Source organism: Indicator indicator, chromosome 26 (assembly GCF_027791375.1).
Source record: "Indicator indicator isolate 239-I01 chromosome 26, UM_Iind_1.1, whole genome shotgun sequence".
NCBI classification, from domain to species: Eukaryota; Metazoa; Chordata; class Aves; order Piciformes; family Indicatoridae; genus Indicator; species Indicator indicator.
Window position 1 is genome coordinate 8590980 of NC_072035.1, and position 72089 is coordinate 8663068.

At 39.9% G+C, this 72089-nt stretch overlaps 2 protein-coding genes across 4 annotated transcripts in view; one reads left to right on the top strand and one right to left on the bottom strand.

The window, feature by feature from the left end:
- Nucleotides 1-2933, top strand: part of ANAPC7 (anaphase promoting complex subunit 7) — an 8040-nt gene extending 5107 nt beyond the window's left edge. The window contains exons 8-11 of one of the 2 annotated variants that reach the window (XM_054392627.1): nucleotides 197-393; nucleotides 1131-1355; nucleotides 1760-1910; nucleotides 2744-2933. In XM_054392627.1, coding sequence (XP_054248602.1) covers nucleotides 197-393; nucleotides 1131-1355; nucleotides 1760-1910; nucleotides 2744-2933 — 763 coding nt within the window. The remainder of the gene's footprint in view (nucleotides 1-196; nucleotides 394-1130; nucleotides 1356-1759; nucleotides 1911-2743) is intronic. The other variant, XM_054392628.1, reaches the window with a different exon arrangement.
- A 17141-nt stretch (nucleotides 2934-20074) lies between these two features.
- ATP2A2 (ATPase sarcoplasmic/endoplasmic reticulum Ca2+ transporting 2) lies at nucleotides 20075-59612 on the bottom strand. Of its 2 annotated transcripts, XM_054392811.1 has the most exons (20): nucleotides 59495-59612; nucleotides 58393-58410; nucleotides 58220-58302; nucleotides 51368-51472; nucleotides 48389-48527; nucleotides 37504-37584; nucleotides 35647-35732; nucleotides 34495-34959; nucleotides 31804-31892; nucleotides 28702-28804; nucleotides 28051-28182; nucleotides 27839-27961; nucleotides 27504-27722; nucleotides 25987-26322; nucleotides 24813-25033; nucleotides 23591-23793; nucleotides 22274-22359; nucleotides 21769-21902; nucleotides 20628-20745; nucleotides 20075-20507 (listed from the first exon to the last, which is right to left on the bottom strand). In XM_054392811.1, the coding sequence occupies exons 1-20, from the start codon at nucleotides 59610-59612 to the stop codon at nucleotides 20238-20240; spliced, it is 3129 nt and encodes a 1042-aa protein (XP_054248786.1). In that variant the 3' UTR covers nucleotides 20075-20237. The 2 variants fall into 2 exon arrangements, with proteins under 2 accessions (XP_054248786.1, XP_054248787.1); XM_054392812.1 differs by lacking the exon at nucleotides 51368-51472.
- Nucleotides 59613-72089: the final 12477 nt, after the last annotated feature.

A 72089-nucleotide genomic window follows, 5' to 3' on the forward strand; every position in this document is an offset into this window, starting at 1 on the left:
TGGGCCTCCATATTGGGTCTCATGAGAGCAGAGCAGAGGGGAAAGAATCACCTCCCTTCAACCTGCATTTGAAAGAAGCTCACCAGTTGCCCATAATTTTTTGTCTTTTTTTTTTCTCGATGTCTTTTACACTTCTCTGAATGTGCACAGGCACCACAAGCTGTAGATGTTTACAATCTCTCTTGTCTTTCCCTAGGTGTCACAGTTTCTACAGTAAACGATACTCTCGTGCCTTATACTTAGGAGCCAAAGCTATCCAGCTTAATAGCAACAGCGTTCAGGCCCTGCTGCTGAAAGGAGCAGCTCTCAGGAACATGGGCCGAGTGCAGGAGGCAATTATCCACTTCCGTGAAGCCATACGGCTGGCACCGTGCAGGCTGGACTGCTATGAGGGTGAGGGAGATGAAACTACTCACATGTGCAGTACTGGGTTGCTGTGAAAGGTGATGTAGTGATGATTGGGCAAGGGAATAGACAGAAGTTCTTTTCTCCTGATGACTTTCTAGCAGATACATTATTATTACCCAAAACCTAGAAAGCTCTGTTAGAAGTGATCAGATGAGGGGTAAAAGAAAATACACCTATTTGTAAGAGATCAGATGAGGGGTTCTAGAGAAATAAGCGTATCTAAGAATTATTTTTTTCAAAAGGGCTTTTTTTTAGTCGCTTTTGTTTGATGTGGATATCAACAGACTCGGATGTTCTAAGCAGATTGCTTTTGGATGATGACATTAACTGTAGGTTAGTTCCACTGGGAGCTTTGGTTTATCATGCTTGTATCTTATTTAAATCTGGTTGATCCCAACAACAGCTTTAAGTGTATCTTAAGTTGTGAAAAGTCCAGGTGAAGTATTAATATCCCAATACTGGATGAAAATCTGAGATCAGGTGTACTTAGTCTTAGGCTGGGTTGGGTTTTTTTAGTACCTGCCCATTAATAAAAGTGATGAAGTCACTTATCTGTTGACTGGATTTGTTAAAATTGTTATAGAGTCACTTTTTCAGCTGCAGCTTGTTTGTCTTACTGGGAGCATCAGGTTGTAGGAGTTTGAGTGCTACTAAGTGCAAATAATTGAGAGGGGTGTCTGTAGTGCTGACTCAACCAAAGCGTTTTCCTTCTGTATCATCAGGTCTCATTGAATGTTACTTGGCATCCAACAGCATCCGTGAAGCCATGGTGATGGCAAATAATGTCTATAAAACTCTGGGAGCTAATGCACAGACCCTCACCCTGCTGGCAACAGTCTGTCTGGAAGACCCTGTCACACAGGAGAAAGCAAAAACATTACTGGACAAAGCGCTAACGCAGAGACCTGATTACATTAAAGCTGTGGTGAAGAAAGCAGAACTGCTCAGTAAGTTCCTAGTTTTTTCCCATGTTGACTAATTTAAAGCATATTGTTTTACCATGGAATCATGCTCTTCAGCCTCCTTGATGTAGAGAATGTAACAGTGATCTTGCAGCCTAGGGATTTATGAGTTCTGTCCTGAAAGAAAAATCACAGGAATTAATTTCACCAGCATTTAAAATAATTGCAGACAAAAGATGTTGACTTTGAAGTATATGTAACGGTGAATGTAGCAGCTGTTGCACCAAAAAAAACAGTGTTTAAGAGTTAAATCTTGCTAAAAGTAGAGTGCTGTTCCTCATACTGGCCGTTCTGAAGGAAGAAATCACCTTGTGATGACTCGCCCCGTGCGCTCTGAGCGGTTGCAGATTTATCTCAACAATATAAACTGCAGTTTTGCATACAAACAGGTAGAGAACAGAAGTATGAGGATGGAATCGCTCTGCTGAGGAATGCCCTGGCTAACCAGAGTGATTGTGTTCTGCACCGAATACTGGGAGACTTTCTTGTGGCTGTCAATGAATATCAGGAAGCGATGGACCAGTACAGTATTGCCCTGAGGTAAAGCAGAGAGAACCAGTAATCAACTTTATTGACTGAAAAGTTGAGCCCACTACTTGATTAGGACATACATCAGAGGTGGCTTTACATTATTCTCCCTTAAAACATATAAATGCTGTCCTGTTAACAAATTTGATATTGTTAGTGGTATTCGAAGTGAAAAAGTGCAAAATTTAGGGACTACATTAATGCTAAGCATGTCACTAGACGTGTGTTCCCTTGACTAATGAAAGGACTAAGGCATGGATTTATTTATAATTATTAATTATATAATCAGGCACCGTAAGAACCATTCGTTTAGAAGATGCTATATAAAAATGAGCTATGAAGTAAATTTAAACAGCATGATTCAGTTTACCATCACCTGTTATTTTATGTTATTTTAGGGTGTTAGTGTGTTAAATGTTGCAATGTTTTGATTTCCATTAGTTAAATTTACCTCAAATCTAGTATGTTACATCCACTATAAACTTATATAGCTTAAATATGCCAGCTATTTTTTCCTTGCATATTTAGTCATAGTCATCTACATTTTTGCTGCTTTTGTATTACTTTATTATTGTCCAGAAGAGTTGACTTAGTTTTCTGGAAGTGTGTGATGTTTAGATAAGGATGTTTTTGAGGATCAAAATTAGTTTATATATAAAGATTTAATACTCAGTGTTATGGTCACCCTGAGGTGAAGTTGCATCATCTACTAAGCTGAACTCCTTTATGATGTTCAACTGGAAGCACAAACAACAAGATGAGATTTTACTTTTTTTTAAACAATGACATCACAAATAAAGAGAAAAGTTTTAGGACAATGCTTTCTTTTTTCTTGCTTTCCTTAGTTTGGATCCAAATGATCAGAAGTCACTAGAAGGAATGCAGAAAATGGAAAAAGAGGAAAGTCCAACAGATGCAACCCAGGAAGAAGATGTGGATGATATGGAGGGAAGTGGAGAAGAGGGGGACTTGGAAGGCAGTGACAGTGAGGCAGCTCAGTGGGCAGATCAAGAGCAGTGGTTTGGAATGCAGTAATGGCCTCACATCCTGCTGCGTGTTTTGGCACTGGAATATACCAGCAGGGGCATGCTTTGAAGAACATAAACTATGGGGTTTGCAGTAACAAAGAAGTTGTTCTTTTTTTGTTTTGCTTTGTTTTGTTTTTTTTTTTTTAATAAATAGACTGAAATAATTTAACAGTTCTACACATCTCAATGCCATGAAGAATCTTGATGCTTCTTACTAAGTGTGAGGGACTAACCTTAGGTTATTTGCAACTTTCATTTTAAAAAAATCCATGATGAAACTAAAAGCATTAGAGTCTGAAGTCAGAAAGCCTGTTTATTATGCAAACAATGCCTGACTTCTGTCTAGGGCCAGGTGTCTGTGATCAGTCTGTAAATACAGTGGTCTGTACTCCTTCATGGAGAGTATCTTCCTCTCTCTGCTCCCTTGTGGGCTCACGCTCCTGGTAAAGCCTGGAGGGGTTGCTTCAGTGTGACTGAAAGCAGCACTCTTCTCTTGCTGGGTTTATTTATTTTTTTTGTCCTTTTCTAAGGCATCACGTGCTGAAAAGCAGGAGTTTGGTCCATGGCAGCTTTGACTTCTAGGTCACTTTTGTAGCTGACCAATTTCTCTGTGTACAGAATTGTGCCAGTGTTGGAGAATTACAGTCACTTCCTCAGTCCTTACTAAACCCTGTAATCTCTTAAAAGTCTGTACATGAATGTTTATTTTTAAATGCAATTTGGTTTTGTTTCAGTGTGTTACTAAAAGGTTTCACAGTGGTGACTCAGAGCATTTCTCATTCTCTATGCAGTGCTGGCGTTTAAAACAATATAAAAGGAATTCCTCCCGCTTCAGCTGCATTGCTGTAGAAGTGTTAAATATGCAAGCACACATTGTCTTGGGTTTGGTCAGGTAATGTTTGAATTAATGTGTTTTCCCTCACCTTTGGAAGTAGAATTGCATTGCTTCACCTACAAATTCTCAACGTCAGCCTTCCAAGGGCGAACTTCTTTGTGTCATCTAGAAACTGTTTCAGCTCTGTGGGCTTGATGTGTGGGAGGAGGAATTACTTATTGCTCTTATTTTTCTTACAGTTCTGATTTCCTTACTCTTTACTAAAATATGCATTTTTATCTTTACATTGGCACTTTGGTTCCTTTTATATTTATTCTGTTACCACAGGTATGCTGGAGCACACAGATTTTTTACAAAGCTAAAAACCAGTTTTGAATGTCAGAGTTAAAAATGGCTCTTTGGTATAAGTACAAGCTTCCTCCTAGCTGTAGATAGGTAATGCAGATAAGAGTAAAATCTCTCCCCCTTGTGATGTGCATTGTATCACTTAGAAAAATGCACAACAAAAGGAACAGGAAGATTACTCCTATTATTGTCTATTTTGGAATTATTTAATATGTCACATCTTGCAAAGGAGAAGTCTTAATAGTTTATCCATTAAAAAAAAAAAAAAAGGGAAACAGCTGGGTATCTGTTCTCTCTGGAATTTTGTGGACTTTCCAAAATACCAAATTGAATTATGTCTATTTGAGGACTGTATGGGAAGAACAGAAAAGCATGTGCTGCTGTCTTGGTGATGGAACTGGCATAAGCTGTTGCTCCTTCTTCATTAAACAAACACCCCAAATGGCTGCCTTTCAGCTAGAGCAAACATCTTGTTAATTGCATTCTGGTGGGTGAAAGCCCTGATCCTGTTCTTCTGTGAAGAATCTGTTGATACCATGGTGCTGCGTGATGTGGTGAATAGATTTCAACTCATTGCATGTCTTCTGCAACAAAGAAATGCACACGTACAGCAAATTCAAAGCATCTCTTTGTGCACTCGAGTGTTTATCAGAATGTTCTGCATCTGAACCTTGGGAGAGCTCCTTTGGCTTTTGACTTGTATTCCCAGCCTCTGTTGCGGGTGAAGGAACGGGGTTCTTGATGTTAGTAAAGACAAGACAAATTTAACTGTGATGAGAGAATTAGGTGAGGTATGTGATGTATGTTTTACAAGCTGCTCAGCCATTTTATTCTAAGGATTCCTTTAAACTGGTTGTTAACTGCAGATGGAAGCCCCCGGTCTTAAGTGTTTCTCTGAAACATTTACACAGAGGAGAAAATTGGAGAACCACAGTTTTCCTAACCCCATTCTGCTGCATGCTTGTAAATAATGTGATCTCTCCTTTAAAAGCAGACAGGATGCTAAAACACTTCAAGATGAGTGTGATATAAAGAAGGCATGGGAGTGCTTTTTGTGCTGTTTTAGCAAACCAGTCCAGGTACACCTAAGAACACCTTGAGGTAGCTGCCAAAAAAAGAGCTGAGTCCTTGCTGCTTCGTGTTTCTGAGTACTTGGCTCCTTTTCAAAGTGAAAAGTTCTGTCTAATCCTGCAAGTAAAATCTCTGTAAGGACCTGATCTTACTGGGGTTATGTGTCTTGTGATTAGTCTTTGCTAATAGTTGTACAGTGAGTGAGTAAGGAACTTTAGCATTCCATACATGTCGAGTGCATTTGAGATTATATAGATAGATATATTTAGCATGAGCCTCAGAATTCCAGAGGGATTCTTCTTGCCTATTAATGAGCCTTCATTAGTGCTCTAATTTTAGAACACAATCTCTGCTTTTGCAGAGGTCTTATACTCTCAGACTCAGTTACTCGTATTCTAGTTCAGGGAATATAACAATTAGCCCATAATAAGCAGCTGACCTCATTCTGTCCTTTAAACACATGCTGTACACCTTAGAAGAAAAGATCATAAAGCCCAAAGCCTAAGTTCAGGCTACACCAAATCCATGATGTAACTCCCCAAAGTGAAGCAATTCCTAGGTGAGGTGAGAAAGCCATTGCCATCCAGTTGTACTGTACAGCATTGGTGTGTGTGGGGCTGCACAGGGAGTGCCCTGTCTGCTTGAAATCCTGGCATTTAAATCAGAGAGCTCATTAGTGATACAAAAGACAGAAGTGATGCAAAGGGACAGGATTTCTTCAAACCTCATGCAGACCTGGTAAAGGCTAGCAGACTTCTTTTGCCAGAGCCTAGAAGCAGGGCACATTCATGATACGGTTGGGAATTGTCTGATGCATGGTCTGGAGCAGGCAGCTGGCTCAGGCTTTATTCTGTGGGGTGCTGATAGCACCTGCAATACTGTCAGGATTTCTAATTCTGATTTCCAGATTTTGGCAATCTAAGAATTGTGAAACAGAGATAACATAAGGAACTGAGGATTGCTGGCCAATATAAATGTTTTCTGTCTAGGGGAGGTACATTATCATTTTCTGCTACTGCTGATTATAAAGAGATTTCTGATTAGGACTCTTTTTCTCCTTTCAGTAGCTGTCTTCCTCATTAGGCCTGCTTCTGTGTGGTGATTCTTTCTTCCTTGCTTTTCCAGGAGCTCAGTGAGGTGGAAACTGATCCATGCAGGAGAGAATCAGGGAGTATTTCTTACTCAGAAACTTCTTTTTCCTCAGTTAGATCTCATCTATAAAGCAATCTCAATGGCTGTGTCTGCCATTGTAACTTCATTGCACAGCTACACTGTAACCAAATGGGTCTTAGAAACCAGATCTAAATCAGTGCAGTCTCCAGGGGGCAAAAATTTAGTCTAAATTTAAGACAGTCTACTAAATTTAGTAAGTTAAGGCCATCTATGTGGGCTTGAACTCTCACTATAAACCTATGATTTCAAAGTAAATAGCATTAGGTGGGGCTTAAAGTAGAACATTCTAGGTAACAAGTGTTCAGGGCTGCCCATCAGTGAGTTGATAACAACTCCATGTCCTACCCAGCAGAAATCAAGGGCACTGCAGCAGATTCTGCTATAGTTTCTTTAACTAGAGCACCCACTGTGGCCCTAAAGAATGATTCCCCTATCTGTTATGCAAGGGTTGAGAGTTTGAAAAGTAATCCTGTGAAATTATTCCTGAGTCTGCCTCAAAAATATTCTTACTCCTCTCCCATCTTTCATTTCCTTTTAAACTCTGCAAACATTTTTGCTGTCCCTCTTTTTGTTGTGTTGTTTTGTTTTTTAAAATCCTACTGCATTTTTAAATCCTTTATCTGTTCACTTCACAGACCTGCAAGAAGGTTGATTGGTTTCAGCATGCTGAGGAGGAAAGGCAAGAACTGTAAAGTTGTTGTTGAATTGCTGTGCCCTGGCGTAAGGCTTTGGTGATAATTAACGTGTTTGTGTCGGGCCAGTAACCAGGTCTGGGAGGGAAGAGTGATGGATGAGAGGAATGCTGGCCTGGGCAGGGGGACAGCTGCTGCAGTTCCTGCTGCCTTTCTAGGGCCCACAGACTGCTTAGGATGTCATTTGGAAGCTGGCCAAGAGGAGGCAGGGACATGCCTGGGGCTGGATATTTGGGAGAAAAGGATAAAATGTTACTCTGGTGCAAACATAGCTGAGTAGAGACTTAAAATGTTGATGTGGGGAACTTCAGGATAAGAATGTCTATATTAAGTAAAGCCCTTTGGCTAGTCCATGTCCCTCACTGCTGATGACAACCACAAAATAGAAAGAGTGATTGTGTTTTCACTTACTGTCTTGAGCCTTGCACTTACTCTGCAAACCTTAATGGTTGTGTAATGCTGGGTATGGAATGTGCAGGGGAAGCCTCCGCTGCGGTGGGTCACCGAGGGATGTTTACACTGTAAAAGCCTCCCTTTCACATAGCTTCCCCAGAACTCTGTAAGCTTGGAGAGCAGATTCCCTTTCCTCCTTTTTCATCCCATCAGAACACCGACACATGCAGAGTGATGGTTTGGGGCTCTAACAAGCAGTGCAGTTCCTGACCTAGGAATTTAGAAGGGATTGCATTTCCTTCATGTGGCCATTCTCAGTTCCATTTCTTAAAGGACAGCAGATGCCATTATTGAGCTGCCTGCCCTGCAGTGTGTCCTGTTGGGGTGTATTAGACCAGAGCATGGTGTGGCAGGGGACACTGACCTTGCCTGCTGAACATTTGCTTGTGGACACTTCAGCTGCCCTTTTATCTGCTGTCAGCTGTGTGCTCTGGGGTGCTGGGAGCCTTGTCTGGATGACAAAGCAGAGGAAAAATCCTAGGGCTTGGACTTGATGTAAATTTCTTAAATGTTTACAGAGAACAAAAAGTCCAATTACATGGCAATGGCTGGGCAGGCAGGCAGCAGCAGTAGCAGCACACTGCTTAGCTAATGAGGAGTTCGGTGACTTGGAACATCTCCCGGTTGGGCTCCCTGGGCTGGGGGAGTTTAAGGCTTGGCAGAAGTGAGCTACTTACATTAGCAGTTGATCCAAGAACTTGGGTTGATCTGGCAGCACAGAAGAGCCTGTTCCTGTTCTGGAGAGGCAGCACGTTGCCCTGTGCTCTGCTGTAAGGGCCATTAGGTGCCAGCTCTCTCCCTGAGCTATTTAACTGTTTAAAACATCCCCTAATTTTTGTTGCTCCTTTTTTCCTAGTGTTTAGTGTGTAATATATTGCATTAGTACTTGCTATGCAGTATGGTTTGATGAGTTGAAGCTGGTAACTTGGCTTCATCCTCTTTCAACACTGAATAGTTTTCCAGGAAAATGAAGTGTGATGACATCAGCAGAGGAAGAACAGCAGTCCATGGACACGCATCTTCCGTAGGATGGGCTATGTAAGCTGCTGTCCATATGGTTCTTGAGATAAATGTTTGGCTGTCAGGAAGCCAAGTGAAAAGCTGTGGTCTGTGACTGAGAAGATTTTCTGCCTTGTAAAACTTGGCAGGATCCTGGGTAGCCAGTGATGGAGTGGGAAGGTGGCGTAACCTCAGTTTCTGATTTTCCTGCTGAGGTCCACAGTAAGATGGGGCAATGTTTGTATGGGTTGAATTGACTCTTGATCTGGCAGTCCCACATAGCCTGGAGTGCAGGTATCTGTTTGACTAGTGGGGAAAATTTAGCATCATTCTTAGTAATTCTTGTGTTAGTTCCAGTTTTAGCTGGCCTAGGTCACATCCTGGTGGTGCTGCCGGCTGTTACAGGAGGAGGAGCAAGGTATGGAGACAGACTTCAACCTTTTCTAAGCTCTCCAGGAGCTCAGCTTTTAATAGGTAAGAGGTGGGTCCAGCTAACCTTTCGGTGTCTGTTCTGTGGACGTCACGCTGAAACTCGTCCAATTCAAGAAGGCTGGAGGACTCAGTCAAGTGTATGCTCCCCTTATGGAAATACTGGGCTTTGAGGAGTCTGAAGGACCTTCCACCCAGTGACACTGGAAATATTTGAGTTCTTGTAAAAGGGATTTAACCTTTCCTGTGTGTGCTTTGATTTCTGCTTTTGTTCCTGCTGCCTCTATTGCCCATGAAGGGTGATGAGGAAACAGAAAGATTTCATCTCCTTTTGTGCAATGATTTTACTATCCATGCTATAAATTCAGAGGTTTTACATGCTGGAAAGAAGAACATCCATCATCTGGCCTCAAATAGGCATGGGGACATTTACAAGTTGGGTAGGACACAGAGCTTGTGGGCGTGCAGCCATGGCAGCAAGGGAAGCATTGCCTATCCAGGCAGGACTCACCTGAGGGAAGGGGAAAGCCTACAGCCTGTTCCTAACCCTGGTCTAGTCTCAGTGAGAATTGCCTTTCCACCTGGCTGCTAGTGACAGGTAAAAGAGGACCCAAGTAGCTTTGTGGGACACTGCCAGTGAGGCTTGCACCAAAATGAAGTGTCTTGGTGAAGACTTCAAAGACCAGTGCCTGCTGCTGAGGGAGCTCTTAATCCCATTAGGCTTCAAGATCAGAGCATCAGCAGCTCCATTTTGTGAAAGGTTGGATGTTGTTAGTCTTTCAAATCACATCTGTTGGATAAAAGCCCTTCTGGGTTAAGTAGAGACCTCCCTAATGAGTAGGTGGAACCTGATTAAGGGAAGAGCTAAATGTTGGTCCTACCATCGCAGCTCTGAGTAGATGCAGAAAAGCAACTCTGAGCATTAGAGTGATTTCCAAGAGGAGAAAAGAATCCTGGGAAGTCAGCATGCTCCAGGGTCAGTGTCAGCTGAATTCAGGTCTTCAATTTTAGGTGCTTGAATTTAACCTCAGCACCTTTATTCACTCTGTCCTTCGGGAACCTGTGCCTGGTTCTCTGCTGTGGTAGCCAGCCACCAGCAATGGTGGCCTTTCTCTGGTTCAGTTACAGATGCTGTCATAGACCTGGTGCTGTGCAGTGTGCACATTTATTCTTCAGGCTCATTTGGGCACGTCATATGCAGCTTTTTGCTGGTTTATTGCAGAATCTGGTCAACATGATGCTGGGCTGTGGGCAGAAATGTCAGCAGTGCTGCTCGGGGAGGTTCTCTATCTCTGGGAGGTAGAGAATTTGTTAAAGCAGGTTCCGGGTGCTTTGGAAACTTGGCCTTGGTTTCTGACAGGCCACCTGTGATTTGCATGCCTTGTCTGGTGGAGGGAAGACTGAGTTGATGCTACAATTGCCTTCTGGGTTGGTTTGTTTTATCTGTGGGAAGTTTGGGAGCTGCAATCAGGAGCAGTGTGAGGTTTGGGAAGCAGCCCATTATCAGTCTGTACTTTCTGGTTGAGGCTGAAGTTTCCAATACCTCATGGCTGATTTGTAAACATGGCCTTGGGTTCTGGTGCTGTCAGTTCACTGAAGGTATAAAGGCCCTTGGTGGCTTGTTCCAAGAAGCTGACAAGGCCCACAAATGAGATGCTTTGATTTGATAATGGTCAGGATTTGATGCCTGTAACTTACAGCCAGAGGCGAACTGTGTCCACAGCAAAGCAGCTGCTGCAAAACAGGACTGGAATTGCTGGTTGCAGCATGGTGTGATGATATTTGGTAAGAATCTGTGGAAAGCTGAATAGCTCCACCATGAATTTCTGTTGGTATGGTAGCCCTGAGTCAGTCCAACTATGGAAAGTGAGGTGGTTCTTCCAGGAAGGGGAAGGGTACACATTCGATGAGTTAAAGGGGTGGTGGGAGCTTTCCTGCCCATGGTTTGCCTGCTGCAGGTCAGTCTTGTACCCTAACTGAAGGCCCATTTTCATGATAGTGACAGTGAAGGGCAGATGCCAGAGAAACTGATTTTGAGTCAGGCCATCTTTCTCAGGTGTCCTGGGTGGCAGCACGTGTACTGCAGCTCAGTGTTTTGCAGTCATGTTGTGCTGGAGCTGCCTGACTGGGTTACAAAGGCCTGAGCTGGTTGCAGCTTGATTGTTGTTGGCCACTGATGTTATCTTGCCGCAGAAGTAAAGGTGTTCTCTGCCTGCCTCTGCAGGAAAAACTGACTCTGCCACCTGCATAAATAGCAGGGGGTTTGTAGCAGCCCAGACTAAGTGAGTTTGGGGAGTTTTTTGTTGTTTCTGAACTTTATTTTGGTTCATCATGGTATCCCCTCTGCCTCAAAAACAGGTTGGATGGGACACACCAAGTGTTTCTTGGATGCTGACAAGGACATGAACAATCCCTGCAAGCTATGTCTGAAGGGCAGCTCACACCTCACATGCTGAAAGCTCCTTTCTGGTGCTTTCCTCAGGCTTCTGAACCTACGCATGTAAAATCCACCTAAAAGTCCTTCCTTCATGCCTGAAGAGCCAGCCAGGTATGCCTTAACTCATAATGGTGATGTCACCATGTGCTGGTTTGGGGCCAGACAGATCGTCTCTTGCCCCGAAAGGGACAAAAGAATGAGACTCACACAAACGGATTGGAGAGTGATGGAAAGTTTAAATGGAAAAGCAATTGGTGAAGCTACAGAGAACTACAAACTACAAAGCATAGTGACAAAGAGTATCCCAAAGCGTACAGAGCCTGTTACATAATTCCCAGAGCTTCCCAATCCTTCCCTTCTTCCCACCTGAGGGTAAACCCAAACCCCCCAGGGCTCTTTCTTCTCCCTCCCACTGCTAGGCAAGTCTCAGGCTGGCCAGGTCTGAGACTGCCCCCGCCTCCATTCTCCTCCTGGCATTAGGCCTAGACAGGCCTAGGAGGCCTTGAGGATACTCCCCCGGCATTACCCGATAAGAGAGGACATCTCCCGTGGGAGCAGAGAGGGAAGAAAGAGGAAGAGAATGACTTTGCAGATGGCCTTATAGGGTGCAGGATTTATGGGTAGAAATACGTCGTTTCCTGTGTCCACCCCTGTGGGTGGGCACCCAGGACACCAGAGGTGTATCTCATGCGGCAGTGGCAGGGGGCACCCAGCCTAAACTGCCACACACCATAATTCTTGTGTCTGGCTTACATGCAAGTTGCACCAAAAGTACTTCCACTTGAGGCTATGTCCAAAGGCTTCTCTGCACTTCCGTGTGGTTGAACTGTTGGGGTGAAGTATTTGAGAAGCCCTTCTCAGGTCATCAGTGCTCAGCAGGCTGCAAGGGGATGGACCACTGGTCTTCTAGTCATCACTTTTTTCCTGTGGCTCTTTCCTAGTTGAAGTTAGAAGAAAATTTGCCATCTCCTTCCCCAGAGGCTTTTCTCATTTCTCACCCACCTGCCCAGGGATAGATGTGGATTCTACTCAGAGAGATTCATCTCAATGTACAAATGAGGTTATTTTCTGCCCTCTGTATTTAGAGCTTGATGTAATTTGTCTATAAATGCCCCAAACCATGAGCTGTGGGGAGCTGTTTCTTTGCTCTGTGGCTGTCAGTGAGCTAATCTATGTGATGCTTCAGAGCCAGGGAGTTGCAGTGAGAGGAGGAGGAAGGGGAAGATGAAGCTGGTTACCTTATAGCATCTCTTACCACTTCTACTCGAATACCCAGCAACCCACTGAGCAGCACACTTTCTTCACATGGCTGTACTCCAAAGTGCTGCTTGCAGTTCATTTGAGTGACCAGCTCTGAGTTAAGCATGCAGATCATAATTTTAGAGAAATGTTTAAAAACTTCAGTTTGATCTGTTTGCTCACCAGTGAGGCAGTGTCTTGATGCAGAGATGCTGAAACCATCCCTGGACTTCAACTTGCTGTGACAGCAGCACAGGCAGGCAGTGAGAGCTGAATGATGACTTCACATCATCACTAATTTTCACATTTGGTAACAATGCTGATGACAAGAAGGTCTGCAAGTTGAAAAATGGGCAGCAGATGAGCTGGGCAGCAGAACTAACCAGGAAATAACTACTACAAGGATATGCTGGTACAACACAAGGGTGAGAAACTGGACTTTAGCCACCTTCTGCAGAGAAAGACATGAGCTTAATTTTTTCGTTTCCTAAAGCAAGGCTAGAGGTTATGACAAGGGAAGAGGTGCTAATGGGGTGGTTTCTTCCACTAGGTTCTGAACGAGTGACTTTAATCACATAGCCCAGGTGTCTGTGTAAAGCCTTGAGTGTAATGCCCACAGTGTCCCAGCTGGGAAGAGCTGCTGGTGACAGTGCTGCTGGTGTGTGCTGAACACAGGCTATAAATAAGCTGGTGGGAAGAGCTGCAGTTGAAGATAACAGCCAAACACCAAGCTTGGTTCTGACAGCCTCAGCCCAGAGGTTAAGAGCAGAGCTCAGCTTGCTTAGAACAACACTACCATAGTAGGAAGCAGCCACAAGCAGTTCAGCCCCACATATTAGTGCATCTTCCACCATCTTAAGAGTTCAGCTAACAACAGAACTCAATCTTTGTATTTTTAAACCTCAGGCTGTTGTGTTTGAAGGGTCTCAGACATCTCACCTCATTTGGATAACACTGTTTGCTAGCACCCTGCTGATATCACAGGCTGGAGGGCAAGAGGCAGCACATTTAATTTAAAACACATTCCTGAAGCTGGCTGAAGTTGTGTAGTTACAACTTCCCCCTCATCTTACTCCAAACAAAACTCAGTTTATGTGCTTTGGAGCATAGCATTACAGGACACTTGGAAAATCCTGCATTTGCCCTTGCTCAGCACAGACACCTGCACTCTGAGCTCATGACAGAATCCATGGTTTAGGGGGTGGAAGAACACTACTTCTAGAGTGTTTTGTACCAGACAGGTACCTTGTGCCCAGTGAATGGGGAAAGGCCTAACAGCTGCTTGAGGTTGGGACAATTTAGAAAACAGAAGAGGATAAAAAATAAAATGTAATTGGGAAAGAAATGTTTATTTTAAGTTTCTCAGAGGGATTTTACAAACAATGGAGCATTTAAAAAAACTGAGTGATAAAAGTACTTGACAGTGTCCCTTAAACACACACGTAAGCCCCTGGACAGAGAAATCACACCAGCGAGGAGGTCAATACTGCCGGAAGAACAGCTGGCATCTGCATAGTTCTAGGAGGAAAGACTGCAATGGTGTTGGTGCTAGAAAGTGGCATCCTGGCGTTAACATAAGAGAGCACTGAAGTACGCATACATGTACCTGCAGAAAACAAAGTGCATCAAATAACACGCCAAGGAGGTATTGGAGAATAAATTTATTTACCTGATACAAATGGAACTAGGTGTGATGCTTCATACTGTCAGCATGTAAAGAGACAACTCATCTTATTTACAGCTTCTACAGGTCGTACATGCAGTTGTGGGGGTCTGGCTAGGTCGGTTGTTGCCTTTTTTTTTAAGATACTACAATATTTTGTATTGCACCAACATCTGTCTTACTGCCTTAGATTTAAATAAGTTACATTACAGTGCAAAAGAGGTCAATTTGCACAAATGATTTAAAAAAACCCAAACAAACAAAACAACCCCAAAAGGTATGAACTGGAGGCTTACGGTTGAACGTTCACCTGTAATCTTGTCCATGGATATTATAAATAGGAAAGCATTGTACATAAGCTGTTATAGAATAGGATGTCTGGATGATACAATACAGAGAAAGATTTGTCTACAACCCAAGGCATGCATTATTTTGATATTGTACATGGTATAACCTGACGTTTTACATACAGAAATATGGAAAATTGGCTGACAGCTCCACGATTCTGGTTCAAGGATAAACAAACTCTTCTCCATGCAGCACAGAACCCAAACGTCTCTGGAGAGAGTTTCCAATTCAGTAAGCTATATTGCACATTTGTACATCTGTATAATGAACTCCTAATGGTACCACACATTTCTTTCACAGAGAACACAATGTTTTTTTGTTTGTTTTGTTTTTGGGAAAGCAAAGAATCCTTACACATGATACATGCAGAAGTTTTGGTAGATGTGTTGCTAAAAACACATGCACGCAACAAAACAACCTTACATTTCTGCAAAATTGTTTAGGAAGCGATTACTCCAGTATTGCTGAAAAGGAAAGAAAGAAAAGGCATCAGTTAATGAAAGGATGAATGCTAAGTACCATTATACAAGCAAGACTAAGATCAACAGTGACAGAAGAAAAGAATGTTGAAGTTTGACAACTGCCTGCACTGTCATTGAAGGGACACTCTCAGGTTACTTTGTTCATAATGGCCAGAACCCTCTACATCATGGCTCTGCTCTTCTGAAGGCAGCAGAGCTACCTTTACCTTTAGCAAAGCCAGCACTTCCTAGAGAAGACTGCAGTGAAAAAGAATCCAGAATTTTTTAGACATTTCTCTGCCTGACTAGTGGCAATAGACAAATCTCCCTTATTTGTAATTTTAACTTTCAAGTTCCATGCTACACAGTTTGAGCTTGTTTAAGAACTTCAAGGGTGTTTTTCTACAGCATTACATTGCAACGTTGGCCCCAAAGTGACCTAACAATGTCCCTTTTCCAAGTTATGCAGCTCAGTCTGGGAAGCAGTAGGAAAGCTTTGAAGAAGTAATTAAACAGATTAATGTGTAGGCAAAGGGTAGAGTACAAGGTAATAAAGCTACCACTGTACTTTACTCTTAAACCACAGCTTAAGGGTAGCCTTGCATCTAGGAGAGGAGTACTGGGTACTTCAAGTCCCTAGCATTCAATGGTAGCTCTCCAAAAACACTGCTTCACTCTGAAATTTAGGCTCTCCTGCTAAGATTTGAAAATGCATATTAATGTAATTAAGGATGTAATTAGCAGAGATTAGGGAAACAGTTAATGGTTAGAAGTGCAAATAAGTAAAACAAGACAGGTGCAAGAGACAGACAACTTGCTATCAGTTTTACCTCCCTTCATCTCAGCAAATTCAACCATCTTTAAGCTGTTTACCGTGTACATTCTGCACATTGGCTGTGTTCTTGGCACAGTGACAGAGGACTGCTGTACTGCATTTTATCATCAGATTAAAAACTCATTTTCTTACCATTAGCCTTCTCCAAAATGGCCTCCCTACAAACATAAGCCTCACAGCATTTTGACAGACTGGTATTTTTCTGCAGCCTCTCTCATATTTATTTGTTTGCAGTAATACTTTAGGAAACCAAGTATGAACTATTTTTATTGCTTGGATGCCAGCAAAAAGCTCGTTATGTAGTTCACAAACAGTACTTGGGATCACACATTTGAAAGCAGAGAGGGCCCGAGGCACTACAAAGATAAAAGCCCCTGTCTCAATATTTGATGTATGACTGCAGCTGCCTGACCACTTTTTCTTTGCTCTGATTTGGACCAGGCTACAGAATCCTGAATTCAAGAGGATCTACTCTCATAAATCTCACTGGTTTCCCATGATAAGATGTCTCCTTCCTGCCTATCACAGGATTGATACCAGCCTTGCAAACCAACCTCTAATACTAGAAAATAAGTAGTGATAGGTGAGGACAGTGAAAAACTCAGAAGACAGTGGAGATGAAAAAGCTCAGTGAGAGCAAAGGGAAACAAAGTATAAAGTTATCTAAAAATGGGGTGGGAGATAAAACTTGAGCAACTCAGAATTATTTCTGCTTAAGTGCTTCTCATTTTCTATTTTAATATTTTAGTCCTGTAAATAGGAGTTACCTATTTCTACCCCCAGATGACTCTCACACAGGGAGAGGGATGGAGGGGAAATACATAGGGAACAAAAATTAAGAGTTTCAAATGTGAGAAGTCCTTTCTCCTTGGGCTCCCTAGACAAAAGGTTCTATAATTAAAGAATGGCAGGATCTACACAGTTAAGCACAATCATGTCACCTTTACTTGCAGTGCATTACTAACCTGGCACTGCATTTCTAGAGTTCTGCAATTCAAAAGCCAGCAGCTGCACTACGCTGTTCTAAAGGCAGAGGCACACTCAAGCAAACTCTCAGCCTACTCAACTGGAACAGGGTTAAGACCAGATCCACAGTACTGGAGCTCCAAGATCACAAGGAAGCTCATGGGAGGTCTTATTGTTTGGCCAGGCCAGACCCCACAAGGCTGGTATTTACCATATAGTGGCAATGCTTGGAAAACAAAAGTACTGGAAGCAGAGCAACAGCTGCCATAGAACCTGAGAGATGTAAATGCTCATCTTAGGGCTCTCTATTGCTCGGCAGGAGAATTTGGATGGCAAGACTGGGAGAAATAAAGGAAAACAGGGTAGATGAAGATAGCTTGGGCTCTTTAGGAACACTTTTCAAAACCTAACTGTTCCTGTCACCTCAGGAGCCTGTATGGATGAATACTGCTCCATCTACTACCCACCAGGCATCCAGCTTTCAAAGGCAAACTCCAAGGAACACAAAGCCCTTAATGCAAGTGCCTGGAGACATCTGATTCAAATGAGCTCTCAGATGTCAGTATGGAAATCCATGACACAAGCAGTAAGATTCTTCTTCAACACTGACAGAGAGCCAACAAAGGTGTTGAAGAATGAATTCTACTTAAAATCACTTAAGTGATTTTCCCCTTAGGCTTCTTAGAGACAGGGAAAAGCAGGATTATTTGGTGTAATAGACAGGAATGGGACTGTACAAAAAGCAGAGTCCTTCATAATGACAGTCAGATACATGGCTTTAAAAAGTCCACCAACATGGTTCTCTGGAAGTTCACAGAAACAATGTTCAAAGATTCAGTGGCATTTGTGTCCTGAAAAAAGTCTGTCCATTATTTTGAGAGCACACAGAACTAACTTGCTAATATTTTTTTTCCAAACAAGCAACATGTTTGTACATCTTTTGATCTCAAGGAACCCCAAATCATATGATCAAGAAACAGGGACAAGTCTCCTACTGCTCATTTGTTACTGAAACACCAAATGGCTGATGCTGGCCATTGCCAAACTAAGGTTTGTGCACCATAAAACCCAAGACAGGTTCCCCCACACTAAAGAGGGCATTCAGTGGGATTTAAAGATTTTAATGCTTACAGTTTGGCACACACCTACATCATCATCAGGTCCAGCTCCCCTACCAGAGTCACTTCAGCATCAACAAGTCAATGTCTACATAAACCGTGAGTCTTTACAACAGTGGAATTTCAGATGGGGTCTGTGTATTCTGAGGTTAGAAGCTATATTTGAAAGCTTGAAACCCAGAGAATTATCTGTGCTCACTGGATTCCAGCTGGCACCAACAGAAAATAGCTTTTAATAGTTTTCCTCTGTGAGGAATCAGAAAGCTGTTTGGTTACTAAAACAGAAAGAGTAACAGCAGAAGATAACACAGCACCTGCTCCTCTACAAAGATGTAGTGACCCCAACACAATTTTCAAAGACTATTCTGTTAAGCCAAGGCTGTTATTTTGTCTTTTCATATGGCCACTGTACAAAGTTTCCACTCACTGGAAACAAGCTGGTTTTGCAAAGAGGACTGCCTGCACTTTGAGCACTGCAGGTGCCAAAGACTAGAGAAGAGTGCTCAGCTCAGAGGGACACCCCCTATTTCAAAGCATGGAAAAAAAAAAAAAAAGAGCTTTGGAGTAAATCAGCACCTGACTACAAGTACCAGAGTATTTTGGACACTAAACATTCATGTGAACAGCTGTCACTGTCTTAAGTTACAGATTTGTCCAATTTTATCTCAAACTTAAGACCAAGTGCTCTAAGATCTTGGGGCACTAAGGCTCCTGGGTGCTATAAAACAAGACCTAAAATGCACTAAACCAAAAGCAAGTGGCTTTGCCTTTGGATGCAGTAATTTGAGCTTCAGACCACAAAACAAAGAGTCTAAAGTGGTGATAATAATGTAGCACAGCAGAATTTGACAAAACACAGCATGGGAATGAAGGAAATTACTATTTATTCTTCAACATGTATACAGTATATGCTATTTTACAGCAAGTCACCACTGGCATGGTGAAATGGAAGAGAAATACTCACTTTAGTCGATGAAAGTTGGAAGGCATTGGAGAAAAACACCACAGTTAGGACTGTTAATGACTTACACATTGTTGATACAGGACTGAATTTGAAAACATGCTTTAACATTTACCGTAATAATGAAGGTGGTTAGTGCCACATTAAAATAAAAATAGTTCTATACAATATGTTCAATTTGGTCATGTGCTATTTACAGATTTTACAAAAAACACACACGAGCTTGTTACTTCAAGTCAGGCTAACAACAGGCCAGCAGAGTAACTCCACGTATACAACTGATCATTAGTGCCCTAAGTGTAGGAAATCCAATTTCTAGCTATGCAGTGCAAGTTATTTTCCAGGTCTCATTACAAGTTTTGATCTTAAAGGGGAAAGGAAAAAAAAAAAAAAAAGGATCTGAGAGATGTAAATAAGGTGTTAAAACCCAACTTAAACTCTTTTGAATTAAAACAGATTGTGTTTGTTAAAAAGGCTTGGTTTAGACTTGAGTAGACAGAAGTAGCCCTCCCTATCCCTGCATACTGGGCAACACCAGCAAAATACGGTCTGTTACAATAAAATACAATAGACAAATAAATAATCTTAAAAAACAACCCTATGTGTGTTGAGAGTATGGAAGAACCCCAGCAGGCTGCACCTGTAATGGCATTTTCTGCACGAGCAAGATTAGGCATACCTCATACAGAAACTGGTGTAAACAAGGACAGTCGAGAACCAGGAGTGAGGGAGAAGGAAGAGGGGAAAGGGAGAAGAAATCCTCACCGAGGTACTCAGTGCAGAAAGTTCTGCTTATGACTAAAAAAAACCTGACTTTGTGACAAATTAAGTTTGGATGATCATGCAGAAGACAAACAGTTACATGCTTTTTTAGTTTTAGACGACACACATTCATTCCCTAAAATCTGCTGCCAATTTAGTTTGATAGTGTCCGCTGGCTCGAAAAGAAAAAAATTTACTTTTTTTTTTTTACATAATGAATAGACTATTGAACAGAACACTGTACATGCTTTTCATCTACAAAAAAATATTTGCATAAAATAGTGTTAGTTCTCTGTACACATCAATGGACACTTTAACTGTGTATAAAAGAGGAATATATTGCCCCCACTGAAGTCAGAAAAAGCAAAAAAAAAAACCCTAAACAACCAAAATCTAGATTATGAAACCTCCATCACCGGCAAATATGTTCATGTGAAAATTCAGCAGAAATAGACAGTTGCTCTAAACAATAAAAAAATTAAGTTAAACCTTTTCTTTGAATGGAAAACTCGTCACCATGTCAGTCAAGACCAGAACATATCACTAAAGTTAGTGTCTGTGCTGTAAAGCCAGATAACCAAGGGCATAGTAATGAACACAAACGGCCATGAAACTCCTTCGGTGCATGCTGACAAAGAACAGGGTTTGGTGGCAGGCCGCACACTATCTTTACCAGGTTCCAGGTAGTTACGGGCCACATATTTGAGTGTTTCATCCAGCAGAATGACAGGTAGGGAGATTTTCAATACCATCAGCCACTGAGTCACATTCAAAGGTGTGATCTGGAAGATAATCTGAAAAAAAAAGCCAAGCATTACATCTCCTCTCCCCCTCCATCCCTTGCCTTAAGGTCCAGAGAAGTTTCTGCTCCATCTCTGAGCTCAGGAATGGGAGTAAGATAAGTGTGCACTTACTGGCAGTGGTTCCACATAAAGGATAAGGAAGTGAAGTGACATGGACAAGCAAATAGCGCCCACCAGCCAGATGTTTTCCCATGGGGGCATCCTCATCAAGGACTGGTTTTCTGATAGACTGCAACAGAAACACAGTACAGAGGTGTACATAAACAATCAAGAAGAAATTCAGTAAATCAGAAAACTAGCTGGGGAGGAAAGCAGCATGGCACATCAATTATCCCAGTTGTGAAGGAAAGAGACACCAAGATATGGTTCAGATGTAGGCTGTGACTTCAAACTACCTTGGAAGTCTGCTTAGCAAAGCAGTCACAGTTCAGCCTTGCATTTCTTTATCAAAGCTCATTCCTGATCTAGTTCACCTTTCTCCCTAAGACCCTGACATCCTCTCCATGGGAGGGGTGAGGAAAAGATGGGAATGGCATCACAAGACATAACCTTCCCCAGTCTGGGGACCTAATGCACTTCCCTTTCTTCTGAAGTTCACTTAAAGACTGGATATACAGGGGGTCAAGGACTTGCACCTATTTAGTGCTTTAATTCTCCTCTTCAAATGTAAACTGCATTCAGGCTGTGCTGTAGAAGAGGCCAAGATCTAGAACATTAGATGTAGAGCAACACACACTATGTAGGACTACCACAGGACACTTGTATTTAAGGTTTATTTGTTTTTAAATTAACTGACCTCCAAGCTATTTGGAGAAAAATACCCTTGACATTGTGCTATTTAGTGGTTTCCATTTATAATCTAATATTAATTGGCTAAACCCACATTCCCTTAGGGCAAGAAAAACTATTTTCCATATCTTCAGCATTCTTATTTTAGTTCTCCTTGATATCACTTTATACCAACATAGGAGGGATAATCTGATTGATTAAGCTTAGAAATAATGGAAAGTATTTCAGTTGTTCATGCTCAGTCCAATACCAGAGTGAATTGGCAGACTTAAAAATATACCTTATGCTAAGAAGCCTCCATTGTTATCTAAGAGAGTCATTTTGTTTGCAAAACCAGAACTCAGAAAGGAAATAACTCATTCTTCCTTAGTTGAGCCATAGACAGTAATAATCGAACAGCACACAAAGAAGGATTTGGGATAAGCTATGCAGAAGCTTGACTTTCCCTTTTGGACATACGAACCTGTTGAGAGCGTTGCACATCTCTATGGTGACCAGTACAGAAAGAGCCATTGTCATTGGATATGGAGACTCAAAAACCACGCAGTCAATACCATCGAAGTCTGGATTGTCCTCTTTGCACTGCAGGAAATGGCTCTAGAACAGAACAATGTGAACTCACTTCCACAGCTTATTAACTTTCGTAATGTGTAACAGGCAATTCTGAACTAAGTAGGGAGTATACAAAAGCAGCGTTCTAGTATGACTCCTATAAGCACCAGCTTTGAAGAAATCTCCATTAGTCTTTTACTTGCAAGAAAACAATCAATCTTTCAAATTGCTTAGAAGCTCAGGTGTCCCAACTATGAGCTTTAGTATCAAGACTAATCACTTATGATCAAGTTTTATAGTAACGTTCGAAAACATGTTATTAGATAAAATTTCTGTCACCTACTATTTTTCTATAGTAACAACATGGAAGCAGCATGCACCACCCCTCTCCCCACAGAGATAAACTGAGCAAATACCAGCTGATAGAAGGAAACTCTCGGACCACCATCAGCAGCGATAAACCACCAAGCAGCAGCACCCACTGTGGCAGCACCAACATAACCTTAAGGAAAACAAAAGTGCCTTTTTCAGTGTTGTGAACTGTATGAAAGAGATCTCACTTGCCATACTTGAACTTCTACCTCAAGACCTCCAGTACCATAAAAAAATACACCGTAATTCCTCTGTCTCCTAGACAAGAAATCTGCTCCACCTAACTTAAATAAGCATTAAATACTGTTCTGCTGGACAGGTTCTAATAATGCCTGCTTACTGAAGCTGTCAGCTAGACCTTAAGGCAAACTGTTTCACTCAGAGCAACCAACCTGCAATTGTTCTTTTCCTCCCAGAACTCTGTCTCTCTACTTCAAAGTATTAGTTAATGTGTAGGATCTATAAAGCTAGGGAAATTAAGGTGATGATTTCTGTCATAAGGCCAGCACACATCAAGTACCCATGCAGATACTTATTCTAGCTTTACAGCACTATAGGTACATCCATTGATTTCACGAGTGGATACTCCATTATTCTTCCCAGTTATGGCCAGGCCAGCAAAACTCTCATGTTCTACTTAAGGCGGAAAAGGGTAAGTCAGATACATAAGATGAGTCAGTCATATTCAGAATTAGAAGTAGTTCTAGCTACAACCCCAACACCTAATGAAGGTGTGCACCCTTGGTTCTTCACTCCCAACACCACAACACGCTCATCTTCCTAACACTGACAGTTATTGCACAGACAAGCTAAAATCTGCTGTCTCAAGTGCTCTGAGCTAAAACTATTTCAGCCTGGAATGAATCAAAGAGAATTAGGTGGCTTCTTGAGAGCAAAGGTCAAGCTCAGTCCTAAGTCCATCTGTGCCTTAACGTCTTCTCTTCTGAGGATTGTTAACACTAGGCACTGTCAGACAGCTGTGAAGTATAGCAGTTAAAAAAATTAAAAAAAAAAAAAAAAAAAAATCAAGATTCTCACAAAGTGGTAAATGTCATACAGATGTTATGCAACTACAGCTTTTGGTGTCTTGGTTGCTATCAATCATCATCATAGTAATAAATTAATAAGATATGTTTTAAAAATCACAACTTTGCTGTTCTTCTCACAGCACCATCTGCAAACACGCATAGCAAAGTGTGAGTCTTAGAAGAATACCAATTCCACAGAACATCTATTGCTAGCTTTCAAGACTTCGGCATACAAGGAGATCAGACAAACTTGCTTTCAAGCAGATAGGCCTCACTCCCAAAAAGTGACCTACCTAAGCTCAGTGCAGAAACAAAAAAGCTCTCACTACTTACATCCAATAGCTAGGTAACGGAAGAAGAGCCATCCACTGATCAGTGGCTCTTTAGGGTTACGTGGTGGCTTGTTCATGATATCGAGATCGGGAGGATTGAAGCCCAGAGCAGTGGCAGGGAGACCATCCGTCACAAGGTTTACCCACAACAGTTGGACAGGAATTAGAGCTTCAGGAAAACCCAAGGCAGCAGTCAAGAAGATACTATAAAAAACAACCCACCAAGAATAAGCTTATTCTTGTGCATGCAAGTAAGTCCTTTTGATACTTAAACCTAAAACTGCAGCATCCTTTTGTTTCTCTCTGTACAGTCATCCACTTAACATCACAAGGTGAACATTCATATTTAGAACACTACAAACACATCCAAGTGCAAACTTTTCTAACCACTGGCATGTAAGTTTTGACACATTATCTTCTGGTAAACTGCAGGAATTGAAGAGTTTCTGCTTTAGCCTTGGTTTTTTTCCCATTCTCCTTGTCCCTATAGGCTGATAAAAGCTTGCAAGCCAGTTTTTAAGAGACACTAGAACTTCTGCAGTCATAACAGCCTTTCAGCTCTAATGACTAAGCTTCATTTAGCTAGATTACTGCTAGTCCCTGCAAAATTTAATGAGTGTGTAGATTTCATGGCTCCAAGCCTGTGTCAATAAATAGAACAGAAACAGTGGCTGCAGCAAGAGCCATATGAAGGACAGTTTTAAGTTTTACAAGAAACAAGGCAACAAAATTGATGTGTTATATTCCACTCAGACAGTGTGCTTTGATACAAGAAACTGTTAGAAGATCAAAATTTACACTCTGTTACCAGAAATGCAATCCTATGGCACTGGGTCACCAAAGACACATTCTTCTGTAACTTGAGGTTCAAACAATCATCTAAGTTAGATGTGTGACTAAGTTACCTGAAACACCAGATCTTGCAAAATATAAGGATTTTATTTTCCTATTCTAGAGAATCATTCCAATCACAGAAATAATTGTACAGCATTTAGCCACCTGAGCTAGAATATTATATGCAATCCACGGTATGCTGAAATTCTCCAGTGAAGGCTAGGCTAGAAGTATGCAGACTTCTGCACAATCACAATAATCACCTGGAGAACCTGCTTTTCTGGTTTTAGTGAGAAATATTGCAAGTAAATAAATAACTAAAGATTCCATCATCACTACTCTAGTTCAAAGAAAACAAAAAGAACAAGACCAAAACATTCTTAACCTACCAAACAACTTCTCCAACATTGGAAGAGATCAAGTAACGGATGAACTGTTTCATGTTGTTATAAATTGCACGTCCTTCTTCCACAGCAGCTACAATAGTTGAGAAATTGTCATCTGCTAAAACCATTTCAGAAGCAGTTTTAGCCACTGCAGTACCAGAACCCATAGCAATTCCAATTTCTGCTTTCTTCAGTGCAGGGGCATCATTAACACCATCACCAGTCTAAACAAGAATTTAAAATTGGAAAAAAATAAATAAGGGAGGCACTTATATAGGACCACAAAAGAATTTGTCACAACTCCTCTATACAATGCTCCAAGCTGAGGAAGAGTGGCTGGAAAGCTGCCCAGAAGAGAAAGACCTGGGGGTGTTGATTGACAGACAGCTGAACATGAGCCAGTGTGTGGCCAAGAAGGTCAACAGCATTTTGGCCTGGATGAGGAATAATGTAACCAGCAGGACCAGAGAAAAAGATTGTTCCCCTGTACTCAGCACCAGTGAGGACACACCTTGTGTATTGGGTTCAGTTTTGGACTCCTCACTACAAAAGACACTAAGGTGTTGGAGCATGTCCAGAGAAGGGCGGCAAAGCTGGTGAAGGATCCAGATAACCCTTATGAAGACTGGCTGAGAGAACTGGTGTTTAGTCTGGAGAAAAAGAGGCTGAGGGGGACACCTCCTCACCCTCTACAGCTACCTCAAAGGAGATTGTATTGAGGTGGATTTTGGTCTCTTCAGCTAAGTAACGTGACAGGATGAGAAGAAATGGTCTTAAGGTGCACCAGTGAAGGTTTTGGTTGGTTATTAAAAGAAACTTCTTCATTGAAAGGGTTCTCAAACACTGGAACAGGCTCCTTAGGGAGGTGATTGCATCCCTGACCCTGCAGGTGTTTCAAAGATGCAGAGATATGGTGTGGAGGAGCACGGTTTAGCATCAGACTTAGAGCTAGATCATGGTTGGACTCTAACTTAAAGGTCTTTTCCAACCAAGATAATTCTGAGTCATAGGAATTTTGCACTTAGTATGATTTCAACTTAAAAAAAAAAAAAAATCACTGAAGTGCAAAACCATTCTGAGGCTCTGAGTTCAGGGAAATTCATTTTGGAATTCCAGAATAAGGCGTTAATCTGAAAAGGCATAATTGGGATTTAAAACACAGTGTGCCTTTACTTACCATAGCTGTAATCTCATCAAAAGATTGAAGAAACTCAACAATTTTAGATTTATGGGAAGGCTCCACACGGGCAAAGCAGCGGGCATGGTGGCAAGCATCTCTCTGGGCAGCAAGTGAGAGTTCATCGAATTCACGTCCAGTAAAGGCCTTTGTAGAAACATCTTCATCTTCCACAAAGATGCCAATGCGACGGCAAATAGCTACTGCAGTGCCTTTGTTATCACCAGTGATCATAATAACTCTAATGCCAGCTTGTCTGCACAGCTTTATAGACGAAGCCACTTCAATTCTTGGGGGATCCAGCATACCCACACAGCCAACAAAGGTCAGGTTGGTCTGAAACAAGACAGCACAAAGTTTTACTGCAGGGTCTCACAAACTTCTCATCTGACCATGGCAAAACAATCTTTTTGCCTGCATGCTAAGGATGTCTCAGCACAACAACATTTGATTTTATTTCTGTCCACAATATTCTGTGGTTCAGCAGAGACACTGAGTCCTATGTCATCCTGCCATTCAGCCAAACCCCGTGTATTATCACTGATATACTTTCTCTTGTCAGGGTTTTATTCCTGCAAGGGTTACTTCAGAGGGATTATCTGTTTCACCATACTAAATCTAAATAGAGCACTTTGGCTCTGACACCGAGTTCAGACAGCTGGAGAAGAACCAAAAAGTCACAAATCTATATGCACATTAAGAGGAGCTAAGTGAAAATTTAATGCTTTTGGAATCACAATCCTACATGGTACCACCTACATGATAAGCATATGGGAAATGGGATCCTACCTTTCCAAACATACTTCACTTCAAATGCACTCATTTTATTAGCTAAGATGTGCTCTAGCTGTCAGCCTTGCAAATTCAACCTGTAAGCAGTCAAGTCTTTCTTTTTTGTAATCGGTGCCAAGAGCAAAGCGCACAAGCCAAGAACTCTCATGCAACTGTTGCAATTTCCCCCCCATCTAAATCCCAGATACAGATTTCATTGGAAAATTACAGAGCAGCTAAGATGATAATCATGGACAAAGCTTTAGCAGCTGACAGTATAGAGGCAGGGAACCAAACCTGACTCTCAAGAGTACAAAATCCCGAAAGAGGTCTTGCAGTTGAACAACGTCAAACAGAAAACCATTAAAAGCTGAAACCACAATGCAATATTTGGAGTATTTTTCAGAGTCAGTCTCCAAGAACAGTTTGTGGTGTTATGATCCTGTTATGTAGATACATAAAATACAAGCTCCAGCTAACTGTTAGTAACTGATTTTTTCTACTTCTAGCCAAGGATCAGCCTGTGTAACAGCCATCAAGAACAGTTTCTTCAGAGACACATAGAGTCTTTTCTTAAACTAAGCATTCCCTCCATACATGTGACCTAGCTGTTGTGTCTAACATGAATTATACCTAGAAGGAGAAAATTCTCAGATGTAAATTCCTCAAGATTTAAATATAAGGAGTCACCATTCCTCAGTTTGGGTGAGGGGAGAAGTGTTGGAAGGTTGTTTTACTAAACTTGCCTCATAGTTTATGAAATTTGAGGAGTCCTCAAGGTTCATTTCTTCTTTTCTGGGTGGACTGTCATGGGTTGCCAGAGCCAAGCAACGTAGTGTGTCTCTGCCAGTTCCCCATTCTCTAATGACAGACATAATTTTCTGCTTAATTCCTGGGGTCAATGGTATTTTAGCACTTCCAACACGGACATGCGTACATCTGTCAATCACACCTTCAGGAGCACCCTGCAGAGGAGAAGTGGAAAAAAGTTAACTTAGCTTAATAAATACTTTTCTATTACATTTGATCAAATTACAAAGTCCTTCCTTCATTTTCAAGCTTGAGAAAGTGGGAAACTGACCTTAACAAACATCTTACTCATGGACGTGCGGCTTGGTTTGTTTGGTGTACAATACACAGACATAGACTTTCTGTCTCTTGAGAATTCCAGAGTGAATTCTTTCTTCATGAGTTGTTTTATCACCTTATAAAAATACAATATCAACATGCATTTAGATAACAGATACTGCAAGACTCACTCCCCAGGAAAGTCCAGATAAAAAGAGTACTGACCGAGTTACAAGCATTCGCACGTTCAATTCTAGAAAGTCCTTTCAAATCTGTGTCAAATACGTTCATCTTCTCAACCAGACAGGTAAGTGCCGTTTCTGTAGCTTCACCAACTTTTTCATAGACTCCCTTAGCCTTTAGTTAACAAAGAAAAACACAGAGGTTTATACTTTAAACTTCACATGGAACCTACCAAAGACAAGAGTTCAAGTTTCACAATGGAAAAATAAGCTTAACAAGACTTACTGTTTCTTATAAACCAAACAAAACTATTCTTAAAAAGCAGCTTCGACGACTATGATTTGTAGAAAATCTCAAGCTTTTACTCTCAAAACCAACAGAGAAGAATGTCAGTACTTCATCGTTATGCATTTAAATCATCATGAAATGCAGCAACCTTAAAAAGACTAGGCAAAGCAAGAAAGCAGCAGTCCATTCTACACACCAGATCTCTCAAGTTTCAGATTACCCTTGCTGCCTGGCTTTAGATTTCTACGTTCAATAAACAAGGCTTTCCCAGAATTAATGCTTAAGAGGACCTAAACACTCTCCCCATTGACTAGGCGATTTACCACTGGAAATTGTTACACAGAAGACTAGAACAAATATTTGTCCTCATTCTCACACTCTTGCTGTTCTAGGATATGTACTTACTTCATTGTAATCCAAAGAGGAATCATTACAGAGCGCACAGATCGTTGCAAGTTCCACCAGGCCATCATACTGGCTACATTTAATAAGTTTGTCATCTTTATGCCTTTCCAAAGGAAGAAAATGGGGAGACTTAAGTTAGTTCTTCAATGTTAGCATCTCACCTTTCCCCCTTCTTTAATCCCTTTGATATATTTTCATTCGTTACAATGCTTACTAGTTATGGACTTGGAACTACAGAACCATAAATTGTTGAGAAGAGCAGGTTTGATAAAGGTGAGTTCTGAAGTTCAAAGAGCCATGAACAGAACGACATGATTACCACTGACATCACTACCTGAATTACAAACCCTTACTTCCTCCTGTGACAGTCACACAGCAACATAGAGGAGAAGCAAATAGCTCAGTAAAGAGGCATAAGAAAGCAGTATTAAGAGTTTGTGCAGGACTTGGAGGGGAGTTCCAAGTAGCAGAGGGATACTGTTGAATCCCTTAGGAGTTTCGCTTCCTTAGCCTTACAGCATGTTCTGTAGATTTCCTGCCATGCATGAAATGCATGCACTGGGCAGGCACGAAAGCAGATTTGCCCTCTTAATTTCTTGAAAATTAATCCGTACTATGTGTGAACCTCTTAAACCAATGAAGAGCCAAGTCATTGCACAACACAAACTCCACCAGAAAAGAAATGCTCTTTTCTAGTAGTCACACACTTAATGATGACTTTCTGAGGGATAGGATAAGAAAAGAGAGAAAGTCCATTTTCTGATATTAAAGCACCGTTTGGACGTGACAGGAAGCAACTTTTTTGCTTTTACATTTAGAAACACATAGCAATTAATTTTCTGGAATATTAGCACACCTCTAAAGTATGAAAGAACCAAGACTAACGGTAAAAAGATGTGGCTCATTACTCCATAAGAATTCATAACATGGCCAATTATGTAAGCTTTTGTTCATGCTCCTGTAGTACTGCAAACAAATTCCACTATTGTATAACACAGCATGTGAACAAAATGTATCTTAAGAGAAAAAAAAAAAAGTGTTTACATTTCATTTTGCAAAGAATTCTACAGCCATAAGCAGTGACTTTAAATTCTGAACTCTTCAAGCTTCCTAGCATACCTCCGTTTGTCACCTCATCTATCACAGCCATACTTCCTGATCTCACCTGTTCTAAATTTGAAGAAAATCAGCATATTTGAATATCCACAACTTGTTATGCCAAGATTGCCTTCTTTTTCCTTGCCTGTGTGTTCCTTATCACCAATTTCTGACAAGTGCAGATGGAGTCTAAGTTGATGAGACTCAACAAAACTACTCAAAACTGTCTGACAATCTCCTAAAGTCTCTAGAAAATCATTCACTGGTTTCAGTTTTTTAGTAAGAAATATTTGCAATTTTATATTCTGAATGCATCTTAGGGGAAAGTTAGGTATCAAATACTTTAAGTGAAAAATTACTGATTTATTGCAAAAACACTTAATGGTTATGAAATAGAGTAAGCTACCTATACAGCTGTGTAAGACATCTAAGTAAGACATCTGTGTAAGTATCTGAAGTGAAGTACAAGGAAGAAACACCTGTCAGGAACGGTTAGTATCTAGAGCAGATTTGGGTGCTACTTCTAAAGGTCCCTAAACTTTGTTTTCAGTGATAGTTTGCTATTCAAAGTGAAGTCAGTCAACCTTACTTAAAATCCTTACAAAGCCACCGACTTCAAAAAGCTGTCCATAAACAGAGAAATCCATCAGCCCTAAAAGTTGGGGAATTTAGCTAGTTGTTTCCTGATGCTCAAAATTCAGCCTTTCTGCGGTAATTTCCCTTTCACAGAACATTCCTTATGTCCGTGAGCACAGTGGGATTAGCATGCTTGTTCACATTTCAGAATTTCAGCCAGTAAAAAAGGAGCATTAACATACATTGATGACTGTAATCTTATACTCAACATCTGTCACCACACTCTATTTTATTATTTTGTTTATCTACAGCTCTTCTGAGACCAGATGAAGCACAATAACTGGATGCTTTATAACATCTAGAATGTCACCTTGCCTAAGTAAATGCTCTCTTCTGAAATGAAAGCATAAGCTTTTGACAGCAATTAGCTTTGAAATGAGAATTGGGGAATTAAGATTTCCTGCTGCTGAGAACACCATGATCTTAACTGTTATGAAAATTAAACAGAGATAATCGCTATTGAGATTGATGAAGATTGCTTGGAGTCAGAGGTGTACATGTGAAACTCTGCCAGTTTGAGATGTTTACAGTAACTGAATCTCAATTCTACTTCAGACACAGAACAACTCTATTCTGCAAGTAAAACTGAAGTGAGAAGATTAAAAACACAAGAAAGACTAGCCAAAAGGGGGTGTTAAGAGGTGACTTTCCTTCTAGAAGCAGAACCCCAAACACTCCTAAGCTGTCAGGATGAACCACCTATCCCACTAGTAGAGACTTGTATCTGATAAAGTGAAGCAAATATATCTCTCCTTTTCGTAAGGGAGTGGGTTTAACACCAGCTCAAATACCAAACGCTGAAACAAACACTCAATTATTCAAATACAGATGCACCAAGTCCAATACTGAGGGTGGGGAACGGGAATTTACAGTAAATTAAAGAATTTAATAGTTAACTCAAACATGCTCGTAAGATACTTTAGAAAAAACATCTCCTACCTTCTGAGGCAGGAGAACTGGAAGCATTGAGTTCAGAGATTAACAGAGGCTCATCTGTTCAGATTTATGCAGGGTTTTTTAAAATGAAAAAGTAAGCCTCATTTTGAAGCACTGGGATAGTTCATCTCAGTCCAGTAAGGTTTCAGTGAAATAAATCATCTCAACCTACCCCTAATTTATTTCTAGATTATCAAAGGAACATTGCAGTACTTGGGACTGTATTAAGTATGCTTCATTAAGTTTTACTTTACTAGAATTTCACTTCCTTTAACTGGTAATTACTTTCCCCCAGCCCTTGAGTGTTCATTCTCACTGGTTGAGCTTTCATCACTAACAATCACTATTGAATATTACATACATCACTTTTCAAGCCTAAAGTAACAGTCAGTGCATAAACAGAAATATTTAACTTCAATAGAATACACTTACACTTCTCCCATGGGTGCATATGTTGAACCAGTTACAGTGAATTCATTCAGAGAACAGCTATCTCCTTCTACTCTATCCAGGATAAACATCTGAAATTAGATTTAGAAGTGTTACTACCTTTGAACAATCATTAATGCAAGATATTTAGATAGGCCTTAAGCAAGCAGGTATGAGAGGCAAATTCAGGTTGAGTAAACGAACTAGGTAAAACCAGATACAAAACTGCACTTCAATCTCATGTATCTGAACAGGGCCCTACACTGAAGCACTAAGTATGGAAAACAGCACTTCTGCTTAGCAGATGTCATCTGAAAACCAAATTGTGGCACAAGTACATCAAAGAGCTGAAACATACATAAATTACATACTCTCATACTTATGTTAAGACCACTCATGCATCCACTCAGCAGTCCTGACTACACCCAAGTTCCTCCTAGACTTCAGGCTTGTTAATTACTGCTCCTGTGCATTCAAAAACAGCAGTTGCAAACAAAAGCAGCATAGGACAGCTTGGAAACTTCTTTCCAAAGTGAAAATAAAAACATCTACAAATAGAAATTTCTAGATCTAAGGCAAGTGCCAGACTATGGCCAGTTGCCATTAATGCCAGCCACTAAGTGAAAGTGCTTCCTGTCCTGCTTTTCTAGTTAAGCCACTTTGAATGTTTTTAAGCTACCAGTATACTGTACAACAGATAGGTCAAGCACCCTTCTAGTCTTTCATTTCTGTTTTTCCTACAGGAGAGTTGCAGGCAAAACCACGTATGAGAAGATGCAGATTAAAAAAAAAAATACAGCTCTCAAAGCTGTCATATCATGATTTGCTGAAGTAGTAGTAGAGAAGAAAGTATTTTGTCACTAACTGATAGTGTATCTTAATGGAACTTTTTACTGGTTAGTTAGTATAGGCCATTTTGCCACACCATGTTTTATCAATACCTTACTTTCCACTCATTGTGCTGCCTCATGTTTCAGGCAATCATCTTCACAAAATACAGCCTAATAATTTGGTGTTCTTCAACTGATCTGCATCAATGTCTGGAGCCCCTATCATCTTCAAAGTGATTTTGAAAAAAATCAAAAAGTTAGAGAAGCTGATACATTATAAGCCCTCCAAGCTGAGCAAGTGCATTCTCAGAGGGAGACAGCACAAGTCTCTTCCCAAAGCAGTATTGTTTTTGACTGAAACATTTTAGTACAGGGCTCCTTTGGACACTCAGGAGTTACTACTTAACACTAAAACTACAAGGGGAATTACTGTTGTAAACCAGTGTTCTTAAAAAGCTAAGCATTCTCTCTACTTAAGAGTGAAACCAAGAATAAGCCTATTGTTTCCAGGTATTAGAGGTTTGCTGTTTTGCAAAATCTTGCAATTAAGGTTATTCTGTAGCTGTCAGAGGTTAACAAGGAGCCAAGTAAGTTGTACTGAGGAAGATCTAAAACATTTAGCCCTTCAAATACAAGTAGAATATTTTCAGCTTTTAAACAAACACAACTTAAATGATGAGTTAACCAGGAAGCCTTCTGCTTTTGGCATCTGCATGATGAAAAAAAAATCCCTGCAAAGACTAGGGCAGTTATGCAACTCTACTGCAAGTAACCTCCTCTGGAATACTGATGAGCAGCTGCTTTGTGTCTCTTAGGTATAAATACTACAATACTGAAGGAAGTAGAACAAGTTAACCACCAGTCAGAAAGAAAAAGCCATCAATCACATAGGAACAAAGTGCTTACACGCGTTCTCCACTGGTGTTCCATGCTCAACATTTACACATTTGGAGTTCTAACCCAATGTAATGACTCTGAACATTTGATGTCATGGAGTTGCTATGCCACTGAATGCCTACAGGCACTAAACAGAAGAACCTTATGTTTTCCCCATAAAACTCCCACACAGGGGATCAAATATACAGTAAGCACATAGAACTGGCAACTGAACATACATTACATTAAGTGACTAGCTACAAATCCCAAATTAATCAGCACTAGAAAGAACATTGGGGGAAGGGAGGAAGGGCCCATAACTTATCTTTACCTAGAAAAATGTCATACATTGAAGATGACCCTGGCAATGCTGGTAACAGGGTCAACTACACCTACAAATTGCCAGATTAGTAATCCAACATTGCACATTGAAAACACCAGTGATCTACATCAGGCCAGTAAGAGCTATTGTAGGTAAGATAACCAAATAAAGGTGGAACCACTCAGCAGTCAAAATACTTCAGACCATCCAAGTTGCTGTTGTAAATCTTTTACCTTTTCCTCATTTTCCAAGTTTCTCTACCACTGCCATCTTGCAAAACTAGAGTTTTTACACTACACACACCCTGCTTCTGCAGTGTAGCTACCCTACCTTTCTGAAACAGGAGACAAATCACACTAAATCATTACCAGCAGGCTAAATGGCTTACAGACAAGCCAGCTGAAAGCCACTTGCAAGCAAGTTGCTCTTCCATCAAGTGTGGGTATAGCTATTTTTGGCCGTAACTAAATAAGGGAAGAGATAAAGGCCTTAAATACTACCCAGTGGAAAACTGAATTCAAAATGGAAGCTTGTTTTAGGAAAATAAAGCAAGATTTTGATGACATGAGAACCGAAAGACTTTTGATCAAAGGAATTCAAGCAATGCTGACTATTCAAACAGAGCGGCTGAGGAGAAAAGGAAAAACAGAAGCTAATTGAACATACCCTGCAGACTGACATCTGATTTGTGGTCAGAGTACCAGTCTTGTCAGAACAAATAACCGAGGTGCAACCCAATGTTTCCACAGAGGGAAGACTTCTAACAATAGCATTCTTCTTGGCCATTCTTCGGGTTCCAAGAGCCAAGCAGGTGGTAATGACAGCTGGCAGACCCTCGGGAATAGCAGCAACAGCAAGAGCAACAGCAATTTTAAAGTAATAGATAGCACCTCGAATCCAGGAGCCACCGTGAACCGGATCATTGAAATGACCAATGTTTATTATCCAAACAGCGATGCAGATAAGGGAGATGACTTTAGACAGCTGCTCGCCAAACTCATCCAGTTTCTGTTGGAGTGGAGTTCTCTCTTGTTCAGTAGCCACCATCTCATCACGAATTTTGCCAATTTCAGTGTTTACTCCTGTTGCAATAACCACTCCCATAGCTTTACCAGCAGCAATATTAGTACCCTAATGCAAATGAAGAAAAGGTAAGAGAAAACTTGTAGTCGATCTATAAACAGGATTGGGTGATGGATTTTTGTATAAGGTGGATTTTCTAAGTGCAAAACCAAGTCCAGGCTGTGTTTCAGCTAAGATAAGAAGAAAGGTGAAAAGGAATAGCATGACTTTACCCCAGTATCTGTAAGAGAATACATCAGTGTAGAATTTCTGCTTAAAGAATGGGCTCAAAATGAATCAGTACTGACCTATTATAAGCAGCATAGTCAAACCCATAGTGTACATTCCAACTTTAGGTTTTGTATTTTGCCCGATTTAATGTTATTTACTACAAGAAATGTGTTCTGTGGGGCTCCTGTAATCCAATTTGTGTGAGCATTCTCATCATTCTCAAGAGGTATTACTTTAGAAAAGTAGTGCAGAGGAAACCCTTTCAACGTGTGTGAGCTCCAGCCTGTAAGACCTTCTTGTGAAGGACAAAAATCAATTTCCTCACAAACTGGTTTCAGTAAGTGTCTTCCCTGGGGACAGCTTTTACTAGAAGTTACTTCTAATTTTCAATTCATTTAGATCATGGGACACTTATACAGATACATATAGGGAATACAGCTTTTAGGTGAAGACCTGAAGTTCTGCACATATATCAATGCCAGTATTATCTTAGAGAAGTCTTGAACACTTCAGAACACAACTTACAGAAAAAAGCATGTTCTTCTTGTCTTGGTTTACAGCACGAGGATCAGGCACAGGGTCAGTGTGCTTAATCACAGACACAGATTCACCTAAAATATAATAGGATTAAGAAGGTTATACACATGTATCACCTTCTCTCCTGGAGGAAATCAGAAAGTTCTAGTTCTCAATCCTAAAATATTTTAAAATATCGAGCTTCTTTCCACAAATGATTTTATTTAATTGCTTACATGAAACAGGAGGTATTTCAGCTGACCAATACCGGTCAACGGCTGACTTTTAATAAAATGTTTATGTAATTCCTTTCCCATTTTTCTATAGTTAGAATTAACAGTGCATACACTACATCTTAAAGAAGATGAAAAGCGGTCGCATAAGCAGCTGGTACTGTACTCTGCCTTTTAATGTGGAAAGATCTACTGCATGAACAAAGTATTTTGTGTGCTTCTTGTGCAGTAATGAGTATTTCTCTTCTCCCAGCACTGTCAGATGCATGTTCTGATTTAAATCATTAGATCCTACCATAATTATAGCTCTGTGATGGCATAATCAAAGCTATACTGGCAGACCTTAAAAAAAAGGCGTCATACAGCCAACTGTTAACTTCTTTAGTTGGAAGCCTTCAAAGAACTCTTCCATAAAAAACATTAAATATATCCATTTCTCTGCACTTCACCACACAGGTATAGGAAGGTTTCTTTTTTATAAAAAGAAATGTTAATTACTACATCAGATTTCACAAGGTGGTAAATCAGTGACTGAAGCCATGAGCACAGTACTTTGTAAGGTCAATAGACCCAAAGCTTCCTATTTTTAAAAGCTTTAAGTAGCACCTCAGGCTTTCATCCTACTTTGCAGTTAGGAGACTCAAGCATCAACGTAAAACAGGCTGAAAACAGAAGCCTTTATGCAGGCTTCCAGTGGATTTCTTCTTCTTCTACTTAGTTGTGGTATCCTGATAAATATGGAGTGCCTGCATTTCCTTATGCTCAATACAAGTAAGCTTGATCAGTTCTGTGCTACTAAGGATCTGTAGTGAGAAAAATTTGGGTCTGTTTCAAGACAGATTTGAGGATAAAAAAATAGGTTTCTTATGAACACTTTACAGTTTTAAAATTCAGGACTAGTTAACATTAATCTATGCTACCAAAATAGACAGACAGATCTTCATGTTCTGTCTGAAACTGCTACAGAATGCTTGGTTGATTCCTAGCTTCTTTCCTGTATTTTGAAGTACTGCTACTTTGTTTTGTTTTCAACAAATCTGAAAAGTGCTCTAAATATAGCTCCTGCACTTGGAGAGCCAGTACCAGAAAACACATGAATGTGTGTGCACAGAATTTCAGCAAATATGGCTTTAGCGTACAGAGTCTTTGCTAACACCAGTTTAAAAGCTGCCTGCATTTCAAAAGTTATTCTCTCTTGTAAGAGAAAATGGCTAATTGTTACAAAAGCTATTTAGTAAGATTTCCATACTTTTGTAGTTGTGTCAAGATGTTCAAACCTAGAAACCATAAACTAGAATAACTAGAATAGAATTTTTTTTTTTTAAATTTTACTTTCCCACAAGTTACCAGGTTCTCTCTCATGGAGGGGGGGAAAGGGAGGGAATGAACACCAAAAAAGCATTCTAAATCTCAGTAAGAATACTCATGTTCATGCCACTAAAGTGAACACAAAGCCAATAATGAAGCAACACATTCGGCCTCTCTGAAAGTTGTTACTGATTCAGAAATGTGCTGCACTGGAACGCAACATAGTAGCTGAATAGCTACAGGCTTGTTTATAACAGATTAAACAAACTGTGCATAGGCACTTTCAGTTATGTACTTAGTTGTCCAAAAGGCACAGAAATGATACCTGTGAGAATTGACTGGTCTACTCTTAGAGTTGTAGATTTGATAGAAGTAATTCTTATATCAGCAGGAACCTTGTCTCCAACTACAAAGAAATGAACAAGACAAAGTTAGAATTTTGTTATTTGAGCAATTTCTAACCAGCCTCTATCAGCCAGAAAACAATTTTCCAGTCACTTTTCAGATGACTAAGATCCCTAACAGATTAATGTTTCTGTGGTTTGCAATACTCCCATTTTCTGAGTACCTGATACACTTGGGCAATTTAGATTTGCCTTCAAGATCTCTACCTCAGAATTGTTTTTCTAATCACATGACTACCACTTGACAGCAAAGGGAAAACATTCTCAAGAGAAAGACATCCATTTCAGAATGCATATTTATAAACAAGCAAACCCTGTAGCTAAGGTGAATCAAGTTCCCTTTTCAGAACAACTGTCCTGGGAAGTCTTCTGGTTTTCTCTAGGCCCAAAGTCAGTCTTAGGCTCTCCAATGATCAGAATGTTACCGACTTTTATTTATTGAGGAAATAAAAAGAAGTTGTGCTTTCCTTCCCTTTGGCACTGATTGTGAGAATAACATGCTTCTGCATACCTGCTCTTTTGATGTTCTACTTTTTATGCTGCCAGATGTTTCAGAGTAAGAAGTAAATTACAGATCATATAAGTAGCTTTATTTTTCAACAACACTGTTTTATAAAATATACCACAATCCATATCCCACTTACAATTTTCACAGACCTCTATGCTATGTGATTCTCACATATGTATGTCTACCTTGCAGAAGACAACAGCGGAGAAAACACCCCTACAACAACAAACCAATAAGCCAACCCACAAACAAATCAAAACACCTCCACTATCAAGTGTTTTGAGACACCAAAGCAGCAGACAGTACAAGTTAACAGCACACTCCGAAAGAGGGCAGAGAGCAATTAAGTGGCCAAAGCTGTGTGGCCAATTTAGCTCCAGCACCTCTATTACCCCGTAATTCTTCCACCTTCCTTCTTTCTCTTGTCTAGCTTTAAGAACTAAAGTCCCACCATTTTGTGACTACTGCAAATAAAAGGCTCATGCAAATTAACTTGGTAAAGCATATTAATGAGAGTCACATTTCTGACTCATATGGGGGGTTCTACATGTTGAATGCAGATAATCAAGCACTCCTAACACAATTTTAGCACTTCAAGTACTCAAGTGACAGCTTCCTTTTCATAATAAAATAATGCAAAGAAACAACCAAGGGAGAGTAGCCAGTTAGAAAGAGCTGATCATCTCAGTAGATGGGACTTTGTGTCCCTGCAGTAAAATTAAAACAAGCTGCAATTCCTGCAGGAACTGCTTATGCAACTAACAGCAATAAAGCACATTAGCAAATAGTACCATGAGAGACTCCACAGTGGTGTCCCTGCCTTAGAACATAGAACCACTCACACAGGAAAACCATGGAACAAAATGCTGAAGAGGACAATGAAGTGCTACTTCAAATGTTAAGTAAACTTGCACCATGTGATTTTTTTGTAAGGTCAAAGAAATCCCAGCCGTTAAAATAATCAAAAAATTGTGAAGTTTTGCTTGTAGACTTAGCTATGTATTTTTGTAATCATACATTTATGAAAGGATCCAGTAAATAGTCACAAATTCCCTTTTTGTATCCTTATAGAATGTGAAAACTAATTTAAGCCACAATGCCCTTGAGCAGCAAGAGAAAATAGCATTAGACAAAGTGACCTAGGCCAAAAATGGCAAAACTATTCAATATGGTCTCCTGATGTCATGAGGAGGGTTCTATGCAGACATGTAGTAGCAGCTGGTTTGCAGCTACCACTGAACAACAGGCTAATACCTCAGTGCAATGTGGTGTAACGCCTGTCCCTCTGCCATAGATGTTTTCAAAGTACTTCAAGCAGCTGGAAAACTACACACAACCACACTACACTACCACATTTGACAACACTGTCAAAGACTTCATCACTCCATAACACAAAAAAGAAACTGTTAAAAAAAAAAATCTTAAAACATTGAGGTAGCTGGCCAGAGCATATGGCAGAGTTTACAAGTGATTTTCCAACCTACTTCTTTTGAACAGCTAAGTTGTTCAAACTCGAACAGGGTATTCACAAGACCTAAGGTACTAGGAGAGAGCCTTGCTCTAAGAGACTTTTGATAGTTGAACATCCACGTTTCCACTACTACTATCATCAATTTCCCAAATCACCAAGACTGAAGTGTTAAATTTATTATGATACTGCAGCTTTCTAAGTTTATCTCAGCAATTTAAGATAAGACATTATTCACTAGCCATCTCCCTTGGAGAAGGCTCTAGTGAAATATTCAAGGCATTTCCAACAGGCAGGAAAGATGTACATCAGGGTCAGTTACAGAACTATTTTAAGCAGCTCTTTGCAAAATAACAGCCATGACACTAAATCATTTATAGTCTTGAATATACTTTTATGAGCATAACTGAATATAGATAGGAAATAATCTCATGATACATAGGAACCTACAGGAAATCTTTAGTGAGCAGTCTAGTGCAGATCTCATTTACATGAAGAAGGCTTTTCTCCATATACTTTAACACAGGAAAGAAATTGGGGGGAGTTTCTTGGGTTTTAATTACATTTCAGTCCACAGAACCAGCAGTACCCCCAGACTTGAAAGACAAAAGAAATTAGAAGGTAGACAAGTATTTGTGTTGCTCAGTACAGTGCTGCTTCAGTCTCAATGGTTATAACCCCAGGGTTTTACATGTAGAATAAAAAATTTCAGTTGCAGAAGTGTTTTCATCCATTATTTTAACCAAAGTTCTTAATCCTAGAGTCACTTCATTTCTCCAATAGCTCTGAAGAAATCAAATGGGCTGTTTTCAAAACTGCCCAGATAAATGTTCTTAAAGAATAGTTTAGCCAAATACTTAGCTACTCATTATAACAGCCTTTCTAATTATAAAACTGCTTCTTGGAAGCTTGAAATAGCAGAATCTGGTTCAAATCATTAAAGCTTTGGTCAAAAGAACACATTCATCCCCAGAACACTAAAATTTTAGAATTTTAATACTGATTTGATGCCCTGTCAACAGTTTTCATGATAGCAATAATACAAAACTTTTAAATTCAGAACTCTGTCAGAACATGGTTTGGGGCACTGACTGGGAGACCTCTATAGCCAGAATGCATTATTAGTGTATTGCAGGCTAGAACAGCCTGTGGCTTAAGCAGCGCAGAACACAAGCAGAAATGAAGCAGAAGGGGCACGTATTTTAACAGGCAATGAAGCTGGAGGGAAAATAAACTATTAAAGCCATGCGGATTTCAGGCTCTCTATTTTTAGATGGATCTGGGTATGAACAAAGAACTTTAGACTACCACGGGATTGTACTTCTCTTTCAAGTCTCAAATGATATTCTAGATGTTCTAAACAAAATTGTTGGTTACAGTAGACTCAGGAAGCAGTATTAACTTCATCCCTTCTCCAAGCCACTATGGTATCCGAACGTCCTTAAAACAAAACTACTACTCCAAATGTGTACTTTGAACACTGATTCCAGCTCTGTTAACCACCTCTGATTCATCCCACAACTGAAGACTTCCTTAGAGGTTCACAGACAAGTACATTATGAAAAGTTGCTAAGTTTGGCTTCCTTTTTATATTACTGTACAAGAACAATTTGTCTTCTTGGCAAAGAAAGCAAGCAGTTTGCAAAAAGCCCATCTAAGTGATCACAGTAGATTGAAGTATTTTTTTCTGCACAAGTCAATGATCGTTGCTATACAACACGTACCTTAACACTTTCATATTTGTGTTTATAGTTAACCAAAGCTAGTGACCTGTATCACCTATTACTAGGTTGGGGTTGAACTGGACTTTTACAATCAAGATTGTGAGTACCACTCAACTATTTAGCCACTGCTGTCCAACTTTGTAGTTTCTTTTTAGGCAAGTTCTGAAGAAATTAAATACTATTTCAACGTATGTCTGAACAACTTGAGAACACAAACAGTTCTTTAACCTGAGCAAAAACATCCCTAAAACAACTTTCTGAAAACATCAAATGGAGAGGACAGAAAAACTCCAACATATAAAATGGCATCACTTCCCCTCTTAAGCATCTTAATAGATTAAGGTTCTTTGTTGACAAATTCCATGTTATTTTGATTAAGACGCTGTAGTCTTTCTCCTGCCTTATCAGGATGCTCTGATTTCATCAGACTAGGGTAGAAACACTATTGAATTCAGCTGATAAAACCTACCACACCACTATTAAAATATCTCCAAATCAAAATGCACTATGTATGAGTTTTTACCATCAAAAGGGAAACAGAATAAGTATTAGTTCTTTTGCCACAAACTGTCAAACATTAGCAATTATTTTAACTGTCAACATTACACACTATAGGAACAGCTACTTAAACCACATTTCCTGATGAGATCTTTAGCCTCTATGAATCAGTTACTCCAAAGTCCCCTCTCTTGCCCCAAAATAAGTATCTTCTCCTCTAACTGGAGGACAAACCACCATGTGAATATTTACTAACAAGCTGAGGCAACTGAAACTTCTTCATATGAACTATGGGTATCATCCTAAGAATTACAAATTAAAATGAGAAGCCTTAAAATAATAAATATGGGATGCTACATCCTTTAATCAAGCAAAGCCAACTACTTTTTTGCTGGGGAAGAGTAATAGTTAAAACTTACATGAGAACAGCATGGCCAGCCTCTATTTAGAATTATAGCTGTTGCAACACAATTGGATTTTATATTAAACTTCCTTAACATGAGCTCAGTTTAGCTCCTCTTCGCTTCTTGCATGCATACAATCTAGTCTTCCTATTGTGCTTGATTTCCTTACACCATCAGAAACTTCATTTGTCTTCCGTAGTAACAGGTTTTAAGTATTTAACGCTTCCTGTACAGGGTATAATAAAATGCTACCAAAAATCAGCAGCTCTACCAACCAGGAAGATTGAGTCCACTTACACTTTTATAAAAGGCCATAAGTGACTATGAAACATTTTTCAGCCTGAATTTCCACTCCAAACCAGCAAGATTATTTATTTTCCAATACAAGAAAGATTATAATAACACTAGTCTGCTCACTTTTAACCATACTAGTAACGTTCACAAAGGTGACAAAACAATACATTTGCATACACTCATTTCCAGGCAAGGTTTATGAAACAGCCCCCTCCATCATATGCCAGTCTGCATTCTGGACAGACAGAAAATATCCAAGGAGCTGACTGTGCAGTGCATACGTAAGTATGATAATCGTAAGAACTGTTAGAAGTTTAAAAAAAAAAAACCTCAAACCCCCCCACTTACACAAACAGCATTCTTATCAATGACACTCAAAGAGACAGAAAAAGTTTAGCTTTCTGGGAGCAAAGTATTTTAAGATGAAAACTGCAGGTTATATTGAGCAAAATCTAAATACTGTACTAAACAGTACATAGGATTTCAATTTATTGAAATATTTTTGTTTTAATTTTCTATTTTATTTCTCATTCTGTAAAAGCATCCAGAGGGCACCAGAACACAACTTGTGCCAGTGGACAGGAACTGGTACCCTGCCTGAAGCTTGCACTTCTTTCTAATCTGAATTTACCTAGCTTTAAAACAATGTATTTATTTCTATCACTGTCTTCTAGATGGAAAACTCTTGTGATCAGCCTATGAAAGTATCTAATAGCAGAAAGAGCAAGTTGGTAAGTTAAGCTTCAACTATTGATAGATCAGGTAGAAAACAACGATAGCTTCATAACAAAGCTAAAATCCTGTTTCCAGTTAGGCTGCCTTTGGTTAACACAAGAACAAACAGTAAGAATTCTGGAAATGCAGGATAGCTCCAAATGTAAGTTTTCTTTAGCTTCAAAAACGCTTGCTTTGCCAGAGTGATACGGTATTAACAGAACATTATCTTAATGTTCAAGCATTCTGTTCAGTACTATTTGTGCTTCTAATAAAACCCCGCTGCAATGTCAGTTCTAATCAAAGTATAGAACATCAGATATGTTCTGAATTCAAACAATTAAAATAGAATTACTTTCACTATTTTTACTTAATAGTTTGGCAACTATGGAAGAAAATGCCACAAGAACTGGGGGAAAAAAAAAAAAAATCAGAGCCATGTTTCCTAAGTTTTCAAAAGTGTGTTGAAATCAACACAAGTTTAGGCTGTGCCCTGACTTGAACTTCACAGGACTCCAGATTTCAGTGGAGTATGGAACAGAGTTTGGACTGCCTATGTCTATTTCAAAGCTGCCTCTGATGTGACATAACTCTCACTGAAGCTCACAGATTTATGCGCTACTATTTATTAACCACTGATCTTGCTCCCATACTCTTTCTGGTTCAAAAGCAGTACTTTATGGACAAAGAAAAACCTTTAAAAACCAAATCAAATTATTTGCTCTCTGTCTTTTTTAAAAAAAAAAAAAACAAACCACAACATAACACAAACACAAGGACCTAGACATTTTGCAACAACATCTGCAACATCCATGTTTGCTGCTTATGGAGAACTTAGAATCATAGAATCAGGAAGGCTGGAAGAGACCTCAAAGATCATCGAGTCCAACCTGTCACCCTAAACCTCATGACTTGTAGCTCTTCACAACCACACTAGAGTTTGATGTAATTCACCTCTAAGAAACTTCCTTCCCAATCTTCCTCCCTCCAAAATGTCTCTCTCCCTAAAGTTATCTGTAGTCCAGGAGAAGTCTTACAAGTGCTCTACAGTTAGAAGTCTCAGAATGTAGTTCTTGCATATTCTATGTCAGGTATAAACTCAAACCGAAGTCTTCTGGAGTACAGACTAATTTAATAAGCAACAATTTCTGGGACCTCTGTGTGTATTTAAGCTGTTGAGTACTTACAGATACAATAATGGATGACAAGAAACACCATTCAGCACTTCATGGAAAAGAGGAACAACTGTGACTGCAGTTTGGTCACTTACAGATTGCAACTAATGAACATGCATTTAATAAACTACAAGAACCCAGAGAAGCTGTATCTACAATAGAATATTTGAGACAAAAATACCACAAAAGTGAACAAAATTAATTTCTGTTCTCCAATGTGCTTCATTAAAAATAAATTATTTGCAATCAGTTTATCCCAATTTGTCAGACTAGACTTTGTACAAAACTTCTAAGAACTAAGAACTCTGGGTTTAAGTTTCTCTTTAAAGTGTCATTTTAACCAAGACAAATGAAAACTCAGCTGAAATAAAGGGCACCTTTAATCTATTATGATAGCCACTAGTTACAAATTTAGAGTGCATCCTCCTATAAACCTAAGCTTTTATAGCACAAGATAATCCATTTTAAGACAGGTCAACTGAAAAGCCATTTGAGGACAGCATCTGGATTTTTTTCAGTTCATCAATTGTAAGAAACAAACAGTGTAGCTTAGTAACCCTCATACACGACAGTTCTGAGAACTATGCCCACAGAGGTCTGCAAACAAATTAAAAGCATACATTCCAAACCTGTCACCCCAACTTCACCCCAAAAAACTCCCGGTAATTGTGAAGTATCCTTTTCACCATCTCTGCTTAAGTGGACATGGAAGAAAGTCTTCCTAACATATACAGTTAAGGAATTTATTTCTGCACAGTCTCTGATCAGATTTAGTGTCTGCTAATACACCTACAAAATTTTAGTGTAGCTTTTAATGTTGAATTTGTAGCTACTAGACATAAGGACCAGTAATTGCTCATCAAGAGTTGTGCAGTATCTCTATGCATGATGATTCCCAGAAGCCACGTAAAACAGCAGGTTATCTACAAATTAAGGGATAGTCTAATTCAGGTTATTCCGTATTTATGGCAAGGTGACTATGCAGACCTGTTCTTTTCCCTGTTACTGCAAGTCAAATAAACCAACATCTGTTTCCTCTGTTGACAGATCAATTAAAGAACCCATCTTTCCAGAGCTTTATTTTAGATGAAGTAAACTGAACAATCTATATAATGAACACAGTCAAAACCTGCAAGTAACCTATGGAGACCAAATAAAAACTAGTAGCATAAACCATCATTGCAATGTCTTTGGGTTAGGCGAAGCCACACAGGTTGTTTTTAAAAGGTTCAAAACTACTGAAAATATAGAATTATTTTGGAAATGGTTCAATGCTAATTATTCACTGGAAAGGTAAAGAGGCAAGTATATTCCCCCCTTTTCCCTAGTTGCAATACCCATCTACCAATTCCTACCACAAAGAGCTATCTATGCATCAGATTCACATATAGCTACTTCAATTTAATGCTGTAACAGCTTTGTTAAATACAGCTATTTCATAATGGAAGACCTGTAGAAAGTTGTTCAAAATTAGGTATCAGCATAGGGGAGAAACCCACCACCTGGCTATTTATGCCACTTGGTTCAAAGATATTTGTCTGGACACACAAATGTCATTGGCACTTTGCCCAGAATTCCATACCCAGATATGTATCCTAGCATGAAGTGCTCTGTCACTTCCCTACATGGTCATCTTTTTGCAAACACCATGTCAAAGGCCATCACAGTGCTCATATGCTAGAGGCAAGGGCATGCACACAGTCTCTCTCACCTCCAGCTCTTGACACCAACGCTGGTACAGGGTGTATTGCTCTTCTCTACTGCCTCAGTGTCTTTTCCCGGTTTGATTACAATTAAAATTTCATCATTGTCTATCTACAAGTTAGAATTTGTTTCAGTATCAGAGTTCTTATTTCACTGAAACACTTAGTTCTGTATTAAACATCCACATGATTTACACTTAGTCATCTTCACTTGAAATCATAGTTGATTATATTTGCTAATTTAATAACATGATGAGTGCTTAAGACTACCTTGGGACTGCTGCACACACCAGTTTGAGTATTTTAACCAGTATGAGCTTCTACAGTCAGTCAACATGCTATATTACCTATCTTAAGTTACAGAAGTTGGACAATTTTTGGTTTTCCACACAAATATACTAGTTTAAGCATGTCCTTTTTAAATAGAAAGCAAACAACCAACCAGTTCAACACATTGGACTGTCAGACACTGTTCTACAAGCAGATTTTTAAGCAATTCAACAGTAACCCTATGAAAAATACGGTATTATGCTTGTTCAAGAAAGCTAGACAGCACTTCAATTAATTTCTGTCCTTCAGACACAGACTGTTTAAAGACATGACACAAATAATTTATTTTATTGATACTGACAATATACAGCAAGGAGTAAAAGCTCTCAACACACCCCAGGGTGTTTCACATGCAAATTTAGCTTTGTCTTTCTGTAGGATGAAAATTCAGTCTCTACCTCTACTGAAATCTCAAAGAATCAAGCAGAAAATTTGATGTGCTCCACACACCTGGCAAAGCAGCAAAACCCAGCATTTTTCCTCAGTGAGATATCCCAAAACAGTACAAAATACGTAGTCATCAACTTCCAATACCACCAGTACTGCTTTCAAGTACCAAAAAACACAACCACAAGGTATTCCCACAACATAAACAGATTCCAAACTATCATTCTATTGCTGACATTTAAAAAACAGGATAAAGATTTGGACTAGACATGTACTGCAGAATCTAGTATATATAGTTCTGTTTCCCTCAAAAGGACACAGAAAACATCAGCTGCCAGAACAAAAATCTCATTGCAGGCCAGGGATTTGATTGTACAGTCAGTAACAGGGAGTCAAAACAGCAGAGTTAAGTGACAAGGTATCATAATTCACCGTTCATTTCACCTCTCAGCACTTCATATTTGTACTTGTTCTTCACCAGCAGATGCTAAGAGGCAATTAGCTTCAGCCCTCAGGAACTTCATCCTCCAAGTTACCCCAGCTAGGGCTGCTGTAGCTGAATCATCCTATGCATAGAACAGGCTTGAGACACGGCTCAGCAAATGTTAAAGTTTCTCAAGGAATGAAAGCTGGGCAGACAGCCAACACTCACTTCATTTTGAGTGCATACCCTCTCTGCCTGCTAATTAAAATAGGCTAGTCAAGTTTAAGGGTATATATTTATCTCCTCCTGAGACAGCTACCACCTCTAAAAGCAAAGTGACACTAACAGAAAGTTTGATGTACACCCTAAACTGCTCTCAAAGGAATAATCACATAGTTAACAGTTGAAAATGACCTACAAAACACAAGTACATCATCATTCCTGACACCAAACAAGAACCACCTAGTTTTATCTGGGAAGGAATAGGAAACACTAAAGTCACTGACAAGTACAGCTCAGAGAAAGTTATTAGTACAGCATTATTACCAAAATTAAAAGTTTTAGCTGGATTGATACGATGCTTCTGGAATTTTGCACTCCTTCCAAATAAAGATACACCTCTTAAGGCAAATCCACGTTATTAGAAAGCTTGAGGCAAAAGTCCAGTCTTTAAAGACTAATACTTCAAACGCTTCCACTGGAGGAACAGGAAGCTCTGCTTTTTATACTTATCTATTTGCAGACTCCTAAAGAGCAACAGGCAAAAGCAGCAATGAAAAATAATGAAAGATGAGAAAACAACGATGTCACATGCTGGTCATACTAGCTGAGAGCACAAAGGAAGACATTTGTGAGAAGCTGAAAGGCACTGATACCCCTGTGTTGAACCCAGTTTAGAAAATAAAATTTTAGAGTTGTGACAAGTGTTAAAACCGGTAAGTCCAATTAAGATGCTTTGTGTTTAGACCTACCAATTAAACTAACCAGCCACTCAGAAAACAATCCCCTCAGTGCAAACGCACATTTAAGGTAATTACAGATGAACAGAAGCAAGATTGTTTGCAAGTAAAGCATATACTTAGGTCTTTGAAAAGTCCCCCTAGGGTCATAAATCATTAAGACAAGGCCCCCACAACAATTTCACAATACATGTATGTACTATATAATTGAGCCTTACCTGCCACTTCTACAATGTCACCAGGGACAATGTCTCTTGCTTTAATCCTCTGTACACTCTTCCGGTCTTGTCGATACACTTTGCCCATTTCTGGTTCATATTCTTTAAGTGCTTCAATAGCATTTTCAGCATTTCTTTCCTAAAAAGACAGCAAAATTATGCAATTTTTAAAGTTCAAGGAAAAATAAATTATGTCAGACCTGATTTTTCAAATCATTATCTACATGAATACTACTGACTTAGCTCAGCTACATTTATTAATACAGAAAAATTACATGATCCCATCCCATATGAGGCTGCTGACCGGAAATCACAATGTAGTTCAGGTATTAGCAGGTACTTAGAACCTAGAAGTTGTTTATTTACACCCTGCATCATTTCCCATCAAGAATATCCATCGTGTCTTGGAGAGGCCATGCACAGTATTCTATGTAACATATGGATGCTTTTTGAGACAGAAAGCAGCATTAAGCACAATTACGCATGGTATAGAGTTGTCTCAGCTATACCTTACCAGCTGGAGCTACTTAGATTCAGATTGAAGTGGAATGAGTTTCACTTAATGATAGAAATCAAGGGTCAAGTAGAGACAAAGCTCAAACAGTGTATAAGCAACTTTGTTTCAGCAAATAAAGTCACACTAACATGAAATTAAAACATACAGAATAAAAACTTCTACATGGTCTTTTATCAGCTTAAGCTTTGATGAATCCCCACACATGCCAACCTTTTATTTCCACTAACCTAACACAATGACTTTCCTATCCCAAATGCAGCTCTCTCAGCTAAGCAATACCTGAGATTGGTATCAATATTGTGATGCCACCTAGATAAAGGACCACATAAGAAACCAACAGCTTATCAGTGTTCCTTGTCTAGCTCTTGAAGTAACTTATTTTTCATTTTCCAGCCTATTGACAAGTACAAACGCCATACAGTTCTTATGATTACAGATAATGCTAAGGGTGCACATGGTTTTAAGAATGTCTGCCTTTTAAATATATACCAGCCTTTCTTTCTAAGAGCAAAGCTACTGAGGAACAGAGTAAAAAAAAAAAACAAAAAAAACCACCTCCCCTGCATGTATCAAAGAACAAATCTAATCTTCAGAAATTCAAAGGTTGAGGTACTGCCACATAACAATGCAACTGTAAAATAGCATTACCAAAGCCACATTGAAGGAATAAGATTTACCTAGCATGGCTCAGTGGCTGGTATTTCCCCTCACTGGGCCAGCTAGGAGTTAACATTAGGCAAAAACTTAGATGTGTGAAAGAAAGGTTAAACAGAATTTTTCCTTCAAAAAAGAGAAATAAGGAAGAATTAAAGATGATTCAGGTAGGACAGCCAGCTTTGTGTTAAGACTGCATCTTTTTGTTCCCAGTTTACTTGAAGTTACGGTAGTCAGACTATCTTCCCAACCACTGAAGTACTAGCAGATGGCACTTATGGAAAAACACATGTGACAGGAAAGGTTGAAGAGTTACAACAATAACTCAGTTGCTCAAATCCTACCGTACCTGTAGAAACAGATACATTTATGGGTGGAGATTACCTGCTGTGACTTATTTTCCATGCCCATTAAAAGACGAGAATGAGTCACCTCATCTGTACAGCTACCCTATTTCACAATTAAGTTCACTGCACAAATACATATATATATGTATGAGTATTCTTTGCACACAGTGACAGAAGATAATCAAACTATACAGCTTTGCCTTACATTTCATGCTTAAAATTACTATATGCAGAATTGTAAGTCAAAGTTTCAAATTAAAGACTGATTCATGCACAATTGCTTTATGAAGATTTGAATAAATGGTGACACTTAAGAAGGCAGTGCTGTCATCCTGTGATTGACATTCCCTCTTCCCTCCATACAAGCTCTAGCAGTTGTGCAGAAAGCTGGGTACTGCTAAGAACTGAATTTTGAGAGTTAGTCTTCAGTTAGCTTACTTAGGCTAATACAAAGCAGAGAGCAGGAATGTGCAGCAACACCACTAAATGCCACTTCTTGTGGCTTCCGGGGTGTAGGCTCCTCCTCTAACATGTTTTAACCTGTTAACAAGGCTCTTCCTCTTAAGTCTTGTTGTTGTCCTGGACAGATTTGCTTTTATTTTTTAAAGCATGAAAGTCAGGATGCTAAGATAGCATTTAATTATGTTGCATTAACATCATCCCTTAAAAAAAGCAAACAAAAAACCACACAACTCCCCCCAAACTTAGAAAAAAATTACTGTAAAACCCTAGAAAAATTACTAAAGCAATGCCCTGTCTGAAATGATCAAATTAGGATGCAAAAGTGATACGAATAATTTTGTTTCAGCATCACGTGTTAGAATGTTACTGCTGACAGGATTTATAAAAGGCCATCTATTTCATCTCACAGCTGACAATGTAGGAAAATTGTCATGGCATTTAGGTGTACTCAGAAGAAACCTCTGCCTTTTGACAGACAGGAGCCTTTAGATGTACACTCAATAGGTATTACAGTAATTGAATAGAAAGAATTAATACTGCATTGGATGTATTAATATAGATTCTAAAACACAGCATTTGACTCAAGATGAAGCAGAAGAGGAACTAGATTACAAGTGTTCCATCCTTTGTTCCTTAGTCAGGACAAATCCTTTTTTTCAAGCTCATCCAAGTGATTCTTAGCTATGCAATATTTGATCTGTTCCCTGAATTCAGCCTCTCATTCTGCACTGTCTAGTTCATGTGTTCACCTGTGTGTGACCAAACACTGATAGGTACTTTGCCTCTTTGGCAATACTTCTGAAGCTTTGATTTCACCTTCAAGTCAATGCTTTCTCTGTCCAGAAGTTTTATGGTATGTTGACTCACAGGAATCTAAAGTTAGCAACATGTTTTACTTGCACTGAATGAAGCACCTGACACTACACTGCACAACCATTCCTCTTAAACCAAAAAAACCCAAAACATTTGAGATTTGATGTTGTAAAAATAATTGCATACCTGCCACACTCCTACAATTGCATTGGCTACTAATATAAGTAAGATTACAAAAGGCTCTACAAATGCTGTGATAGTTTCTTCACCTTCTTCAAACCAGGCCAGGACCTGTAAGAGAGAAACAATGATTTAAATTACTGCTTTACAGAAGACACCTTGCAAACAGAAGACCAAGTAAATTTCAACATGAGGTTTAACTGTTTAGATTTGAGCAATTCTGGAAATCTCTCAATCTTCCAAGGTGTAGTTCTGTAGTTCATGAATGAGTTGGCAATTTGCAATGGAAAAGGAGGAAAATGATCTTTACTGAAGCAGTACAAAGGTCATTCCCAAGGCTGCTTGTCTGTTAAAGGAGCAAGCTATTTATTTGGGAAACAGATTGCTACTTTGGCTTCACAAATGAAAGCAGAAGTTGTGACAACAGCTATGGCAGTACAAAGTTTAAAAAACTTCTGTCATTGCTGTCCAAAAGAGGATGCAAATTACTTTCATTGTACAGAATATTAGAACTTTGAGAGAACCTGAGTTTTAACCAATCTAATTGTTCTTTACCAATAACTTAGACAGTTTTACAAGTTTTCAGTGAGATATGAAAAATAAGCATCTAATTTAAATACAAGCAAAGCCTTATTGAGGCATCTAAGTGAATTGTGTAGTTATACCTTATGCTGAGTAGCTGATAAAACCTAGAATTGGATTTTAAAAAGCCTTATCAACTTGTGCACTTGAATAAGAGGCTCCACACAGATTTGATTTTAATTAATTTGCTTTAGAATTACACTCTAGTTTTAGGCTCCTGCCATTCACTTGACTCAAATGGGTTTGTGTCAGGGCCTCTGTAGAGTTCCATAGTTACTGAAGTCAAGCTAACATGACCAGAGAGGAAGAGCTTTTTCATCAAAATTTTGAACAACAGGAAGCCTGGAAAGCGACAGTAAATAGGAACAACGTGTTGAGATAATTAGGGCTGGTAGTCAGGCAACAGCACTCTGAATCACTCAAGGACTGCAGTGAGCAAACCGTTACTAAAGCAAGCGCCGTAATTCCACCAACATGCTGCTCAGAGCTATTGCTCAATTGTGAAACACTCCAGGATGTTAAAAGGAAGGAGCAGCAGCATGAAAGCCTCAAGCAGAAAACAGACTGTCAAGCAAATCCAATGCAACAAATTTTTATTGCAAAAGAATAAACTTTTAAGATCTAGGTTATGATTAAGACAGAAATGTTCCAACTGGCAAAACAACATTTTGAGGGTCTGTGTAATCCCTCTGGAGAACAGATTTTGTTAGGATCTCTTACACTCTCTACATCTTGGTATTTCTTCCCTCTTCCCACACCACTAATCTCCAATTCCCAGTAACAACTTCTGGCATTTGATCTGCTGGAACAGTCATACAGATCTACACTGTAGTCTTCACCAGAAAAGCTGCTTACTATCTGTTTCTTCCCTCTTTATTGGAATTCTGTAAAGCCCATTTTTTTTCCAACAAAGCAAGTAAATTCAATCATTTTGTGACATTCTTAACAGAGAAGGCACCTACAAGGTTAACTGGAAAAAAACATCTGCTTTACACAATGCTAAACCATATTCTTTTCAGGTTGCAGATTACATGCGTTGTAAAGTAACACTGAGAAATCTGCAACTTTAAGAGGTAAAGAAAACAATGACAGCAAGATCCAAGTTTATCAAGAAGAACCAAATTTAGGTTTCCAAGGAATCTTTTCTTTCAGTAAGACATTATTTCAAAATGAGCAGATGAACTCAGATTGGAGATCCTGACAGTAGAGGGCTGATGGTTTAGAGCTTCACTGTTGGCTTTTTAGACAAAACTAAACAAACCATCTAGCTGATCCTGCAAGTCAGCCACACACATTTCTCTCCCATAAAGTTCCCACACAATCTAAGCTCTAGTTCCAGAATGTTTTAGTAAATATAGACTTAGAAAAAACAGAGTATGATTTGAGTTCTTGGTTTTATTATAGCAGACTACCAATATATTAGCACTTCTTTTTAGGACACTTGTGATACACAACACGTTCTGCTGTAACAGATCAGGTTTATTATTTGGTAGTAGCCTAAAGTGAAAACAAAACCACAGTAAGAAACAGAGAAAACAGAACAAGGAATACAAGGTGTGTTTAGTAACAACAGATGATATACTGCAGCCTGGTGGAGACTAGACAATTCTTGTCCAAGGCATCCAGAGTCCCTGTCAAATAGTTTCCACTAGTACAATTTTAAGACCCTAGAGAGCTTTACAATGAGAGATCTTTTATCTGAATACTACTCAGAAGGACCCCACCATATTTCAGCCCTAATCACTTCTAAGAATCACATGTACAGCAGCTTAATTTCCAGGTCATTGATCTCCAATGTACTGTTCAAGGCAGTATGGTCAGTAAGTAAAGTTACCATGTATTTATAAAGCTTGAAATACTAGGAAAAGAGAAAGGTAATTGCTCAGGAGAAATGCAAGACTAAAAATACAAAGGAAACTAATAGTAAGACATAAAAGTCTCATCAATAGCCAACATAAGCTTAAAACACAACTTTCATTCAGCATATTTGCTTTAGGGTTGCTGAAGCTATAGGTTGCAGAAGCCTATTTTAGTCAAAGCCCAATAGAGTTGACTTGAAGGAGACTAAGCTGAAAAACACACAATGACAGGCAAATAGCCCTTAGTTTTCATTGCTACTTGAAAAAAAAAAAAAAAAAAGAGGGCAAAGGTACAATGCAAAAGTCAGCCAGCAATGAGGTGACTACTAATGGAAACAGCTGGAACAGAAGTATCCTTACAGCTTTCTACATTTCTACAAGGTATCTCTGTATTGTTGGGTAGGTTACAGAGGCAAGTTGTCTCAGATGACTACTTATCATGAAGCAACAAAACAAAATTGAAGAATAGAACCTTCAAGACAGAATTCCGTTGCTCAGCAGGCAGCACCCACTTACCACTAACAGAGGAAAAGCAAACAGTTTGCTGTCAGCAACCTAAGCAGGTTTTGTTTGGTTTTCGTTTTGACAACAGAGAATCAGAAGCAAACTGGGAGAGTAAGATTTCACCCTAACAAAGAGAAACTCTGGAGTAATTAAAGCAGATTATGCAAAACTATGGACTGCTTTTAAGAGTTTTATTCTTGCAGGATACTGTGAATTCAGATTTAGTATATTTTGGGCAGAGTACTAACTACTGCTCAGAAAACTGTTTTAGTGATTTCTCCTTTCAATACATATTAGCTTAAAATTAAGCAATTATTTTAATAGTCCTGATACTTGTTCCCTGTTATACTGATTCTATAAAATGGTGAAGAAAAGCCTCATGATTCTCATTCCGTTATTAGAGATATATTTGCTACCCAAGGAGAGAGAGGAGGGAAAACACGAAACACCCCAAAGGGTCTTGACCACTGAAGTTCAAAATTAAGAATTTCACTGGGTTAGCAGATTGAAAGCACACAGGTATGCTATTCCCTATTTCTGAAAGTAAACACAACACTTTCCTGTTGCAATAAGGAAAAAAAAACCACATAACATACAGATATACACGTTTAATTTCTACAAAGAAAAATACAATGACAATAAATTCTCACAGTTTTATCATCCCTACTCATCAGCTGGTGTCTTGAGTAATCTGAGTTTAGCTAAACGCAAGTCAGTGTCACAGTCTGGTGTCCTTATCTTCTGCTACATACTCACTGCTGTTGCCCTTAAACAGGTAGGTTTCTGGGTGATTTCAGGGCAAAGCCTTCAGCATTTTTATTGGCATGTTACTTCCTCCAAGGATAACATGGCTCACCTTTTAACACATACTAGGTTATACTCATGCTAATTTACATGGTATAATAATCTCTGGAGTAAATTATGAGTTTTAAACTAAACACAGATATCTGCTATTAGAAAATATTCCCAGGACATTCACTTCTAAGACAGTTTCAGAATCAAGGAAGTAACTGGGACAAGGAAGGGGGAAATGCTCTTGGGATGCTGTATTAACAGTGAAGTTCTGAGCAGAGTTTATGGTCTGTGCTGTGTCTTGTAGAAGAAAATTTACTGTAAGTGTGATAAGATTGCACAGCTAAGCATACATCACTGTTTAAAGCACATATACTTTACCAAAGAATTATTCTCCATCAGATGCACAGTTAACATCTCGCAACTTGTCATAGTCATTGCTTCAGAAAAGAAAACTGTTCTTTTATGGGAATACCGTAGATCTGAGTACATGCTACAAAAGTAGCAGAAATTAAAAGACATAGTTCATTGAAAATTAAACACCCTCTTACTTGCACCTATAAAGTCAGGCTATGAAGGCCCTTGAACTGCTGATACACTCCACAGATACACTTCTGCACAGACTTCTCAGATTCAACAGAACTCCAGGACGAGGTCAAAGCCTGTACAGAGATCTACTTACTCACCATCAGAAATTATTTATATTGTTTCTCCTCAAAGCCATACTTACGGCTTTTGCTAACTAGGCACATCTGTAACAGTTCTGACTTGGAATCTAGGACATCAAATCTACAGCCAACAAACCCATAGCATATGACCCCTACAATCAGCCAGGCTGACACAGATTCAGCTGTTAGTCTGATTTCTTCCACTGACACATACCTAACAGACAGTGTGGAAGTAGAGGACACAAAAGGCACTTTGAACACAGTTTCTATCGTATGTAAGAGGGGATGTTTATGCACAAACATCTAAAGCAGATCTCAACATTAAAAATAGCTGTTTCTGCACAGTCAGTCATGATAGTAAAATTCTAACATGATTTATGATCACAATCACCAGAAAAGCTTCCACAACAAAGCAATGATCTGTATACCTTGAGATTCTGTCATACCTGAATTTTCAATTATTTTTTTTAATTGATGCACAGCTAGTAAAGGACACCAGAATTTAGGAGGATGCTAATAACACCCAAATATTGCAGCCATACAGACTTTATATCAACATATTCAGAGTTCTTTACAGCTACTACAAAAGTCTCTAATGTGCTTTCATAAAAAAATGAAGTGTTAAAACCTAAGAAAAACAACAGATGATCACCTTTTGAGCAAGGAAAAAGCCAGAAATAAACACAAAGCACTTTCAAAGCACCAAAACTAGATTACCCAGACTTTTTCTTTTACATTTCATCAAAAAGAGAAAATCCCTACTATTAACATGAATTTATAGTGGGTAGCTGTAACTCTAACGGGAGACAGAAAAGGCAGAGCAGTATCCCAAGGTCATAGAGATACCATGCCAGCTGCACAGAAGCAGAGAACTCATATATCCCACACTCCGTTAGACTATAGTCTTCTCTCAATTATATAGAAAAATTAAGGAACTGAATTCAGTTACTAACCAAGTTTTCAACAAGGGCTTGGCAATGTATGTTCTATGATCTCTGATAGTCTGATATCATACTTTGGATTTAGCAATGAAAGATTCAAGTTTGGTGAATTTGATTTTTCACTTGGTTATAAGAAAAACGAATGATGTACCATGGCATGGAAGGTTAAACTTCTGTACTGCCATTTATCTCATGAGATGAAGCACTACTGACTTCTCAAGAACAAAAAAACCCTTTTCACCCTCTAGAAGGAGAAAATGGCAAAGAAGAGGGGGGGGATATAAACAACCTGTTTATTCAATTTTCCATAGCCACTCTGATTTTCCTAAGGAAACAGAAGAGTGAGCAAAGTACATCTGTCTCCACAATCAAGATCAATGCCACCAATCAATCATAGCTCAGCAATGACTTCTGGGTATACACACACCACAACCCAAAGCCCTTTGAAAAGGATCAGCACAGGGAGAACTGAAGCCTGTCTTGGTGGAAGATCAGCAACACAGCACTTACTGCAGCAGCCACCACAGGGCAACCCTTCCCCCATCAAACAGAACAGCTTCAGAGGACATTCTCCTCTACCCATCCTAATTAGCTTGCCCTTAGCTAAAAGTCACCACAGTTTCCACTCCCCCCAAGAGCTGTAGCTTTTTTTTTTTTGAAGTAGTTAACTACAACTCCAGGGCAAAGTCTTTTACTCCTACCTAAACAGTTTAACACGCTGCACATTTTTGTTTGCTGCCCAGCTCCCCAAGATAAATAGCCTTCAACTTCTCTCTATACTGAGACTTTGCTCATTTTTCCAGCTTTCAGCAAGAATTTCCTTTACACATTACGTAAATATTGCCTAAATATGCTTTCAAAACAATGAAAAAAATTAAGCTAAAAGCGTTCCTGGTTTTTAATCCTCTATGCAAAGCAAGATGTCCATTTAATGACTAGACTATTCAAAGGTCAGTTACCAAATTTGGTCAACAATGGTGCCATCACAGCCGTCATCATTCTTGTCACTGTCAAAAGCAACAACTGTCACCTTACTATTATCAGGAAGGAAAGGCAACTGGAATATTCACCATGTAAATTCTATTTACAGTCTGCACTGTATCCAAAAATGTCTTCCAATGATTATACATTGAGCTTGATAACAATTAACTCAAAGGCAAGAGGAATGTCCAGTTAAACACTTACTTACTCAAGGTTAGTTTTCAAAGCCAACATAAGCATTGGGAAATCCCACCTTAAATAAGCAAACTGGGTTGAATGAGCAGCACTTTGATACCTGGGTAGTGTAGTTACATACTTATGACTCATGCAATGAAACATTCCCTGAGATTTTGTTTTCCAGCATACAGTAGTGTTTTTGCAAGGCAACTAATTAATGGATGGCCATTTACTTCACATCTTGTACTTCTACCTTTTAGGAAACGATAACTTCAGTATGTACAGTTCTTACACACTGGAATATGTGTCATTTGTGATACAGAAGCCTATGAAATTAAAATAGAACATACTTACAAAAGATATGCAAGCTGCCAGCAACAAAATTCTAACTAGCAAGTCTTCAAATTGTTCAATCACAAGCTCGAGCAAGGTTTTTCCTGCAATATGTAACAAAGCTGCTTAAGTATGCACATTTAAAAAAAACATTATCAGCAATAATTAGCAGAAGATCTCATGAACATGCTTACCTTCCTCAGCTGGTAACTCTGCCAGTGGAAGATTTTTTCCAGGAAGCATGTGAAAGAAAAGAAATCATTGAAGAAACTGATTAGAGCATTATAAGGCATCCACCAGACATTGGTCCTGAACTGCACGCTCAGCTGGGTTGGATTTGACACTGAAAGTCCCCATTGAGGTTGCTCTTTCATTAAAGAATCTCAACAGGCCCGATAGTTTTGCATTTTAAAACATACAGGTTAGCCGGAATGTGCTAAGGGTTGTAATTCAGCCAAGTCATCACTCCAGCCAGCTGTGGGACTCCTGCTGTTGCTGCACACAAAGGGTCAAAGGCTCAAAATGCTTTTCAGACGCTGACAAAGATCTTCCTCCACAGTCACTAAAAAAAAAAAAAAAACTAAAACCAAACACCCAAACCAAACTTAGTTGAAAATCCTTTCTCCATTTTAAGGATATTTTCTTGTTTCTGCTCTTATTTCCTTGCAACTAGATTTAGCAATTTAAGAGGTACAAAAGCAGTATTAAAGCTAAGAAAAAAAAAAAAAAAAAACACCGTATAATCTTCTCATAGTTTTTCATTTTTACACAATGGCATAGCAGTTCAAGAGGGACTAGAAAGGCCAAGCAGTAAGGATTTTAAAAAAGCAACATCTTATCGGCTGAATTCTGTACCCCGGCTCGAAAGAGGAATGTAAAATAAGGGACAGAAAGGCACTAAAAAGCACGGGGAAATGAAGGTCAAGACGGACAAAAAACAGCTCAACCAAGCAACCCACTGAGCTTCATTTCAGAGTGGAAGATTTCCCACCGTTAAGGTGAAAGGAAACGGAGGTGACATCCTCCTTTCCAAAGCAGCCCCGTGAGGTTGGGGTATGAAAGAAACCCACGAGGTGGAGTTCAAGTCAGCCATCTTCTCTCCCTCGCTCCTATTCCGGGTCCTGTAAGAGATGCCGGCTTTGCAAATACACACACGTTAGGCCTTGAAAAAGGGCCTCGAAAAGGATGAGCGAAAAAGAGCCAGAGGTGGAAAAGGGAGCACAGAGGGAGGAAGACGACGAGTTGCCAGCGACAGCATCCCCGCAGCGCAGGGAGGCGAGGGGCCGCTTCACCTACCGTTGGAGCCCCATTTCTCCTTCAGCTTCTTGACTTGCTCCAGGCTGAGTCCGGTGCTTTCGTTGACGCCGAAATAAGCCAAAACTTCCTCCACAGTCTTTGTGTGTGCGTTCTCCATGGCTGGTGGGGCAGGGAGCAGCAAATGGTGCCTCGCCTCTTCTTCCTCCTCTCCCTCCTCAGCGGCGTCGAGCCCCCTCCTCAGCCCCTCGCTGTCTCCTCCACCACCCCCGTGCTATCACCATAGACCCCCTCCCGTGACAGAGAGGAGCCCCCGAGCCCACCTTAACGCCTCGCTCTTCCCGAAAAAGGCAGAAGGGGAAGAAAAAAAAATCTTTCAATATTCTTTTAAAGGAAGGGAAAACAAAAAGGGTAAAAAAAAAAAAGGAAAGTCACAGGAAGAAAAAAAAATAAATCCCCCGTCCCCCTCCCACCCCACACGCCCTCTAATAGAGCCGCGCGGCCTCTCCGGCGGAGATCAGCGGGGTTCAGGCGACCCCGGGCCTCGGGCGAACAGTTGAGAGAGGCGTGGGCCCCCGCAGATGCTGTCGCCTCAGGAACGGCGGGAGGGCGTGCAGGGGGCTCCGCGAGTCGGCTGCAGGGCGCGGCGGGTGCCCGCGAGGGAATGGGCCGCGTCCAGGTGGCTGAACGGCCTCTCCGGTTGCCTCACCGGGCTCCTAGCCGCCCCTGCAGAGGACGATAACGGCACGCCTCACTCCGCTCGCCTCCAGAGGCGAAGGGGTAAGAAAAAAACGCAGTTGCCCCTCTATCCGCCTCGCCTCCGCCGGGAACGGTCAGAATTGCCGCCCCCCTCCTCTCTCTAGCAACGCGATTCTCCCCTTGCCAGCCCAGGCCGCTCTCGCCGTCACGGCTTGGGCTCGCCCGCCCCCCTCGCCCGGGCTCGCCGCTGACTCCCGCTCACTCCAGTCGCGCACCGGCGGCGGCTGCTCTAATGTAACTTACGGGAGCTGGGCCGCCCGGGCCCCTCTCGCCGCCGCGGCATGTGGACGCCGCTCATTGGCGGAGAGGGCGGCATGGGGCGGAGGGAAGGCACGGCTCCGCCCGTGGCGCTGAGGTGGTGGCGGCGGCGCCTGGCGCGGCCCTGCGCAGCGCAATCTCCCGCCCGCCCTCGGCTTGGAGGAGGCGGAGGCGGGTGATGCAGGCCTCATGCGGCGGCGGGAGCGTTTCCGCTCCGCAGTGGGAGAGGCCCGCAGGTGGTGTGGCCGTTTTCCCATTCCCCCCTCCCCTTGCCCTAGCGTGAACTGCCGCGGCCGCGCTCTGTCCCGGCCTCAACCCGCGGCTGGTGAGGGGTGACGTGGAGAGCTGCCCGCCGCCCGCCTCGTCGTGTGCGCGCTGTCGCAATAGGGCGCAAGGGTTGGCGCGCAGCAGCCGCCCTGCCTCATGTCGTGACAGGAGTGGCAGCCTGCCTGTAGGGATTGCCCTCATTTCTGTCGTGACTGGGGCCTCATCCAGTCAAAGGATGAGTGTGGGCTTGCCTCCACCTCTGTAGTGACAGAAGCCTCATTGAAAGCGTGAGTGTGGAACTGCCCTCACCTCTGTCATGGCAGCAGCTTCATCCTGTCAAAAGGGGTGTGGTGCTGCATCCAGCTGTGGGTATGGCAGAGGTGTGAGTTTTGAGGCCCTCGATGCTGTCACTGAAGGGGTTTGTTCCCCAGAGGTCCTGGCCCTGCTCCGAAGTGGCCTGCGCTGACCCCAAGCAATGTCCTCTGCACAACTTCCCTAATTCCCAAAGAAGCCATCACTCACTGCCCCACCAGCATAACAGTGACACGCACACTCAGCCCCGGCTTGCACAGAGATAACATAAGGAGGTATAAACTGCACAGTGTGATTTCAGCAGCGTGTGTGGTGTGAGATACCAGCTTTCCTCAGCACAGTATCTCAATAACTGACACAGGCTCCCAAGCCAATATAGAACAGAAAACTGACTGATTTAGCCATCCCACCCAATAATTCACAGAAACTTCAGTGAACACAATACAGAGATCTGTACTAACTGACATTGCTAACACCTGTGATACCAAACACATAGCAAGCAATTCAGTACACAATATAAATATCTTCCTTTAAAAACACTTGGTGCCAAAGGATGTTCTTGTATATGTAGGTGCAAATATAAAAGCTGATCTCCACATGTGTGCTGGCTTACATAAATGCAGATCCTGCATACAATCTGCATATCCATCACCGTTACAAACCACCCACAGTACCACATTCTTAGGAAACTGTGTGTCTGATCTGGAAGAAAAATATCTTGGTCTTACCTCTGTGTTAGTGAAAGGAGTAAGGAGAGGGGACAGCCAAAATAAAATTACGATGTTCTAGGGTATGTGTGGCTCTCTTCTAGCAAAAGTACAACTGTCCTGAAAGAGACTCTTCTGTAACTCACCAATATTTAGATTAAGATAATTACCAACAAGCCTACACTTCACAGGGCAGTTCTGAATAAAAATTCTTTAGTTTGATTGGATAATCTAGTTGGCATATGATAATTCTTTATTCCATGCGTTAAGTATGTTAATTTTATCTTGCTTATCAACAGGAATAATCAGCACGGCCAAATGTTGCTTGAAAACAAGTTACATTGCTTCTCATACCACTGCTTCATGCTGCATGTTTGTAGACATACCCTGTTACAGAGGTAAAGAATGTCAACATGACAGTTTTATATAGTTTACTGTATGTTTCTTGCCTAGTTTTAATGTTTTACTTGATATTGTATATATATGGTTACATCATCCCCAAAACATAACTGAAGTCACAAGGTGCACATGCATCTGAAACTAATACTCTTAAAAAACAATATCTTCAAAAGTAACAAACCTACTGATTGATGTCTATCACTGGCCCACCTAACCCACACCAAAGTTTTCAGTATCTTCTAGCACAAAAGTATGTACATAGGTCTTAGGAGTGGCTGAGGGAACGGGGATTGTTTAGCCTGGAGAAAAGGAAACTGAGGGGAGATCATCTCACTCTCTAAAACTCTGAGAAAAGTGGCTGAAACCAGGGAGGTGTTGGTCTCTTCTCCCTGGTAACACGTGATAGGATGAGAGGGAATGGCCTCAAGTTTCATGAAGGGAGGCCTAGGCTGGATATTAGGAGAATCTTCTTCACTGAAAGGGTTCTCAAACACTGGAATAGGATCTGCAGGGAGGTGTTTGAATCCCCATCCCTAGAGGTATTTAAATGATGCAGAGATGTGTTGCTGAGGAATGTGGTTTAGCACAAGCCTTGGTAGAGTTAGATCATGGTTGGACTTGATCTTAAAGGTCTTTTCCAACCAAAATGATTCTGTGATTCTATTCTGTGGCTCGGTATGCACCTCAGTCTTCGAGCAATGTCAGTCCCTGTGTTATGTGCATATGCATCATTCGAAAATACCTAATTTCCACAATCATTTGATACAGAATAACAGCAGCCCCTTGAATTAACATATTTCGCTATCAGCCCAGTACATCTATATAAGTAGCTTCTTCTCTTCTGTAATGTTAACACAACCTGCATTATATGTGAGCTGTAAAAATACATTTACCATAGCAACATTTTTACACACAAGCATGTCTTACTAGTGTTCTTTTACAAGGACACCTGTAAAGGTCTTAAAAGTCTTGCATTTCACTTTCTTACTCTTTTTAAGTGGCATTTTTAAATGTTGTAAAAGAGCGACAAAATTAAGCATCAGTAGCGATTTTCCAAACAAACTGGTATTAGAAGCAAACCCAGGTTATATTTTATATTGTTTTTCCCTGTGATATACTTTGTATGTCATTGCTGGTTTCCTTTTTGTGCCTGTTTCCAAAAAGGCTTATGGAAAATTATTTTAAGCATACCAGGACCATGGTATGTGCAATTAGAACTTGGCAGAGTGTGTAATAAAGTAGATAGGGTGTCCTTTCAGTCAAAGTTGTTAACAGGCGGAAATGCTGCTATGAAAGTGAACAGAGTTTGCCTTCTAGTGAATCCTGGGGAGCTTTTGGCATTCCCTAGGGTTCACTAGTTCAGCTGCAGTTTGAGAACTCTGCTTCCATTGTTCCCCAATTCTTCCCCTTTTTTCCTATCTTTTGAACATAAACCCTACATAAAATCTAGAAAGGATCTGAAAGAGTGGTCCTCTGTCTGTGTTTATTTCTGTTCCATGTTCTGGTATGGAATTTTGAGAGTATGACTGAATTAGGGACTGTTCTACAGGTCTTTCTCTTCCAGAGCAGAAAAACCTCTGCATTTCCTTCATAGCTGCTTCTCTGTCTTTCCACAGATGTGCAAGACCAATTCTAGGTGACCAGTGAGGATTTCTTTGCAGGTGATACCTTCCAAATTATTGAAGATCTTCTGACAGCTGCGCATTTGAAAACATTTGCAGATACAATACCTGGTCTAGACAGTGTAGCAGAGAACGAACCACAAATACCCATGTAGATACTGTAGCAGAAGCAGTACCTGCTAATTTTGGCATCACTTGGTATCATATAAATTTAGAATTGTGAATTGAAATCAGTGTTGTTTCCCATTGCTATGCAAGGATTTATAAAGATTTCCTATGAAAACTGTCTTGTCTCTTACAGAAGATGGTTATCTTGATCCAAATCATAATGGCAGCACCTCAGCTCTACCTTACGCAATGCGAGCCTATGAGTCATAGAATCACAGAATGGAAGGGGCCTCGAGATCACCTAGGGCAGGTCATACAGGAACACATCCAGGTGGGTCTTGGATGTCTCTAGGGAAGGAGACTCAACAACCTCCACAACCTCTTTCCAGCCTGTTCCAGTGCTCCACCGCCCTCACAGTAAAGCTTCTCCTCCTGTTGAGTTGGAACTTCCTGTGTTCCAGTTTGTGTCCGTTGGTCCTGGTCCTAACACAGACCACTGAAGAGACCCTCCCCTTCCAGGCAATTGGAACTTCCAGGAGGTGGAGATAGCTTTACATTCTCCATCTTCAAGGAAGAAGGAATCCCATTTATTTTAGTGCCACAAAGTGAATCTGCAGTTTGTTTTTAGAGTGGAACACCCTCAGAGTGGTACCTTGGAAAGAAACACCACAAAATGGGTCAACTTTGGCCTTGATGAAATTCCATTCACATAATGGAAGTGTACCATTCATACATTTAGCCTACTAGCTTTTTTTTCACTGTAATATATTAGAAGCAGCAGCCAACACAACAGGCAGCAGCATTAAAATGGTTCCTGTAATGTTTACTAATTGAAGTAAATGGGAATTTGGCCTGAGAGAGGACTGCAGGATGCTTTCCTTCAAACTGCAATAACATTAAGTCACCCCTATTGCTGCAAAGCAGATTCACAGTAGAGTTATTGATCATAATGTGAATTGTCTCTTGCTATACATAAAAACATATGTTTTGTAGCTCAATTTTCAAAGAAGATTAATAATTTTGACTGGAGCTAAACAGAGCACAGAAGAACGCTGCACAATACACATGAATGCTGACCTGCAATAGCCTTCCTGTTTCAGGCCTGGATCTCTTGCAGTGGACATAGAATAGGCAAAGTAATACTTTTCTGCTTAACTGTGCCAAAATGTGTCATGATTTGTGCAGACTGGCTAATTGCCTGACAAGGCTTAAGTTGAGACCACCAAATTCATTCCTCTTATTACCCCATCTGATTTCAAATTCATGTCTTCATGAGTGACAAATGGAGGCATTGTTTCTGCCTCCTACAGTACTATTTTATTCCTCTTAAATTACTGTTATTAAAATGTTTCAGCCGCTTGGAATCTACTAAGACATATTAAAATACTGCAAAAATGCTGTATCAAAGTGGAAAGGTTTTAAAACTGCAATTCTGTCATAGGATAATGCAGTTTAAATATAGTAACTGTTTTTTCCAGTCAGCTTGCTCTTTGATTTCATGGTATTATGTCAAGTGGTTTTTTTTCCCCGTCTCCCCTTTTGAAGAAGCTTATAGCTTAAACAGCAAAATGCAAAAAATACTGAGATGAACAAAGGCAATGGGAAAAATTTGATATAAAATATAAGTTGCAATTTTGATAATTAAGATAATCTGACTTCATTCTGGATCATTTTTATTTCTAGGCAGTGTGTGTTCCTGTATCAGCAGCAGGTAGAATTTGACTTCCACAGAGACCAAGAGACTGTGAATACAAAGGATAATGTTGCTGCTGGGAGATTTCTAGAACTGGATCACTGCTCCTGCACAAAGCAGCTGCTGGCTGCCTTGGTAGTGTAAAAGAGACAGCGAGACACGTTCTGATCTCAGTGACAGCAAGTATTAAAGATCATGGTTTGGCATGGTAGATTTCTTCTTTTATTTCTGTACCATATTGACAGTCACTTGGTTTGTCACCAAGGACTCCATTAAAGTATTTGCCACAATAACCTCCATTTTTCTATTTGGAAAAATCTGTCTATCCCTTGCTGATGTCAGAAGGAGATCCAGAAGTATGGGGGAGAACAACATTGTATCAAAACCAAGAGCCATCATGCATATCTGAAAAAATAATTATTTGATGGCCAAGTAATTTCTCTTAAAGGGAAATCAGCTTGACTGCTATCTTAAAAATGCACAACAGCTTCAGAAACAAAGCACTGGTTGGTGCCCATGAGATTTGAATTCTTATCTCATCATGACCTGAATTTTTGATCTCATTAAGGTCTAATTCTTATTAATTTGGCATCTAGCTGCCATTTTTTTTCCTGTGTAAATATCCCTTGTGTGTTTCTGGATCTCAGTTTTGCTCTCTGTGGCGGGGGCTAGGGATACTATCAAGCTTGTAGGAGTCTGTGTGTCCAAGCACAATGTTTATAAAATAGCAGAGTTTGGTGTTTGTAGGTGCTATAAAATTGTCCTGCATTTTATTTCTGAAGTTGATGGCTGGTTGGGATGGCATAGCTATGGTCACACTATATAGTACATACCTGTAGAACTTCAGAGTTTCACTTCCTGAGCAAATATGGTACTTCTGTTTTGAAGCTATCAGTCAGGAGAACAGTACCAATTCAAAGTTAGATACATTAGCAGGAAACACAGTCTTGTTACATACAGTGTTAAAACTTCACTTAATTGCTTTGGATGGTTTATTTTTTCGGATTCTTGAGTATGTTAGAAACAGAAATGTTAACATGGCATTTAGAGTTTATCTTGTGCTCTCTTCACGCTGTGTACATTAGTCAGGTTCAGGTGAGTTAGCCTGGTACTTAGGCTAATGACAAATCCTAGAAATTACCACTACAAGGTAGCGCAATAATTACTGTGGATTAATAGTACCATTGCATCCCTCTCTAGAGGCACTGTAAATTCAAATTAATTTCCTTCTTCATGGATATTTATGGAGACAGAACCAAAGTCTTGCACGCTGAGAGTAAACCAGAGTGGATTGAGTTTATCCGCAGTGCTTGGCATGATCCTGTCTGTGATTACATAGAGGAAGAAAAGAATGTCCAAGAGAAGTATATGAGAAGCTACACTTCTCATAGTTTGTGTTAGTCTGTATATGTTGATGTTTATATTCATCTGAGAGCAGCAATCACAACCAGAAGGTTGTCACTGGCAGTAATGCCATTTCGTACATTTACTGAATCGCAGTGAAAGTCACAGTCTTGCTGACTTTTCAAGATTGAAAGGAAGACATCCAGATGCATTCCATGCAGGTGAGTAGCAGTCATGAGAGGATGAAAAGCTTTTCTTAGTCATGGAGATTACTTAATTTTCAGCTATTGTTTGGGACTAATGGCATATGACTACCACTTCCACTAGATTTGTGACATTTTGTGACATGACAAAAGTTGAAGTTGCTTTCCCTGTTTTCTTGTGGAGGATTTCCTCCAAACTCATATATACATTTTAGTAACATAGTGAAGTAACACACTTCAGTTTTCAGACATTGATAAAATTATCTTATACCATCAAACAAGCTCTTTTATTGGTTATGTGGTATATTCAATAGAATTTCCAAAATTCTACTTATAATAGTATTCTTTGATTTGAATTCTTTTCTCTCTCATGAAAGAAAAAATGAGGTATTTAAACCAAATGCTCTGATTGGTTTACCAGTAAAATTGTTCCAATCCAAACCATCATAAACCTGGGGAACCCCCAATCCACATGGGTTTGGGTTTTTTAAAAAGCATTATTTCTGTGGTGAGATTAATCGATGCAGTTACATTGTGTCTGTCACCTTCCTCTACATTTCTTAAAGTCTTCACACCTGCTTCCTAAATGGGTTCTTCAGGATGAAAAACAAAACTTCTGGACAGCTTTCATTCTTTATTACTGTGACTCTAACCAAATCTGAACATGGTTTTCTTTAGTGGAATAAATGCTACATTGATCTTCCATGTTTCCACTTCCTCCACTTGTTTTTGCCATTCGGTGCAATCTATATTTCACAAAAAATGAAAGATTTTCAAAGGGGCTTTAACCTCCTAAGTCACCTATGGTAGTTCTGGGTCACACCCAGAAGAAAAATTCTTACAGTTAATCTGTCAGAGATCAAGTCTTCTAATGTAAGAGATCTGTTTTGCTCTGCTGTTTATGCATAGATTTCTTATATGTCAATGGTGTTGCATGTGAAGTCAAATTATCTTGATCTACAATACTTGTTCTATTTCAAAGTTCTGCATTTTGACAAAACTGTTTAACTCCTGGGTGGTTTGGTGGATTTTGGTTTTTGTTTGTTTTGGTTTGTTTGTTTGGGGTTTTTGGTTATTTGTTTTTTAATTTTTTTAAAATTTCAGTTTCCCTAGTTCTGTTAGAAAAAAAAAACTCTCCTGAGTCCTATTTTTAAAATACTGTTAAGCTCTTGAAGTTGTTTTTGCTCCTATGTCACAAAGCAGTATTGAAAAGATATTAATTTTTACCACCTACAATTGCTCAGATAGAGAACTTAAAGAATTCTTTCCCACTCCCATGCTGAAATTGTGGTGGCAGCATTCTTGTTCCTAGAAGTGAGCTGCAATGATCTTCCTCCTATGTGCAGGTTGGGCTTTTTCTGAGAACAATGCCATTGACCTTATAATTTAATATTAATAATATTGACAAATTTTAAAAACCTAATAATAATAGTGCTGGTGCTGTCATTACTGTTACTTGATTAATAATTTGCACTTGCAACATCTAATCAAGGATCTCAAGCATTTCATAAACCTTAATGAAAAATGAAATTATACAATAACCCCTGAGAGAACAGCAAGTGTTATCATCCCTATTTCACAGAAATGGGAGTTGAGGTTCAAAGTCACAGTCACACAGTTGATGGCAGAACTAGATATAGAAATAGCCTTCTAACTCCCAGTCCTGTTTCTTCTCCAGTCACCTTATTAGTTTCTAGTGTAGTTTTGTAAGACAGTTGTCATGTGATTTTCAAGAATCTTGTCCTCTTTGTGAAGGAAAACTAAAAAATAAAACAGAATTAAAAAGATTTAAGAAGGAGAGTATATGATTTGCAAGTGTGATTGCTGAAATTATTCTGGATGTTTCATGAGCAATGCCATCCAAGTTTCAGGAGTTAATCCTGACCCTTAGTACACCTAAAACAGATATCTTTGCTTCATAATGTATATATAACCAACTAGTGGAAACTAGATCTTCTGTGATTTCCTTAGATACAGATTCTGCATGTATCATGTATATCCTTGCCTATTTCTGATATTCATTTGAAATTCAGCTGGGACATTTCAGAACGCTTTTCTACTCTAGCTGTATAGCTCTAAGAAAAAGCCAGCTGAAGACATAATACAGTATCTTTGAACTGGGCAAAACAGTGTTTTAAATCCAAGTGCAGAGTAGATGAGATTCTGAATTTTCTGCTAGTGAACAGTGGATTAGAACTGAAAATCCCCACAGTTCTAACTCTAACCAAAGGCCATGTGGAGAAGCATTTTGGTGCACTGTTTGGACAATAAAAATAAAGGCATTTAGAACAATAAAAGTGTTTGCAGACAAAGAGATAAATATAAGGCATGAGAGGATGATTTTAAAAAATAAACAATTAAACAATCTTTTTGTTTGTTTATTTATAGGACAGAAAGTATGAAGAAAACCATACTAAATTGTGCTGTTTGGACACATTTGTGTAATGTTGTCTTCAACAGAATGAAGCTTGGGTTAAAACTGACTCCACTGTGGAGAAAAGAGATTTTCTTTTCAATGTCTGCAAACAGAAAGCGAAAGCATGAGCAGTCGTTGTCCTACCTTGTTCTGACTGCAAATTCAAGCGTCTGCTTCACATTATGCAGCTGAAATGGAAGGGGCAGTACAAACTACGTGAAATTCGTAACTTTTATCCAGAATTAGTAACTTGAAAATGTATTTTGTCTCTTTTGGGTAGCAACTGCTAAAAGGCAGTTCTTGTTCACGTCCGCTCCATTGCTCCAGGAATGCTTTGGACAGTTTGCTGTACTTGTTGAGACTAGCTGCCAGATTGTAGCTTCAATCAGCCGTGCAGGAGGTGGAGGAGGAGCAGCGTCAGGTAATCCAGGAATAATTTAGGTGTGGCAGACAGAAATTTTGCAGCAGTCACTGAAAGAATACAGCAAGCATTGTTGCTACCCCATATTAGCTCACCTGAGCTGGTTGGTGCTGCCTTCATCTGGGGAGTTTATGGCAGCACTGAACTAGAACAATACTTGTGTAGCTCTTTGTACCAGTGCAAAAGGAATGTGAAGCCCTTATTGTTCCAAATTATATCATTTTACACATACCTTTACCTCTCCCTGCTATTTTACCAATCCAGTAATGCCCATTTACTCTCACAGTTATTAATGTCACCATGTGTTCAAAAAGCATTTGGACGTGGCACTCTGGGACATGGTTTAATGGCTGTGGTGGTCTTAGCTTGATGGTTAGACTCAATTTTAGAGGTCTTTTCCAACCAAAACAGTTCTTGACTCTGTGTTCCTCATATTTCTGTCTCTGCATATTCCATCTCTGCACAGTTGAAACTCCCTCAGGCCTCAGCCTCAGGGCAGTACACTGAGTTCATGTAACATTCTCAAATGTGAACTTGATTACCTTGCATTTACAAGAGTTTCCACATTTCAAATGTCACAGAAAAGACCAAGAAGAAAGATGAATGAAAATCTTACTGAGAAAGGTAAAGACATGAATTGTTTCTGGCCTGTGTTCATGTAGCACCTGTCTGTGACAACTGTAGAGTGGGGTAAGTGGATTTACTCTTTCGCATTTGCTGTCCTGAACTCCATAGTGCTCTGCAAAGCTGGAAGATCTCCACTGCTGAGAATGACCTTCAAAGGCAAGTACCACTCCTTACTAAATGTCCACACCAAGCCATGGTAATCTAACAGGTCTTTTGTTGAAGGCTGTGGATCCTCGTTGTCCATAAAAAAACTTGGAGCATTCAGTATCCTTGTGTGTTGAGACAAGTTTAGGGTAGTTATGACACTTATGTGTACATTGTGACACCTATGAAAGCCTCAGAATATTTAAACTGTGTATTTTATAGCCATTTTGTACTGAAGATGATGTGCTTGGAGTTATTAATAATTTCAGTTGCTTCTATGTTTATTCTGTCTGTACAGTCATCTTGGCTGATGGGAAGCAGAAAGATGTCTCTTGCCATGGGGCCAGGGCTGTATCTGTACTGTTGCTAAATGCTCTGTCCAGCTTTTTCATTAAACCCCTTCTCTCCTATATGTTACGATTTTTCCTTGAAAAGCTATGGTTGACACTTGAAACCATGACTTTCCAGTGAATCTTTCTGGTTGATCCTGGTTCACACATACAAGATTGTATTTTGTTTCTGTTTTTGTACATTTTAAGTCCTTCTGAATCATCCAAACAAGAGGCAGGAAGACTGTGGCAGACCAAAGCAGTACCAGCAGTTTACTTTTTTGGCTCTCGGAATCAATTAAATTATTCTGATTAGGAAAGAGGCTCAGTTAAATTCATTCTCACTTCGGTTTGGTGAGAGGACATTCTTCCTTTCCTGAGTATGATGAGGTAAAAAGCAGACACTGAAGAAGTTTGTTTTTTTTTTTTTTTAATGAAAGGAATATAAAAATCTCAGGCTATAAATTCACCATGGCAGTAAATATATGTATGAGATTTTTGATGGGTTGGCTTTGTGCCAGTCAGCAGTCTTTACATGAGAGCCTGTGTTGTCTATATGAACCTTTTTTTTACTTGAGCTGCTGTAATCTTTATATGTCTGTCCTCTCACAAGCTGAATAAATGTCATATGGTACATTCTGTTGTCTACCCTGGGCCCCTATTGGATTAGCATTGGTGACAGATCCCTTGTACTTCCTACAAAAAGGGGGTATCGAGGGGGATGTGTAGGAAATACAGATACAAAAGAAAAGCTCAAGTGCTCACTTTTGGAAGTAGCTGCATTAAAACAGCCTGCTGAAACATGTTTTGGAAGGTCACTCTCCTCTCCAGACATATATTAGGAGAGCTTTGACATTTTTATTGGCAATTGTTTATTCTTTGGGGCGTAAACCAGCTGTTGTGGCTTTCACGTAGCAAACTATATAAGTAGTTAAGGTAAAACTTAGAGAGAAATACACTCTGAGAAAATTCTAGAAAAGCTGTACTACACTTAGAAATGCCACAATCTCAGATCCTCCCAGACCAAA

Excerpts from the sequence above, each read along its gene's own strand:
- ATP2A2 (XM_054392811.1), bottom strand. The coding sequence starts at position 59,612 with ATGGAGAACGCACACACAAAGACTGTGGAGGAAGTTTTGGCTTATTTC. Across the intron at positions 28,183-28,701 it reads CCTCTTTGGATTACAATGAA|GCTAAGGGAGTCTATGAAAA; the intron begins GTAAGTACATAT and ends TGTTAACTAAAG. Across the intron at positions 23,794-24,812 it reads AATGTTGGAGAAGTTGTTTG|TATCTTCTTGACTGCTGCCT; the intron begins GTAGGTTAAGAA and ends TGTTTTTTATAG.